General features: G+C 34.8%; 4 protein-coding genes and 3 non-coding genes across 9 annotated transcripts in view; 6 read left to right on the forward strand and 1 right to left on the reverse strand.

Moving 5' to 3' along the window:
- LOC111885413 (probable inactive receptor kinase At5g58300) overlaps positions 1 to 3,119 on the forward strand; it is a 3,610-nt gene extending 491 nt beyond the window's left edge. The window contains exons 3-4 of one of the 2 annotated variants that reach the window (XM_023881679.3): positions 1,023 to 2,297; positions 2,374 to 3,119. In XM_023881679.3, coding sequence (XP_023737447.1) covers positions 1,046 to 2,297; positions 2,374 to 3,002 — 1,881 coding nt within the window. In that variant the 5' untranslated portion in view covers positions 1,023 to 1,045 and the 3' untranslated portion in view covers positions 3,003 to 3,119. Of the gene's footprint in view, positions 1 to 792; positions 2,298 to 2,373 lie in introns of those variants that run through there. The other variant, XM_023881678.3, reaches the window with a different exon arrangement.
- A 28,225-nt stretch (positions 3,120 to 31,344) lies between these two features.
- Positions 31,345 to 35,925, forward strand: LOC111885351 (uncharacterized). Of its 2 annotated transcripts, none has more exons than XM_023881611.3 (13): positions 31,345 to 31,595; positions 32,111 to 32,161; positions 32,246 to 32,340; positions 32,426 to 33,433; positions 33,514 to 33,596; positions 33,817 to 33,916; positions 34,002 to 34,087; positions 34,177 to 34,259; positions 34,351 to 34,469; positions 34,552 to 34,653; positions 34,739 to 35,041; positions 35,111 to 35,233; positions 35,380 to 35,925. In XM_023881611.3, exons 2-13 carry the CDS (start codon positions 32,158 to 32,160, stop codon positions 35,767 to 35,769), a joined length of 2,496 nt encoding a protein of 831 aa, XP_023737379.1. In that variant the 5' UTR covers positions 31,345 to 31,595; positions 32,111 to 32,157; the 3' UTR covers positions 35,770 to 35,925. The 2 variants fall into 2 exon arrangements, with proteins under 2 accessions (XP_023737379.1, XP_023737378.1); XM_023881610.3 differs by having other exon boundaries at positions 32,114 to 32,161.
- Positions 35,926 to 39,703: 3,778 nt separating this feature from the next.
- LOC128129027 (protein FAR1-RELATED SEQUENCE 5-like) lies at positions 39,704 to 40,750 on the forward strand. Its single transcript, XM_052767740.1, has one exon. It carries the CDS (start codon positions 39,704 to 39,706, stop codon positions 40,748 to 40,750), a length of 1,047 nt encoding a protein of 348 aa, XP_052623700.1.
- Positions 40,751 to 40,832: 82 nt separating this feature from the next.
- On the reverse strand, positions 40,833 to 51,727 carry LOC111885406 (protein FAR1-RELATED SEQUENCE 5-like). The gene is made up of 3 exons (XM_052767741.1): positions 51,570 to 51,727; positions 41,149 to 42,683; positions 40,833 to 40,918 (listed from the first exon to the last, which is right to left on the reverse strand). Exons 1-3 carry the CDS (start codon positions 51,725 to 51,727, stop codon positions 40,833 to 40,835), a joined length of 1,779 nt encoding a protein of 592 aa, XP_052623701.1.
- A 3,450-nt stretch (positions 51,728 to 55,177) lies between these two features.
- On the forward strand, positions 55,178 to 55,331 carry LOC111885422 (small nucleolar RNA snoR134). Its single transcript, XR_002848095.1, has one exon. It is a non-coding gene; the product is annotated as a small nucleolar RNA snoR134 (small nucleolar RNA).
- Positions 55,332 to 55,562: 231 nt separating this feature from the next.
- LOC111885421 (small nucleolar RNA U36a) lies at positions 55,563 to 55,651 on the forward strand. Its single transcript, XR_002848094.1, has one exon. It is a non-coding gene; the product is annotated as a small nucleolar RNA U36a (small nucleolar RNA).
- A 368-nt stretch (positions 55,652 to 56,019) lies between these two features.
- Positions 56,020 to 56,131, forward strand: LOC111885420 (small nucleolar RNA snoR97). The gene has a single exon (XR_002848093.1). It is a non-coding gene; the product is annotated as a small nucleolar RNA snoR97 (small nucleolar RNA).
- Positions 56,132 to 72,089: the final 15,958 nt, after the last annotated feature.

Raw genomic sequence — 72,089 nt, forward strand, 5'->3', positions numbered from 1 at the left:
CAATAGTTTGTCTTAATTGATCGCTTTTTTATTGTTTATTTGTTTCTGTTGATTGTGGTTATGATTTGAAGAAAATTCAAATCCAAGAAGGCGGATTTTGTTTGTCGTTAGGTGATTTTATTAATTAAAGGCTGCTGCATTAGACATTGGAAGATTTGAAATCAGCCATAGATATGCATTTTAAATAATTAAAGGCTGCTACATTAGGTCAAATTCAATCCTTTTTTTTTTTTTTGTTCTTAACCCTAAAAACAAACAGAATCCTGTAACCATATTCTTGATAGTTGATAATCATGGAAGCTTTTGAATATTATTTTGTCCATTTTTATATCTGCATGTACACGTAGAGGAAATATTGAATCTTGAAGCCAATTCATGTAAAGGAAAATGAGTGAGAATGGTAACAAAGTTTTGAAAATTGTATAAAAAATACCATTTAATTTTGTTTTATACAAAAAATACCAACAAATATTGCATTTGATACATATAACCATTTGTTTAAAAAACACAATTTCATCACCTATCCAATAATATGTACAAATGATATAATTTGTTACAAACAATTAACTTTAGTTCATATGTGTAATAAATAATGTAGTTTATTAGTAATTTTTGTAAAAGTTTATTACCTCCTAACTAAGTAACTAGTAATACATAACATTTTGAAATTTATTGAAATTTGCTTTATGTCCAAGAATATGTTTTGCTTTTTGCAAAAAGAAGTGCACTTAGCTTTTTTTTTCTTTTCTTTTAATTAGTGTTTCCTCTTTTTCTTTTTAGGTTAGATTCTCCTTATCACTGAATTCCTTTATTTTGTTTTTTTGTAACATAAATTTGTTCTCCACTATCACAAACAATCTTTAACTGGAATAAAAATTGAATATATATAGAAAGATCTTAACTAAAGTTCCGTTTTTTTAAACATTTAAGCTCATACTTCTGAAAAAAACTAAAGTTCAAACAATTATTTTCTGCTTTATGTAAACAAATTTAAGTATATATTTTTCTTCTTCTTCATTTAGGTGTTCAATCACGAGATCCATTAATGGAAAACTCAATCAAGCATCGATTATTATCAGTCGCCATTTTCATGCTCCTAAATCTTCACATCACCATTGCTGATCTGAGCTCCGATACTGAAGCTCTCCTTAAGTTCGCTTCATCAGTGCCACACCTCAGAAAACTCAACTGGAATTCCACTCTCCCGATTTGCAGTTCGTGGTTTGGAGTTAAATGTAACGACGCCGGAACACGTGTCACCGCCGTTCATCTCCCCGGCGTCGGACTTTACGGCCGGATTCCGCCAAATACCATCGGAAAACTAGACGCACTCAAAATCCTAAGCCTCCGATCGAACTTTCTCACCGGGAATCTTCCTTCAGATATTCCGTCTATTCCTTCTCTTCAATCTCTCTACCTTCAACATAATAACTTCTCCGGTAACATTCCTCTTCCTCTTTCCCCTAAAATAACTGTTCTAGATCTCTCCTTCAATTCCTTCTCCGGTAACATTCCGGCGGCGATTAAAAATCTCACTCGTCTCACCTCATTGAACCTCCAGTTCAATTCGTTTTCCGGCGCCGTTCCCGAGCTTAACCTCACTAGGTTACGACTCCTAAACGTTAGCTACAACACCTTAACCGGTTCAATCCCTGAATCCCTCCAGAAATTTCCAGTTTCTGCATTCGAAGGGAACTCATTCTTATGTGGACAACCTCTGAGTCTATGTTCATCTTCTTCTTCTTCTCCGATCAGTCTCCCATCTCCGGCGAAACATAAGAAACTCAGTACCGGAGCTATCATCGGAATCGCAATAGGAGGATTGTTTGTACTAATACTACTCGCTATCTTCTTCGTTTGTTGTTTGAAGAAGAAAAACGACGAAGATTCAGTCCGTTCATTGAAAGTCAAAGCAGTGACGGCTGGGAAAAATGAAAAGTCCGATGACTTTGGAAGCGGAGTTCAAGCGGCGGAGAAGAATAAGTTGGTTTTTCTCGATGGAAGTGGTTATAACTTCGATCTTGAAGATCTGTTGAGAGCGTCAGCGGAGGTTCTCGGAAAAGGAAGCTATGGGACGGCGTATAAGGCGATTCTGGATGAAGAAACGACGGTGGTGGTGAAACGGATTCGAGAAATTGGGGTGGCGAAGAAGGAATTTGAGCAGCATATGGAGTTTGTAGGGAGGATCGGAAAACACCCGAATATTGTTCCGGTGTGCGCTTATTACTTCTCAAAGGATGAAAAGCTTCTTGTTTACGAGTATATGTATTCCGGCAGCCTCTCCTCCCTCTTACACGGTATACAAAATCATCTTCCCCAACATCTTACAATGTGTTAGTTTAGTACTTATGATTTTTTAACTTGTTTGAATAGGTAACAGAGGCATAGGAAGAACACCATTAAATTGGGATTCAAGAGTAAAGATCTCACTGGAATCCGCAAAAGGAATCGCTCATATCCACTCAGAAGGAGGCGCGAAATTCAACCATGGTAACATCAAATCATCAAACATTCTTCTCACCAAACACCTCGAGGGTTGCGTATCGGATCTAGGGTTAGCTCCATTGATGAACTTCCTCCCAACAAAATCCCGATTCGTTGGATACTACGCTCCGGAGGTAATCGAAACCCGAAAATTCACACACAAATCCGATGTTTACAGTTTCGGAGTCCTGCTTCTTGAGATCTTGACCGGAAAAGCTCCACTTCCGCTCCCGTCGTCCAGTCAAGAGGAGGTGGTTGATTTGCCGCGGTGGGTCCGGTCGGTGGTCCGGGAGGAATGGACGGCGGAGGTGTTTGATGTGGAATTAATGAAGGAACAACATGTGGAGGAGGAGATGGTGCAGATGCTTCAGATTGGGCTTGCGTGTGTGACTAGGGTTCCGGATATGAGACCGTCGATGGAGGAAGTTGTTAGGATGATTAGTGATTTACGGCCGTCGGAATCTTCTGATAATCGGCCGTCGTCGGAGGATAATAGGTCTAATGTGGCTACTCCCTGATTGTTTTGATCTGTAGTTCCGACGTCCTGGTGATTTCCATAGGTTTTATATTATTCAAAGTTGCAAAATATAGATGTTATTTTTTTTTATATATTATTATTATTATTATTATTATTATTGTCATTGTCATTTCCTTTCGTGTTAAAGTAAATTATCTTTCATGTTAAAGTAAATTATACAAATGGTCCGTCCGATTTTTGGTTGTTTGCGTGTTTGTTTCCTTTTTATAATTTGGATCACTTTTATGTTGTGATTTCATGAAATTTGAGATGAGCAAAAGGACCGTGAGATGAGCAAAAGGACCGAACCGGACCGGAACCGGGAACCGGCTTCGGCCAAAATCAAGAACCGAACCGGCCTGGCGGTTCTACCGGTTCCGGTTCCTACCGGTTCTTGTCGTGTCTTCAAATGTTGGAACCGGCCCTCGAAAAATAGCATCATACGGTTTCGGTTTTTACCGGTTCTACCGGTTTTTGCCGGTTCTACCGGTTCCGGTTATATCGGTTTCGGTTCCTACCGGTTCCAAAAATCCACAAAAATAACGTCCCGGTCCCGGCCCAACCGGTTCCATCGGGTTCCGGTTCCGGTACCGGTTCCAGCCGGTTCCCCGGTCCATATGCTCATCCCTACATGAAATGATTAAATAAAGGGATGTGTATGAAAAATTAATCAGGAAAAACTGAAATTTGTAAAATGATCATTGACTTCCGCAAATAAGGGCTCTATAGAAGCCTTAAACCTCATGAACCTGAATAGCACAAGGGCTCTATGGAAGCCTTAAACATCTGATGAACCTGAATACTACTGAGGAAATGAAGTGGTAGGGGTATTTTTGTAAAATCACCAAACAGAAAAAAAGGTTTTGTAGTGTTGGCTGTGGAAGGAGGAAGGATTTGGGGGAGGACTACTGCAAAACGAAGACTGGAAACGGGAAAGAAACGCTCTATCGAATCTCCAAGAAATAGGAACGAATATGGTGAGTAAACAACTAGAAAATCCTGAATTTGGCCATTTTCAAACGAAGAACAGTTCCTCGGAGCTGGACGAAGAACATATCTGGATAGGGCATTTCTACGGATCCATAGTGCCTTTGTGGAATTAACATTTTTTTTTTTTTTTAAATGTTTTTTTTGTTAAACATCCTCAGAGGTTTTATAGTTCCGCATAGTCATATGCATTTCCACAGAGACATCTTCTGCAAAAGTATGTAAACCAACATTTTTTTTTTTGTCTATTTCCCCATGTGTCCGACTCCTCAGAGGTTTAAGGCTTTCGAAGAGCCTCTTTCTGCGGAAGTCATTATCATTTTACAAATTTCAAATTTTCATGGTTAATTGCTTCATACACACTTTTTCTTTTTATCATTTGATGAATTTTCTCTTATCTTAACCAATATTTTTAGTTTTTTATTATTATTAATCTATTAAAAGAAATTGTTTAATAATATATGGGTCCCACAAACATCTACCTCCACCCTCTTCCTATTTACAAACTTTTGTCTCCCTCTCGTTCATCTCTCCTCTCACTGGAAACCGCCACCATCATTCCTTTATCATATTTACTTTATCGATCGAACATCCACTACCACCTTTGACATCTTTTGACCACCTTTGGTAGCTGTCAAAAATTAAATTTAAATCTAGTTTGCTAATAAACAACTGAAGGTGGCGAGAAATTAAGGTTTCTACGCATAAACAAAATTGTTTTTAGCCTTTTCTTCTATTCACAAACTTTTGTCTCCATTTCGTTTATCTCTCCTCTCGCTGGAAACCGCCACCATCACTTATTTGCCATATTGCAACAACTATGCTTTTACTCTATGGATCAGACAACATCCACCACCACCTCTGACATCTTTTGACCACCTTAGGCAGCTGTTAGAAATTAAGGTTAAATCTAGTTTGTTGATTAACAACGGAATGCGACGGGAAATTAAGGTTTCTACGCATAACCAAAATTGTTTTTAGCATTTTCTTCCTAACTGGTTTAGAGTTAAGTCCAGTTTGATGCGAAATCAGAGTCATGAATCTTCTCCTTCATTTCAATAGAAATTTAAACAATGGTGGTAATGCTTAAATTATACATATATTTTAGGTGTTATCTTAATATTTTGAGTTGTGTTCTGATGTAAATATAGATAAAAGATACTTATAAATGTTTTGAATTGTTATTTTACAGATTAGATGAGTTGTTGGAAGAAAAGAGACTGAAAGAGAGACCTTTTGTAAAGTTCTCCAAGTGTTAGTTCTGGTTGCGCGAGGTGCAGTTTCTGGGGCACTGTAACATCTCAAAAATCATGACCAAAAATTTCATTTTTAATTATTAAATAGAACCATAGTTATTCAACCATTCCATCAAAACATGAGTCATAGTATTTCAAAACATTATTATCAAAGTTTCCAAATCAAAACATTAGAGTAATGCCAGGCTAAACATCATGGTGTGTGCAGTGCAGTCATCCCGAGCCCTGCTCTTTGCAACTGGAAGTACCTGAAACCAAAACTGAAAACCGTAAACACGAAGCTTAGTGGAGTCTTCCCAAACTACCACATACCATACACATAATCACATATACTAGGCCCCCCACCCCTTCATTGGGCCCCGCCCGATAGGGGTGTTCACGGTCTGGTTTTTTCGGTTTTTAGCTCAAAACGAAGCCAAACCGTTAGTTACGGTTTTTATCAAGCGAAAACCAAAGCCGAACCATTTAAAAATTAAAACCGAACAAAACCAAACCGTTACTAACGGTTTGGTTTCATGGTTTGGGCTTTTTAGGCCCATTTTAATCGAGTCCATTAAATTGTTGAAAATAAACTGCAATATTATTACAACAACAAAAAATCTGCCAAATATTATTAAAAACTGCAATATTAAAGTTGTCAAAATAATATAAATTCTGTGAAATATTGTAACAAAAAGTTGAAATATTAAAGTTGTCAAAACCAAAACAATAAATGAAAACACTAAACATTGTTCTGTTAGATCAAGCATCTGGACGTTAGTGACTTACTTGCCTAGATTGGATACTTTTTTTTTCGATTGGTGCTTCATGTACTAGTTAGAAATTAGGATTTGACTTACTGACCTAAATTCAATTGGGTTTTATGTATCGGTTAGAAATTAAGATTGGGCTGAACTCTAGAGTAGTAAGATATTGTGGGTTTTAATTTTACTACGTAATATCTATAAATTAAAATTAGTATGTAATACAACAAAATACAATTATATATATATATATATATATACTAATTTATAATGCATATATAATTGGGATATGAAAAGTTTTAAGACAAAGTCTTAAAAACAAGGAGCATTGATTGAATTTAGATGGATGTGATTAAAAGACAGTGGTAATCCATATAAACAAATTTGGACCAATCAGATACATTATACGTCGTACACATCACATTATAAATAACATGGAAATCTTTCTAGCCTATCTTAAATTCAGATATAAAGTCACTCTCATTATAGAAGACGTGTCGTTTCTCTTTATGACCTAACCTTTGCTCCCATTAACCATCATAGCAGCCATCCTCATCGTCACTCCCCAGCAGCACCAGTCGGCCACTCACATCCACCACCTTAATTGTTGCACTAATGCCACCAATGTCGCTGCACTACTAATCCCTACATTATTTTCAACCTTCACCAAAGCTACAGACCACCGTCTTTCTCATTTCTTCCCTTTATGCCTCTCTGTCTCTCTCTCTCTCTCACAAAAAAAAAACTACCACTCACATACTGCATGCATAGCAGATATGTGTTGGATATGCATGAGTTTCAAAGACATATTTGGTTTATTTGTAAATATATTTTGTATAGATCCAAGTTTTGAAGGCAATGACGTGTGTTTAGATCTATGGATCGAAATCATGAACCGACATATTTAGGATCCATATTTTGTTTCTAGGTATAATATTAGAATCAATAGTTTTTTTTTGGATTAATTGATGATGTTTTTTTTTTCTTTTCAGGTTTTAAACATTGTAAAGTTGTTTAGAAAAAACTAATGACTTAGCAAGTAGATATTTTGTATATACTTATCTGTTTTGCTATAGTAATTTTTTGTTGTTATATTTATGATTTTATGAACAAAGCAGTAAAAAGAACATGGTTTATATATTTGTTATTTTTGTTTATAAATTATTAGTCTATAGAAATGTGTTATAGGCCTGTTTTTTATTTTTTTATTATAATGGGATTCATATAAAAATAATTAACATTTGATTTATGAGCTTTTTATTTACTCAATGCATCGAATTTGTAAAAACAAAAAAATAAGTCTTGTAGATAATATTTTATGATTTTCTAATTAAACAAATTAGAATTGAATAAATTCTCATCATGCCTAATACAAAAAGAACCAAAATTTGGCTTTAGTAAGTAATTGAATGTTAATACTTTTGTACTAGACCAAATACATCAATGCGGTTTTCGCAGCCTTGGGAATTACCTTTCTTTTTTTTTTTTAAGATTGTCATCGAGATTTTAAAAGAAAAAAAAGACGATAATTTTCATAACTTTAATAGTCGCCATGCTTAGACAACCCATTAATTATTTTGATTTTGTTTCTATACCAGAGAAGAATACCTTACGTTTGAATTTAATCTCGTGAGTGAAATACTTAATCAAATGCTATTATCCTTAAGAGAATACACACATACCGAGATTAAGAAGAAAAATCCGTAACTCACACATTGATCTTTATGAGCCATTAAATATCATCAATTTTTTGGTTTTTCCTCTGCCATTTTCCAAATAATCCGTTACCTTCACTTGCTTTCGTTTTCATTATACCAGTGCACCTTCAAAATTCAAATCACTATTAAAATTAAAGATTTATGACACTAACTTGATCATAATCACATTAACATTATAATATCATTCCATTTATTATTATTTTAAATTACAAATTTTGAATTATTTGAATTTAAATTTTATTTATCTTGTATCATCAATTATTTAGGTCAGACTTCATATTGACATATATATGAATCCACTAAACCCTTATTTTAAATCAAAGACATTAAAAGAAGTATCTAAAAAGTTGAAATTTAATAGTTACAAAAAAATGATAAAATGAAAGATAAATATGATTTGAAATTACGATATAATGCTCATAGAAATTATAAAAAGGTGTTACGTAGCTGTAAAGTCAGTAAAATACATAGGTAATGACTAATAAGCCACAACCTATATCCATAATTTTAACTAAAATCCTCCAAGTTTCTCATGTTGTTATTAAGAACTAAAATTTGATAGTTGGTAGGATAGGATAAAAATAACAATTTTTTATACTAGAAACCTTGGTTGTATATAAATAAACGAGTATGTTTTTTTGTTCAATAAATAATGTTAAATATTAAAAACATAGTAAAAAGATATATTATTTATTTTAAAATTAGAGATGGTATATTTAAAAAAATAGTTTAAAATTAAAAAAAAAAAAAAAAAAAAAAAAAAAAAAAAAAAGATAGTAACAAGATGTTTTATTTTATATCAAATTCAAAAGCTCCCTTCTAGAGGAAGATAAATAGAATTACATTTAAACTAAAAGAGTTCTTTGACAGGTTTCATTCCATAAAATATATGATTGCTTTAGGAGAATGTGTAATTACAATATTTTAAAATTATATATTTCCTTAAAAATACGTTTTAGTATGGATATTTGTTTTTGTAGAGATAACTAAAACAAATTATAAAAATACATTCATGTGCTTTAGACTTCTAATAGATAGATAAAATGTGAAATTATATAATATTATTATCTTTTTCATATTTTTGAAAGCAAGATATAATAAAAAAAAATTATATACGAATGAAAGTTATACCTTGATCTAAACTTACTATTCCAAGTTTCATTCTATAAATTTATATTAAAAGCAAGTTTCTATGTATATATTTAATATATTACATTCTACATCAATAATATTAGTTAGATGGAAAGATAGAGTACGCTCAGATGGTAGATGTAAACGTAAGAATTAGGACCAAACCAACCAAAGTGGACTGTAACTGATTCCTAACGTAGACTGGACCAATAGAGACGTACTGTGAATAGAATGAAAATGATCGCTAGCCAAATTGGCCTAGAACGAAATCGGTTTGAAAAATAAGATGAGTAAGAAAAAAAACCGTTACAAAAAAAGGTGGCCTTAATAGGTCGAAAGCAAATTATCCAACTTTCGCAAAAAATTAAATAATCGCCGGAATGAAACTGTTCGCCGCCCGATGCATCGCACGGGTACCCTACTAGTATATATATATATATATATATATATATATATATATATATATATATATATATATACTAGGTTTAAACCCGTGGAAATCCACGGGTGATAAATTGAAGGGCAAATACCATAAAAGCCATCATATTTTCACACGTTTTTGAGAAAAGCCCTATTATTATTTTTTGGTTGGCTCTAGCCACAAATTGGACGTAAAGTTACTACTCTAGCCCATTTAACGATTTTCATGGTTAACTCTGTTATATTTTTTTCAAAGTCAGTCCAAAAAGTTCAAATTTGGTCCTGTAGTTTGCAAAAATTTACACAACATTTCCAAAACTCGGTTTTATGTTTTTTAGCTTCTTTGTTTTTATTTATTTATTTATTTATTTATTTTTTAATCAAAGCTAAACTTGCTTTTATATATTTTATAATTTTTTTTTATATTTTTTGTTCTTTTGTTTTTGGTTTTCTTATATATATATTTTTTTATTTTTTAACTTCTTTTTTTCTTTTTCTTTTTCGTTTTATATTCATTTATTTTTCATATTTTGTATATTTTTTTTTTGTTTTTTTTTTATTTTCATTTTTTTCGTTTTTTTTTTTCGTTTTTTCGTTTTTCTTTATTTTTGAGAAAATAAATTTACGTTTTGTTTTTCTTCAATTCGAAAACTTCTTTTGATATTTATCAAAAAATTTAAAGTGTATGAATATATTTTTTTTATATTTTTCGTATTTGTTTCGTATTTTTTTTTGTTTTTTTTCGTATTTTTGGTATGTTTTGTTTTTCGTCAATTTGATAATTTCTTTTGATAATTTTTTAGAAAGTGTAAAGTGTATGAATATATTAGAGTATATTACATTTTTGGTGTTTGAGTTTTTTTTGGTTTTCTAAAAAAAATGAAAAAACGAAAATAAAGAAAAAACAAAAAAAAACGAAAAAAATTATAAAAAAATATGAAAAATAACTATACAAGCATAGTGCACTTTAGTAGTAGTTAGCACTTATCTTATTTTTTTATTAGTTTTAATTTGGTGGTGTTTAAGATTTCAAAAACTGTTTTCATTTAAATAATTAATGAAAATGTAATTTTTGTAAAATCATGCTTTAAAATGGTAACTTCCTATCAACTTATACATTTAAATAATAATTTGTCTCATTTTCCACAATTACAGTGTATTTTTTTCTATAATTTTATGTAGTAAAAATGTAATTTTTGTAAATTTCTGCATTAAAAGGGTAAAATTTCATATTATTTTCATTTTTTGCATTTAATGACCATTTTACATTAAATTAGACAATTATAATCATCACAAAAAAAAATTCAAACAGCCAAAAAGAAAGTACATTGCTATTTAATTGACACTTATAATCAGCAACAAAAATATAATAAAATTATATTAAAAAAAAGCAAACAGTCAAAGAGAAACAACAATGAACGGGAAACAGTAAAAATACATACATCAACCAAAAAGGCAGTACGATGTCATTTATTTGATTTTGATGGATACAAAGATCCATTGTTATCATGTGTTTATGTTAATTAAGGATAAATACGGGGAAACAGTAAATTGAACTTTAAAATTTGTTGTTTACATTAAAAAAAATTCAAACAGCCAAAAAGAAAGTACATTGCTATTTAACTGATAATGTAAAAAGAAAACATAAACTTGTTTTAATTAAAGAGTATATTAACAGTGGGATGGGTATTTTAGACATTTATAGCATATAAAAAGAAAACATATACTATGGAACTTTAAAATTTATTGTTTACAATAAATTTGACACGTATAATCATCAACCAATAAAAAAAATCCAACGGCCAAAAAGAAAGTACATTACTATTTAACTGATAATGTAAAAAGAAAACATAAACTTGTTTTAATTAAAGAGTATATTAACAGTGGGAGGGGCATTTTAGGCATTTATAGCATATAAAAAGAAAACAGATACTATGGAACTTTAATTCCACAAATCGTGATATAGGTACATACTGAAGAAACAACAATGAAGGGGAAACAGTAAAAATAAATACATCAACCAGGTCAAGTATATTGTTGCTACTCATCGAAATGGTTAATGGTTAACATGGTTAACAGGTTAATAAAAAAGAATTCAATAATCAAAAGCGGGTTGATATTACTTGTAAAGTATATTGTTGTGTAATATTTGACTACATGAATAAGTGGAAACAGTAAACTGACTTGCTTGATTATGCAATCCACAACTAAAAATCGATGAGTATACCCTAGATATAGGAAAAACAGATTGGAAACACAAAAAAATTGATGAGTTTATAGTCGATATAGGAAAAAACAGAGAGAAAACAATGTATTGTCGCTTACCCGATTGATATTCGATTGAAACAGGAACGTAAACAGTAATGTAAACGTGTATATATATTCGATTGATATTGGATTGCCTCATTTATTGGGATTGATATTCGATTGCCTTATTTGGGACTGATATTCCTAATTTGTTGCAGATTTATATGGTATGATTGAAAATTCAAATTTCAAATTTCCTCATTTCCTCATTTAAAATTTTCCTGATTACATTATTTTTCTAATTTACAGTAATTTTCGAATAGATAGATTTTTTTTTTTTTGGAACAGCAGGCATTCATTGAAAAGGAACTAGCCAGGGGCTAGAAGAAAGAGTACAAAAGAGAACAAAAAATAAAAGACAGAACAAAACAACAAAATTAAAGTTAAAGCCTACTGTAACATTCGAGGATTGGGTCACTGCACCAATTTGTCCACCTTAAATTTTGCCCTGGCCGCTTCCGAGCATTGAGCCACAAGTGAGAGAGGACTTGAACCTCAGATGACAACCCCGATTTGGATCTCGAAAAATCAGCATGAGCCTTCCGGTTTCTGAAACTCCAAATAACCCACAAGAAGCATAACATTATAGCTTCGTGAAACACCTTCAGACTTTTATGCCCGCCAAGCCGATTTTTACAGTTTAGTAGCTCTCTGCAGGAGTTGGGGGAGTGATCCAGCAGCCGCCACCAATTGCTCAACTGCAGCCAGACTTCTCTACATACCGAGCATCCCACAACGATATGGTCTTCCGACTCTGGGGCTTCATTACACATTCTGCACAAGTTAGAAGAGCTTACACCAATTCTGTAGAGATTCTCCATACATGGAAGTTTTCCAAGCCCAACTCGCCAAGCTAGAACATTAAGTTTACCCGGGACCAGAGGATTCCATACCCATGAATCGTCACTTTTGAGGGGGAGGACCAGATTGTCAAAGTGAACCCTTAGTGAAGAGACAGAGTATACCCCATATGACTCTAGCGACCAAGTCCATTTTAGAGAGCCATCTCCAGATTTGTTGCACATTTATATGGTATAATTGAAAATTCGAATTTCAAAATTCCTGATTTCCTGATTTACATTTTTACTGAATTACCGGATTTTATTTTTCGATTTGATAGTATTTTTCGAATAGAAGGGCAAAGTGAGAAATTCACTTAGAACTCTTGAGCGGGAAAACTGAAGCTGGAGTTGATAATGTAATGCCACGTGGCCATTGGAGTACTGTTTTATTAGAAGAGAAGATATATATATATATATATATATATATATATATATATATATATATATATATATATATATATATATATATAAACTCTATGGTCCGGTCCGGTTTTTATACGGTTTGAAATCTTAAAAACCATAAGCCAAATCGTTCACTACGGTTTGAAAATTTCAAAACCGCAATCCAAACCGTACAAAAAAATATAAACCGTAAAACCAAACCGATGACCGGTTTGGCCGGTTTCACGGTTTCAAATCGAACCGCGATCACCCCTACCGCCCGGCATCGGACAGTGTCCGACATCAGGTCTCGCCTGGCATCGAGCCCCGCTCGGTATACAGATCTGTTTCTCCCAGGCCCCGCTTGTTACTAGGCCCCGCTTGCTATACACATACAAAAAAGTATGATATAATCATGCTAGCACATAAATAATCATACACGGTACTACATGTTCCAGTCCTAAGGCCTCGCCTATTGTAACATCCCGAGATCTTACATGTATTTCCGAACCCACTCTTCTATTAGTATTTTGTCATTTGTAGTCCTTAAGGTTAGAAGAGTCGACCCATGAGAAGCCTAAGGGCTAAAGTTGCAACTTTGAGAACAAGAATAGTATGCTAAGTGTATATAAGGTACACTAAGTGTACTAGGCGCGCCCTAGTACGCTGGGTGTACTCGCGTCAGATGTAAACCCTAATATTTAGGGTTTGAGTGTTATATAAACGTCCTTATGAGCTCATAACCCTTCCTTACATCAATCTCCTCAGTCTTGAGCTGTTTTCCCCAAACCCTAATCCATTTATTGAGTGTGTAAGCTTATTGAGTGTGTTTGAGTAGTTGGAGAAAGAAGTGTTGCATCAAGAGGTTGAAGAAAGAGTACAAGCTTGTGGATCTGAAGTTGTTTTGTGCCCTATAAGCTCCAGAAGGTAAAAATCTTCAAACTTTATGCTTATATGATGTAGATCTTGCTATGCTAGCTTTATGGAACCATTATTGTCCCAAAAAGTCCCAAGTTGGTGCATGATATGATTTGGACGAGATAAGCTGTCCTTTTAGACCCTTGGAGAGGTCCTAGGTGATAAATATGATGTCTTAATAGCTAAATGTGTCTCATGCATGGAGTAGGAACGTCTTAATGGGTTAAGACCATGTATTAAGAACTTTCTGGACGTCCAAAGTATTAAAGTTTGAGACTTTATGAGTCCTATGCATATTTGGTCAATGGATCTGAAGTTTGGGCTTAAGTGCTTAAGCCATTAAGCACTTATTAGGGTTTTGGCAAAACCTTGCGTATGCCTCGCGTTATATTTGAACGCCCAGCATATCGAGTTAACCACCCCGATGGTGGTCAACACGGATGGAAGTACGCCCAACGTACCACAAAAGTACGCCCCGCGTACGCCCTCTGTTGGGCTTTTGACAGTTAGACTTTGGGTGGGCCGCCTTTGGACTAACTGGACTTGGGCCTGGCTGGACTTTCTGAATAATTGAGTTTGGGCCAGTTTTGATGATGGATCTTAGATTAAGGCCCAATTAGGAGGTTAGGCTCAATTAGGAAAATTAGGTCATTAATGGGCTTTGGATATATGGACTTTTAAGAACATGGATTTTGTAATTCGGCCTTGGCCCAGTAGAAAGAAAGGACAAACTGGATTATGCGGACCCTTAGTCAAGATTGATATCCCATGTATTGACTTGGTATTTATTATTTGGATAGTTCAAGATTTTTGGTGAGACAGCGATCAGAGGTTTTCCGTACTTCTAGCTGTAACACCCAGAATCATGAAGACTAGAAAAGAAAGGTTAAGCTCTAAGTCAATAGTCAACTCGTCGAGTCCAGGGAGGAACTCGACGAGTCGGAGCGGGATCCGGGTCATTGAGTAAGTGACCGACTCGGCGAGTCGGCGAGTGGACTCGGCGAGTCTGGTCTGGGCGAGAAAAACCCTAATTCCAGAGGTTGTGCCCTATATAAAGCACATTATAACCCACCCTCAGCCACTTTACTCCCCTTTTGAGTTCCAGAAACACTAGAATTGAGTGACCCTTCATTATTTGAGAGAATAGAGCTGATATGTGCATATTTAGTGTGTATTTAGTATAGTTTTTTATTCATATATTAGCTAAATTATCGCATATTATGGACAAAAGGTACTTAAAAGTGTTAAATTATGTTTTTCAGTCCAAAGATGAAGCTCGGAAGCAAAAGGAAGAAAGAGAAGCAGTTAGGAGCTCGAGAGTGGAATGAAGAAGGGAAAACACTTAAAAAAAGCTTCTACTCGTCGAGTCAGATAGCTACTCGACGAGTCCGGTCGAGGAATCAGAAGGATAATGACTCGGGATCCCAGTTAGTTATCGCAATACGGGGAATGTGAGGGGGACTGGACGAGTCACCACTTGACTCGACGAGTCGGATCGCTTATTTAAAGATAACTCCACAGATCGAGAAGAGGGAGTTCTGGGACGATTCAGAAGTATCTTGCTACGATTGAGAAGCCTGAAAAACCCTAGAAGACGACAAAGGAAGCTAGAATTCAATTCCGGAGAGTAATTAAGGCAAAATTTCATCATTCCCTTTATTCTTTTGTTTATTCATCATGACTAAGCAATTTGACTTTGATTGTTTGCTGTTATTTACTTTAATTATGAGCTAAAACCTTTAGACTTCTGTTTGGGGATACAAAGTTGACAATATGGTTTGATTGATTGGTAGGATTAATTCTAAGTTGGTGAATTTTTGTTATTTTAGCTTGCTAAAGAACCTTGTGTGTGAATAATAATTAATTTTCTGTTAATAGGAAGATAATTGATTAGCATGAACATCTATTGATTATTGCCCTCATATGATATATTGTGACCACATAGTTATATGTCTAGGATTAATGAATATGAAACTAGAATTAATAAGAAAATTGAGTAAATTCATGTGCAAGCTTGTAAGATGACTATCAAACAAGAGGTTAATTAAAAAGACTAAATTAGTTAACTATTGCAAGTCTAACTTAACCCGAATAATTAATCTAGTAAATATAATTAAATTAGACAATTGGCCACTGTTTGAGTTAGTTTATTTGCTAAGGGTTAGGGTAGTGAACATGAACCTAATCACTTGAATCGGTAACCAACGAAAGAATTAATCCATTGCACTATTACCTTAAAAATCAACCATAGAGTTAACCAAGTTGAACTAAACAGAAGTTCCTTTCCAATTATTGAATCTAGTTAAATCGTTATTTTCTAGCTTAAATTAGTAATAATTAGTAAGTTTCTAGTCTTGTAAAACTAGAGAACAACCCCTGCTTTTTAATTAACTCAGATTAAATTAGTTTTTAGTTTAATTTGTCGTTCTCTGTGTTCGATACCCTGCTTATTTAGCTATACCACAATTGATAGGTTCACTGCCTTTTGTGTGTTATTTGATAATTAAAAGTAGGTTTAAAACTAGTGGGTTTTACACACATCAAGTTTTTGGCGCCGTTGCCGGGGAACGGTTCTAAATTAATAATAAAGTCTAGTTTAATCGATCCTTGGTGTGGGATTTATCTTACACAAAGTTATTTACAAAGCAAATCCAGTAAGTAGACTTAGTTTTATTACAATTCTGTTTTTTTACTAGAAATTTTTCTTTTCTGTTTTTGCCTTGCACTCGCCGAGTGCACTCGTGCCGACTCGGCGAGTCCATCGCTGTTTTAGTATTTATTTTTTATTTCGTTTTTGTTCCTTTTACGCGTTTCGTTTCTTTTGTTTCGTTTTTTTTTCAGCTATTTCATGACCCGAGGATCGGACACACCTCTAGTACCACCTTTAGAAGACTCGGAATCCGCACTAAAGAGAAGCAAAGGAAAAGCCGTAGGAGAAACCGCAACTTCAAAGAACTCACCACTCAAGAACTTGAAATCCGTTTTCAGCAAGAAGAAAGGCAGCAAATCAGGAGCATCCAGTGCCTCGTTAACAATTGAAGAACCAATTCACGAAGATATCGAGTACGAGACCGAGGAAGAAGAAGAGCATATTTCCGAGCACGAAACCGACTCCGAAGAAGAGTTAGCTATCACTATGGGTAACATCGATGAAATCCCCATGGGGGAGTGGAAGAAAAGGATGCGTGATGACACCGGGCCGGGACTTGTGCAACCCGCAATTCCCGCAACCGCTACGTTTGAGCTAAAGGGCCATATTCTCGCTCAACTCAAGGAGATCCCTTTTTACGGGAGAGATCATGAAGACGCTTACAAGCATTTGGACGAAGTTAATGATGTGGCCTATTACTTCAACGTGCCTAATGTTCCACGCGAGACCCAGCTTCTTCGAATGCTTCCTGTAACGTTTAAAGGCGCTACAAAAGATTGGTTGAAGTCACTCCCTCCCGGTTCGGTCACCACATGGGCCAAGATGAAAGAAGAGTTCATTGACCATTTCTGCCCACCTTCCAAGATAGCCAAGCTAAAGAAAGCCATTGCCAACTTCGAGCAACAACCCGGTGAATCTCTTTATGAAGCTTGGGAAAGGTACAAGAGCCTACTTAGAAATTGCCCACACCATGATCTTAATAGCCAATAAGAGGTCTCCATCTTTTATGATGGAGTTAATGTCACCACAAGGCAACTACTCGATTCACAAGGCCTGCTCACCCGAAAGCCACCTCCAGAAATAAAGGAATTAATAGAAGAATTTTCTAAGCATTCTAGAGAATACCACAATCCGAGGAATGAAGTGAGTCGTGGAGCAGTAAACTCGGTGAACGATGGCATGGCGGCGGTAATAGCTAAACTCGATAGCCTAGACCGAAGAATGACGAAAATGGATCAAACGATCCATGCTATTAGGGTAGGATGCGAAAATTGTGGCGGCCCCCATCTTACCAAGGATTGTGATCGAGACGAGAATGGAAATAAAAAGGCTCAAGTATTCTATTCCAGTGGCGATAGATACGATGAAGACTGGAGGAAACCAAAGAAGGAATGGCTCCTATACGAAGAGTATAAAAAGGCTAAGGAGGAGAAATACAAACAGAGGGAGAGGGGATTCTATCAAAAGGAAGAGCCGGTGACGGAAAAGAAGGCAAATTTAGAAGATATACTCACAAGGTTCATAACCGCGTCCGAGAAAAGACATAATGATCACGATGTAGCAATGCAAGAAACCAGAAACATGTTGAGGAATCAGCAAGCTTCCATTCTCAACATTGAGAAATAGCTGGGACAGCTTGCACATCAAGTGAATGAAAGAAGACCGGGTCAACTTCCGAGCAACACCGAGCCCAATCCAAGAATGGAGAACGTGAGCGTAATAACCTCCAGCAGTGAAGAAAAACTTACAGAAGCACTAAGGATCTCCAAGAAGAAGGAAGAAAAGGTAGAAGAATCGGAACCAGCCAAACCCGACCCGACTCGCCGAGTCACTCCTATGGACTCGACGAGTCCATGCGAAATTGAGAAACCCATCAGTTCTTCGAAACCTTATAAGCCTCCACTGCCATACCCAACCAAAGCCATGTCTGCAGAAAAAGTTGAAGCATACAGAACCTTCATGAATCATGTTAACACTTTACAAGTTAATGTGCCATTTGTGGAAACAATACTTCAAACGCCTAAATACTTCAACTTGCTTAAGGGCCTTTTTGCTGCTAGGAAGGATTTGGCTGAAGTTGCAGAAGTCTTGATGAGTGAACTGCCTAAAAAGAAGGGTGATCCAGGAAATATTGTGCTTCCGTGCCAATTTGGTAATAAAGTCTTCACACGAGCATTAGCTTACTCAGGGGCAAGCATCAATATGATGCCTTTGTCGTTCTATAAGAAGTTGAATCTACCAGAACCAAAACCGGTGAATATGAAGATCCATTTGGCGGACAAGACAACAATCCATCCAAAAGGCGTTTGTGAAGATCTCCTTATAAAAGTTGACAAGTTTATTTTCCCAGTAGACTTCGTGGTTGTTGATATGGAAGAAGACCCCGAAATTCCAATTATTTTGGGGAGATCTTTCTTGAACACCGCGTGTGCTTTAATTGATATAAGTGAGTCTACATTGACATTGAGAGTGGGTGATGAGGCTGTGACGTTTAAAGCTATTCCAAAAATCAAGCAAGAAGAGGAAAAGATTGATGAAGTCTCAATGATCCAATTGGATGATGAGATATTAGAACAAGAGCTTGCTCGTTTGATGAAAGAAGACCCAAGCAAGTTTGTGATAAACTCGGAAGAAGAAGGAGATGTTAACAAGGACTTGGATGAATTAGAAAAGCTACTGGAAGGAACCCACTCAGAAAAAACCCAAGATTTTATGGAATTCGTACCGACTCGCCGAGTCACTTTAATGGACTCGACGAGTCCATTCGATTTGGGCAAACACTTGGCCGACTTAGATCTGCTTGTTACTAGTCCTTCACATACCTTGGATTTTAATAATATACAGGATTCTTTAGAAGAACAAACAGCAGAAAGAGGAAAGGAAAGGAGAGTCCAATACGTCGATGTAGCATGTCTTCATACAATTCATCTTGAAGATGGGTTAAGCACTGGAATGAACGAAGAGAAAAAGGAAAGGAGGGAGGAAGCTGATCACCTATTCACCACTAAACCTAGAGCACGGACCATTATGAAGTATGAAGTTATTAAATTTAAAGAGAAGAAGGTTCAAGAGTTGGTGAAAAAGAAGGGGGTAAAGAAGAAAAAGAGAAAAAGGGAAGCCCAAGCAGCTGAAGATGAGGCAATGAAAAGAAAAAGGGATGCATTAAAAAGGGCTTACAAGAAAAAGATCCACGCTTACAAGACCAAGTACAAATCACAAAAAGTTAGGCGTGCGTTCCCGATACTCGATGATGACAAAACGTAGATGGGAAGGAGTCTAGCTAATGACTCCTCAAAAAGAAGCGCTTGGCGGGAGGCAACCCGTTATATAGAGTTTGCTTTCTTTTACGTTTTAGTTTTCTTTTTATTTATTTATTTTCCCTTCGTTTGTTTTTAAATTCTTAATCTTCCAAATCATCGGGCATGTCTGCTTGAGAGTGTGCATAAGCTAAGTGTGGGGTGAAATGATTTACAATACATAACAAAATTTTGAAAATTATGCATTTTTTTAAGCGACTCGCCGAGTCTGACCACGACTCGACGAGTCGGTATTATTTACAGAAAAAAAATAATTTTTCGAAATTACTTTTACATTGGGTAAGTAGGGTTTTAACCCTAAGAATCAGATTTCACAAACCACACTCGTCGGGTGCCGCAATTTTCATTCTCTCTCAAGCATTCATCATTCTTCTTCAAGTTCTTTCAAATTTCTCAAGCCCAATCCAAAAAGGTAACAAATTTCTTCCTATTTTCTGTTAAGAGCATGATTATAAGGCCATCCATGGTAGTAATTGCATGAAAAACCCGTTTTTGAGAAGTATTAAATTTCTAGGGTTTTGATTTTTCATGAATTAAGTTGTTTTGAATGTCTATTTTGGCCTTAATACATCAATACTAAGTGTTGAGACAAAACCCTTGAAAAAATTTACAGGTTTTATGGTCCAATTTGTAGTGACCCATCGACCGACTCGTGCAGGTTACGCTACTCGCCGAGTCGGGCCTGGACTCGACGAGTCCAGTCGAGTTACAGAAAGCAGACATTTTTTTAATTATATTCTGGGTTTTCTGGGTTTTGTGTGTTTATTTTGCAGACATCATGTTCAGAAGGGGACAAACTTCAAGTGGCAGCCAAGGGGAGTTTCCATGGCTAAACTTCCCGCAAATTGAGTCCGCCTCAACAATGCGGAAATGGAAGAAGAAGCTATCTGATATTAAGAAGAAGGAGGTTTATGTGCCAAACAGGATTGATTGGGAGTGGCTGCAAAGTGTTCGATATGAGGAGGAATTAGCTCCTTATCTTTTAAAGGAGTTCCAACATGAAGGCCAAACAATGATCTGCGACGGGTGGAGCCGGGTCTTCCGTATACAAGAGCCGGTCTATTTAGAGCTTTGTTTGGAGTTTTTCTCCACGGTGTCTTTCACCGGGGGAGTGGATGTCTTTCACCCAACAAGCTTCAGTTTCTGCCTCGGGGGAGAATTTCGTCAATGCTCGGTAGTGGATCTTGCCTGCCGACTAGGGATCTACGATCAGCCCTTGGTTTCAACAAACATCTTTCGGGCCTTTTTAGCACAAGCACATATGGCATTTCCCGATGGAGTTACAAGCACGGGTTGGTGGAATACCATTGGAAATAAAGTTTACATCCCGAAGTTTGCACAGGAAGGGAGCATCCGATCCCCAACTCACCGCCTCATTCACCGCCTTATTTCCTCCACCATCAATCAAAGAAAAGATGATGACAAGGTTTCCAACCTTGACGTCTTCTATTTATGGAGTATAATTATACCCGGCGTCTTTTGCAACATCCCTTGGTGTATAACTTCATACCTTTCGGAGGGTGCGGTCAAGGATCGCAAAACCTCCCATATTAATGGTGCGATGTTTGTCACCCGATTGGCTAACTCATTCGGGTTGATGAACCGCGGTGCATGAAACTTCATGACATTGATCCCGACACCTCCGTTTAATCCCATTCTTTTCCGAAGAGCACGGATTATTGAAGACTATGGTGGTGGCCATTATGCCACCCCAAATGATGACCCCGTTGTTGGTCCCGAAGCACCGGGAAGGAGGGTAAGATCAAGAAGAGAGCGGGATGTGGAGAACGAGCCGCCAGTGATTCCGATCGACAATGAAGACGTACCAATGGATTGGTACAATGTGGAGATGAGGCGGATGCAGGATCAAATGGCGAGGGGGCTGAACTTTTGCAACCAATCCCATATACGACTTTTTGACCACTTCAATATCCCACATATTGATGGTGGAAATTACCCCTTTATTCCATCTTGGGATGAGGTGATTGCTGCGAGACGAAGTGGAGCCGGAGGAAGTGGAGCCGCCAATGATGATGAGGAGGACGAAGATTGATTTTTGTGTTTTAATTAAACAATTTTTATTTTTGTTTTGTTTTTATTCTTATTTGGAGTGTATGACTTGTTTGAGATTTTATTGTGTTTAATGATTGTATGCTTTAGTTATTTTTCAGGATTGGATTAGGATTGCTTGCTTAGGATGGTTTAGAGTTATAGCTTGGATGTTATCACGAGTGAAAGCGAGTCAAGGAAGTGGAACTTTAACGTCAAAGTGTCGAGTCCGGTCCTTAGGGGTATGAGCAATTGAGTCTAAACTTGGGGAAGAGTTAGAGAAGTTTTTAGAGGCTAAAACAGTTGAAAAATACCAAGTTTTTTCGTTCAGTGGCCTACTCGACGAGTGCACTAAGCTGACTCGCCGAGTCGCCTTGTATTTCTACATATTCTGAGAAGGCGCGCTAGTACTCGACGAGTCCACCATAAGACTCGACGAGTCGTTCAATTTTTGTACCGACGGACTGCTGATTTGATTCTGCTACTTGTCCCACTTGCTCACTTATTCTTCCATATCCATTCTTGAAGATCTTACACTGATTTCCGCGTATTTGGAGCGACCCACACGAGATGAGACACCCAGGGCATGGATGAGATGTTACCTTGTCTAAAGTTGATTGAAGTTGGAGCTTAAATGAGAGTGATCAACCTATCCACTGCTATCCCAGGGGAGTTTGTTCCAATTCCCTCTTTAGTTTTTATGTTTTTATGCATCATATGCAATGAGGGCATTGCATCACATAAGTGTGGGGTAGGGGGTTGGTTACATAATAGTCAATTTTAAAAAATTTTGCATACTAAAAATTTTATTTAGGACTTAATTAGAAAACTTTGGTAAAAAATTAGGATTCCATGTTAGGATTGTGTTAGTAATTGCATGAAAACCCAAATGTTTAGTTGAGCCTATATACGTTCTAGTGCATTTGTGGCTTCCTTATTCTAGTGAAATCATGAGACAAAAACACGACCTTGCTCAGCTTGAGGGATGCAATATGTTTAGCAGCCTAAACCTGAAATGTATCCAGGAAAATTTTTATCATTAGCCAATAAAGGTTGAGATTGAGCGCCCCTGCTTAAGCATGTAGGGTTTTGAGTGAAAAAAAAAAGTGAGGTATACATGTAAAAAAAAAGAAAGAGAATTACAAGAGAAGTTGTAAGAATTTTGGAGCAAATAAAGTGAAGATCAAAAGATCAAAATTCCAAGAAATCCAAAAAAGTTGAAGATGCCAAAAGTCAATACAAGTTGGTGAATTCAAAGATATCAAAGATCAAATTATCAAGAAAGTGAAGAATTCAAAGAATTCCATAGTGGTATCAAAATTGTAATTTTCTAGAATATGTATGCTTGGGTTGCTCAATTAAAAACACCTTGAGGGTAAAGAGGTTTTCTGCGGATGGATTCGGAGGGTTGCATAAAATGAGCATAGTTCGGGGTGAGTGGGCGAATGTTTATGAGGATTGTGAGTATTTAGAGTATGGGAGGTTTTTAGGAAAAATTTTAGACACAAATGCATGCGTTGCGGTCTTGGCATAATGGTTGGGTTAGATTGGAGTTGTTATACATAATTCTAATGTGTTAAAATTCAGTTTTGCTTGAGGGCAAGCAAAAGACAAGTGTGGGGTATTTTGATATGTGCATATTTAGTGTGTATTTAGTATAGTTTTTTATTCATATATTAGCTAAATTATCGCATATTATGGACAAAAGGTACTTAAAAGTGTTAAATTATGTTTTTCAGTCCAAAGATGAAGCTCGGAAGCAAAAGGAAGCAAGAGAAGCAGTTAGGAGCTCGAGAGTGGAATGAAGAAGGAAAAACACTTAAAAAAAGCTTCTACTCGTCGAGTCAGATAGCTACTCGACGAGTCCGGTCGAGGAATCAGAAGGATAATGACTCGGGATCCCAGATAGTTATCGCAATACGGGGAATGTGAGGGGGACTCGACGAGTCACCACTTGACTCGATGAGTCGGATCGCTTATTTAAAGATAACTCCACAGATCGAGAAGAGGGAGTTCTGGGACGATTCAGAAGTATCTTGCTACGATTGAGAAGCCTGAAAAACCCTAGAAGACGACAAAGGAAGCTAGAATTCAATTCCGGAGAGTAATTAAGGCAAAATTTCATCATTCCATTTATTCTTTTGTTTATTCATCATGACTAAGCAATTTGACTTTGATTGTTTGCTGTTATTTACTTTAATTATGAGCTAAAACCTTTAGACTTCTGTTTGGGGATACAAAGTTGACAATATGGTTTGATTGATTGGTAGGATTAATTCTAAGTTGGTGAATTTTTGTTATTTTAGCTTGCTAAAGAACCATGTGTGTGAATAATAATTAATTTTCTGTTAATAGGAAGATAATTGATTAGCATGAACATCTATTGATTATTGCCCTCATATGATATATTGTGACCACATAGTTATATGTCTAGGATTAATGAATATGAAACTAAAATTAATAAGAAATTTGAGTAAATTCATGTGCAAGCTTGTAAGATGACTATCAAACAAGAGGTTAATTAAAAAGACTAAATTAGTTAACTATTGCAAGTCTAACTTAACCCGAATAATTAATCTAGTAAATATAATTAAATTAGACAATTGGCCACTGTTTGAGTTAGTTTATTTGCTAAGGATTAGGGTAGTGAACATGAACCTAATCACTTGAATCGGTAACCAACGAAAGAATTAATCCATTGCACTATTACCTTAAAAATCAACCATAGAGTTAACCAAGTTGAACTAAACAGAAGTTCCTTTCCAATTATTGAATCTAGTTAAATCATTATTTTCTAGCTTAAATTAGTAATAATTAGTAAGTTTCTAGTCTTGTAAAACTAGAGAACAACCCCTGCTTTTTAATTAACTTAGATTAAATTAGTTTTTAGTTTAATTTGCCGTTCCCTGTGTTCGATACCCTGCTTATTTAGCTATACCACAATTGATAGGTTCACTGCCTTTTGTGTGTTATTTGATAATTAAAAGTAGGTTTAAAACTAGTGGGTTTTACACACATCAAGAGCCTTGGAAGGGAGAATCTTGGAGAGGGGCTTGAAGATCAAGGGCTTTGCTGCAAAGGAGTGGTGTAGATCCGGGATTTACTTCAGCTGGAGCTTTCATTTGAGGTAATTGTAACACCCAAAGTTGGAAGGCCAAGTGTAACGACCCGTCTCCGGTATGATAATTCCTTGGTATTTATTTTGAAGCTTTGCAAGAGGGACTCGGCGAGTTCATAGCCTGACTCGCCGAGTAGGGTCGGGATTTCGAGCACGTGTTAGCTGGTGACTCGGCGAGTCCATATTCTGGACTCGGCGAGTCTGTCCGTCTGGGAGAAACCCTAAATCCCCGGGTTTCCCACTATTTAAGCCACCTTATAGCCCCCAATCTCGCCTCCTTCACCCTCAAAAGCTGTGAGAAAACCCTAATTTGATCTTGTGTGTTTTAAGTGATCTTGTGTGCATTTGTGAAGGCTTGAAGAAGGAGAAGAAGAAAGGAGCAAGGAGAAGGATTGTAGAGCAGAGATTCAAGGGAAAGCAAGAGCTCTTTGAGGTATTCTTCAGATTTCCTTCCCTTTTATGCTTTAAAACCCTTTCTAGATCTAGTTGATGCTTTTCTCAAGCCTTATGTTGACGTGGAAGCCCTATTATGCCGAGATATCTTTAGATCTGTTCATTTAGGAGTTGTAGAGCCCAGATCTATTGCCTTTATGGAGCTATTTTGCATATTAACCCTAGATCTACCCCTTTTAAGCATCTTTTAGCCTTTATTCCCTTGTTCATGTGTTTGTACACGTAAAGTTGGAAACTTTACGTGGTAAATCAGCTTATTGGACTCAGATCTATCATTTGTATGTTTTGGATTCGAGCAGAATCGAGTGTAGTATAGTTGCATGGCGGTGACTCGGCGAGTCGAGTCGCGAGTCCCCGATTTCTTCCTTTTGAGCGGTGTCGAGTGGAACCAGTGAGTAGTGGAGTGGACTCAGCGAGTTTGAGGGTAGACTCAGTAATGGAGGGACTCGACGAGTTGTTCATACAACTCGGCGAGTCCAAGGCAATCTTCTTAAACTCAATAACAACTCGTCGAGTTGTTCATATGACTCGGCGAGTCGGATGAAGATTTTCTGAGTTTTTGGATCGAGAGGGTACTCGTCGAGTCGATGTCATACTCGACGAGTGGCCATGAGTAGGATTGAGAAGTGAGGTTAGAGACTTGGCGAGTTGGCGGCCCAACTCGGCGAGTCAGGTCAACTGAGGGTTGACTTTGACCTAGAGTTGACTTTGACCGAGAGTTGACCTTGACCAAGGGTAAAAGAGTCATTTTACCCAGTGCAGTGTTTAGTATTTGATTGAGTGTGTTTATGGACTTGTAGCCGGGGAGATACCGGAGCAGCAGCAGTTAGCTTCCAGAGCCATACACACAGCAACCAGTTCACGAGGTGAGTTTCCCTTCAGTAGGAACGGGTCTACGGCCGCAATGCCGGCCCGTTTAATTACCAGTAGTTCCGAACTTTGGTCTGATGCAGTAGTTAGAGTGCTTGATGTCTTTGTGATACAAGCATGTTTGTGTTATGTGTTCCGGACTCTGTTCCGATGCAGTATGCAGTATATGTGATTATAATAGTTGTTATGTTTTATGCTATGCCATGATCAGTCAGTTCCGGACTTTGGTCCGATGCAGTCAGTTCCGGACTTCGGTCCGATGCAGTCAGTTCCGGACTTCGGTCCGATGCAGTCAGTTCCGGACTCTGGTCCGATGCAGGGGACAAGGTCCCAGTCAGTTCCGGACTTCGGTCCGATGCAGCTAGTTCCAGACTTCGGTCTGATGCAGTGGGCAAGGCCCAGTATATGCTTTATTTATGTATTGTATGGTATGTGGTAATTTGGGGGAGCTCACTAAGCTTCGTGCTTACAGTTTCAGTTTTGGTTTCAGGTACTTCCGCAAGTAGAGGGAAGAGCTCGGGATGATGGCATCGCACACACCACAGCTTCAGCTTTTATCATGGGAGTTGATTTAGTTTTTGGTTTTAATATGACATTGATATGATACAGTTTTCCGCACAGTGTTTTTGTTATGTTTGAGATATGTCACGTATGGTTTTATGATATGACACTCAGATTATGGGTTTTAGTTATATTGAAAAATGAAATTTTTGGGTCGTATTTTTGGGGTCGTTTCACCAAGAAAGGAAAGAAAACCCTAATTTTAAGGGGCGACTTGGCGAGTCCGAGCGGGATCCGTGTCGAGGAGTAAGTGACCGACTCGGCGAGTCTGGTCTGTGCGAGGAAAACCCTAAATTCGGGACTTGGAGCCTATTTAAACGTCTCATTCTCTCCCCTAGGGTTCCTTTACTGCCTCTTTCACCCAGAACATTAAACCCTAGCCGTCATATCCTCTTTTTGAGCCATTTGTTGCCTTGGAAGGTGCATTAAAGCTTGGAGAAGGAAGAAAGAACTTGGAGGAGCAAGAAGGGACTATAGATCTAGGATTGTGAGTTCATTCTGAGCATTTGGAGGTAATAAACTAGTTCCTGAACCCTTTTTGCACCTAGATCCATGTGTGGTTGTTGGGGCTTTTTAGCCATAATGTTATTATTTTGAGTTAGAAGTTGGATCTGGAGTTGCTACTTCAGATCTAAGTGTATTTTGGCCTTCGAAAGCATAAAGTTTCAGTCCTTTAGTTGATTATGGAGCCTCCCTGCCTTAAACCCTAGTTTATGGTGTATTTTGCCTAGATCTCCTTCTCTACACGTAAAGTTTGCAACTTTACGTGGGGAACAGGCTTGGGAAGGGTAGATTTACAGTTTGGAGCCCATGCATGACTCAAAATTCCTCTGCATGTATGTAGATCTGAATGGACTCGGCGAGTCCTTCGAGTGGACTCGGCGAGTAGCATGAAGATGAGGAGGAACTCGACGAGTGGGATAAACAGCTCGTCGAGTCGGATGAAGTTGGGCATGAACTCGGCGAGTTGGAAGAACAACTCGGCGAGTTTGATGAAGATTGCCTGGTACTCGGCGAGTCTGTTCTTGGACTCGGCGAGTCAGGTCGCGAAGCCCCAAACCCTTCGAGTTGAGACTCGAATCAGTGAGTCGGGTGGAGACTCAGCGAATTGGACAGGTTAGGACTCGGAAATCGTTGGACTCGGCGAGTCATGGACTGACTCGGCGAGTCATGGACTGACTCGGCGAGTCATGTCGTGAATGGAAGGACCCTAAGTATATGAACTCGGCGAGTCAGTAAGTGGACTCGGCGAGTAGGGTTGACTTGGAAAGGTTGACTTTGTCCAGGACTTTGACTTTGACCAGAGTTGACTTGGTTGTCTTTCGGGGGTCAGTTAGACTCAGTGTTGTATTGACATTGGTAGTTCGGGGAGCGAATGGAGCTGAAGTTCAGAGAGTTGTCGTGCAGCAGCTAGTGGGCTCAATAAAAGTTCAGCCAGTGCAGGTGAGTTTCCCTTTGTGTGAATGGGTCTAAGGCCACAATGTCGGCCCATGTAGTTATGAGTAGAAGACCCGGGGGTTAGCCCTAGGCACAGTATGCTAGTATGATATTCAGGACGAGGTCCAATGATAGCGGGCGGGTGCCCAAGGATTGGTTTCTATGATAGTTTATACTTGTTGTCTGTGTGATACATGTATGTGCTTGGTAGGGAGGTGAGTGTGGGCGAGGTCCCGTATCTCACCGATAGCAGAGTGTGGATGGTGTTCCACATCTCATTAGCAGTAGAGCAGGGGCGAGGCCCAGTTAGGGAAGGAGTGAGTGTGGGCTGGGCCCGTATCTCACTATCAGTAAGAGCATGGACGGGGTTCCATGTCTCATCAGTAGCAGGACAAGGGCGAGTCCCAGGATAGGCGAGACCTTAGGACATGATCCATTGTATATGTTTAGCTTATGTTTTGCAGTATGATTATGTGCTATTATATGTTAGCGGGCGAGGCACTATGACAGGCGAGGCCTAAGTGAAACAGATCTGTATCCGAGCGGGGCTCGAAGCCAGGCGGGGCCGTTGTAGCGGGCGAGGCCCGAGGTAGGGGGCGAGGCCCAGAATAGCGGGCGTGGCCCAGTATGTGCAGTATGTGGTTATGCATGGTATGTGGTAGGATGGGGAACTCACTAAGCTTCGTGCTTACGGTTTTCAGTTTTGGTTTCAGGTACTTCCGGTAGCGGAGGGAAGAGCTCGGGGTGATCGCATGGCACACACCATAGATTAGACAACATGGGAATGTTTACTCTGATGACGAACATGTATTTTGGAAACTAATACTCTGCTTATGTTTTGAAATGATAAAATTGCTTTAAGTAATGTTTTATTAAAAGAAATTTTCAGTCTTAAATTTTGGGACGTTATAGTAACAGTCTGTTGCTTGGGCTTTTGTGCATCTAGATCTATCTTATGTTTGAGATTTGGGAATTTTGAGTATGGGTGAGATCTATTTCGAGTTTGGAGTAGATCTGAGGTTGCTGCCTCAGATCTAGGTTGGTAATAATCCAGAAAGTCATAAAGTTGAGGCCAATAAGTTGTTGGTGAAGCCCCTTTGTTACAAACCTTAGCCCTAGAGTGTTCTAAGCCTATAAATCCTTGGTTACACGTAAAGTTTGCCACTTTACATGGGGTTAGGCTCTAGAGGAATGGATCTATGGATTTGATTCCCTACATGGCTCGAAAAGCCACTGTATGGTTTAAGAACTGAAGAGACTCGGCGAGTCACGTGGGTGTACTCGGCGAGTTGTATGAACTTGAGCATGGACTCGACGAGTTAGAAGAACAACTCGGCGAGTCTGTTGAAGATTGCCTAGGACTCGGCAAGTCTGTTCTTGGACTCGACGAGTCTGGTCGCATAACCTCAAACCTTTTCTGCCCACAACGCGGACTCGTCGAGTCGACTCCCCGACTCGTCGAGTCCCTTCATTAAATCCAGTCAGCAAATCGCGATCCTACTCGACGAGTCTAGGCGTCAACTCGTCGAGTCCATCTTCTTAAAAAAATAATTAATTAAAATATGATACCTGGAATTTCGAATGTTACACAAATCATTTATCTCGCTCATTTGATCAATCAAAACCATTTCATGGTTATTTAAGCAACCCAAAAATAGTTTTATTTTTATTCAACAACATTATACCAATTTAGTTAGAACCTTACACACTTTAATCAAACACAAAGTTGATTAACTTAGACCACTGTATCGATCAAAAGGCAAATCTATTAGAGACCATATATGTTAGATTACTGTCTAAAATCGTTGGGCATTTCCCAAACCAAACCGATGGATCTATTCTACATTAAAATTTAATGTTATATTTTTGTTAAGATTGATCCAAAATTCTTTGTCTATGCCTTCTTCTCCGTCCCCACACGATGATTTAAGAAGAAGATGGATGACTTGTATTGTCAATGTGTTGAAATCATTATCGATAATATGACAAGGGTTTGCAGGTAACCTAACAAGTTTTGTTGGTAAGTGACGATTTAAGGAGGGGGTGTTAGGGTAGAGGATGTAGGAAGAGGTTGCGTCTACGACTGAGGGGATGTGGGAGATGGCCGACTAGAGTGGAGAGATGAGATATTATCTATGTATTTTTTGAAAGAAAATAAATATAAAAATGTAATTAAAAAAGTCATAAATGTTATATGAATAAATAACAAGTTCTGACAAAGGTGAAATGATCATTTTGTTAAATCCATGCAAAATTAAAAAAAAAATATGAATGCAAGATATGTAACATTTTTATACTTATTTTAAACATGATATTTTTTTGAAAAATTTATTAAAATAACAAATTTGCTAATTACTTTGAAAAAAATAATCAAAAATCAACAAATCACGCAAACTAACCATTGAAATCGCAGGTGATTAAGGACCATCTGCGATTTCTTTAGTTCACCTGCCAATATACAACCCTTCAATGCACATATATGCATCAAAGACTTGTATGTTTGCAGATGAAAAACTCACCTGCAATTTCCATATCTGAAGTATAAAAGATTTTTTTAAAAATACTATTTTTTCTTGTTTTATAATTGGGAAACTCTTTGAATTTAACATTATCAAGAAGGATGAACGAAGTTATGTATTCTCCCGACAACTGCCAAATTTCGTAGTCAACCTTAACAAATTTGTAGTCAAACCTAACTATTTTAAAAAAATAAAAACAAAAACCAACAAATCGCATATAAGGTTTGAAGCATATTGTAGATGGAGCACACCCATCTGCGATTTGGTATAAAATAAAAAAAAGCATTTTTATTGCCTGGAATAAATAGCAAATGGATTAGAAAGAAATAATAAATGGACCGATGAAATTGCAGATTGACCAGATCCATCAATGGCTACTTTGTGTAAATTTGTTTTTGTTGGCTATTTTTTACAAAGACATTAGTGATTTTAACTAAATTAACAAATTTCTATATCTCGTCCCTACTTTATATATTTTTTTAAACTCGTATTGTTCATATCTAATTTTTTTGTTAGGTTTTGATATATAAATATTTTTAGAACGTACAGAACCAAACCGAAAGATCCGAATTAAAAAAAGTTATAAAGACCAAACACACGTTACCTTAAACCACAGATGCCATCAATGTAATTTAGTTACCCTTAAACATAAAATTAGTGGAAATGTTAATTTATTAGAAGTTTGGTGGCCATTCTCAAAATCCAAAACAACTGGAACCCTGGCCTAAACCCCATCCGCCATCGGCCGTCTCCACTCTCCTGTTTCTCCTGCCTCTGGTTTCCTTGCATCTCTACTGTCTCCGATTCTCGCAGTTACGCTCTTACTTCGTTAATCTCTATCTTTATCGGCCTCTTTCCCTTCTCGATCTCTCTGCTCTCACTGAATCACACTCGCCTTTCCGCCTCTCAATTCTCGAGTAAGTGTAATCTACTATTGTTTTTTATTTTGAAAACCCTAAATTAGTTGTTGGTGTCGACTCTCAACATTAATTAGTCTCATTGTGTATTTAGGCTCTCAATCTTAATTTCTTTATTTGGTCAATCAACCAGTTTTTACAAAAATCAGTAGGTTTACGACTTTGTCTCTTCGTATTTGATCCCTGCATTAAACTTGCAAAGCGTAATTGGATGTTCATACTAGGAATTGATGTTAATTGCTTCAATGTAAATCAATGATTTACGGTATTTGATTAGAAATTAGTTTTATGCCACCTCTTATTTTACTTTCTTCCAATCCTGAAAAAAAGACGAAGGCTCTGAGAAATTATACCTAGCTAAAATGGTGGTAAAGGTTTAAGGATTTTCATCTTTTCAAGCCAATAAAGCTTCTGCTACTAACTGGTTACCCTGCATCTGTGGTAGTCTTTGTATTTGAAATTGAAGTTTCTTAGAATAAAAAAGCTCAGCTAACATCATTTTTCTTCAATTGGAGCAGTCCAGACTTCAGCATCACATAGTGTGTAACTTTCCAAGTTAAAAATGGGTAAGATTTATATTCTTTTGCTTTATCATATGTTAATTGATTTGAAGAATTCCAGAGTTAATATCTGTATTTGGTGAGCTTCAGGTAATGAGTCTGGAAATAAATCTCGTAAAGAGAGAAGGAAAGAAGCTCGATTAGACAAGAGTAAGAAAAAGTTTGATTCTTGGGTCCAACACCATGTAAGAAAAATCCTTCCTTCCATTATTAGAATGTCAAACATTGTCTTAAATTCATACTTACATGATTCTCTGTGTTGGTTTCCAGCAATTACAAAAAACAAAAAAAAGTAGCAACAATCAGAAGGCCGAAAATGTGGAGAAGAATACTCAAATTACAGAAGAGAAAGAAACTTCAGCACCAAATGATTTGAAGGAGTGTAAAGATCTGAAGAGAAAAAAGAATTCCCAAGAGAAGTCAAAAACTAAATTTGAGGAGTATATAGATATGGAAACTCAAAACGATGATATTTCTGCTATGGAGGATGTAAAATTGGAAAGAAAACTTGCCAAGAAACTCAAGGTAAAGGATAAAAAGTTACATGGAGTAGATGATGACATTAATATGTTATTTGAAGGAATTCCTTCTGCTCTTGAGTCCTTTGATACAGAAGGTGGAGATTTTTCTAAAAAAACTACAACTTCACTCAAGAAAAAGAAGAGGGGAGTATCATCAAAAGATGACCAAATCAATACATCTTTAGAGCCAAAGGTGTTGAGGAAAAAGAAAACAAAGTTTGAAAAGTATCTGGAATTGGACAAACAAGATGATGTGGCATCTGCTAAGGAGGACATTGCTTTGGAAAGAAAGCTTGCAAAGAAGCTTAAAGTGAAGAAAGGGAAATTAGGGGGAGATGATGATGATATCAACATGTTATTTGATGGGATTTCATCTGTATTTGATTCTTTGGAATCTGAAGAAAATACAAATACAGACATGGAAGAAGAAGAAGAAGAAGAAGAAGAAGCTTACGAGGCAACTATCAAAAAAGACATTTCAAGGAAGAAACGCAAGAAGAACTCTGAACAGAAGGTGAATGTTGAGATTACAAGTGAAGATGTGGTTCAAGAATCTGAACATGAACATGAACATGATGATGCTGAAGCATCTAAAAAGGAAGGACATGCAAAATATGTGCCACCTCAGCTAAGATCTATGTCAAAAAATGAATTGGAAGAACATGCTCAAATTCGTAAACGTGTGAGGGGTCTTTTAAACAGACTGAGTGAATCAAATGTGGAAGGAATTACAATGGAAATGTCCTCAATCTTCCATGTAAGAATATATTTTACATAATATATTTTATAGCTAAAATCAATGGTCTCATTCAACTGTTGACTTTTTGACTTTTGCAGTCTATTGCTCGTGGTGTTGGTGCTCAAATTATCAGTGAAGAAATTTTGGCATCATGTGCAGGGGGACCTCGTGGAAATGAACAGTTGAGTCCACCTTCTATGCCCCCATTAAATCTTATTTCTTGCATCCAAAATAAAATGACTATTTTGCCCCTAACTTAAAACGTATCACAGGGACGAAAGTTGTAAGGAAGTGTTTGTTTTTTCATTTCTTGATGCAGATCCCTTATGTTTCTTTAGTAATATTATTAAATCATTGTCATTGGGTAGTTATTTGACAAAATTACATATATACCCCTGCAGGTATGCTTCTGTTTTTTCAGCTTTAGTAGCTGGATTGGCTTGCTTAGTTGGAATTGACTTTGGTGCAAAGCTACTTGCCTCACTTGCAAAGTGCTTTGAGGTTTTTTTTAATAAAGAAATCAATTTACTTATTTAATTAAATTAAAAAAAATCATAAGGCTTAAACTTTCTAATGTTATAATCAGGATGAATACCTAAAAGAAGACAATCTTTCCTTGCGGAATTTGACTCTTCTTCTCTCTTATTTATACATATTTGGAGTTTGCTCAAGGTAAAAGTATCAATCAATTGTCATTTTCATGATTCAATTACCACAATGACACATTTGCCCTTGTAACTCTTTTCTTAATGCCTTTACAGTGATTTAATCTATGATTTCATGATGATGCTGAGCTCACGTTTGACTGAGGTTGATGTTTCCACTATCTTGACAGTTCTTAACTGTAAGATTCCTGAACTACCATTTTACCCCCTTCACTCAATAATATTTTCATTTTACCCCTTGATCTTTTTTAAATCATGAATCTTATCCAGGTTGTGGGATGAGATTAAGGAGTGATGATCCAGCCACCATGAAAAATTTCATTGTCAGCATTCAGAACAAGGTGGCAGAACTTAAGGCCATGTCAGATAATCAAGCAAAAAGTAAAAGAGTATGTTTTTCTTTTTTCTTTTTAAAAATAAAATTAAAGATTATCCACTTCTTTAATTTATATATATATATTCTGTTGGCAGATGGAGTTCATGCTTGAAACAATATTTGACATTAAGAATAACAAAAAAAGGGCTAAAGAAGATACCTTACCACATACACGAATCAAAAAGTGGCTTCAAAAGGTCTTTTCTTATATATTTCATTACATTATCTATTTATAAAACTATAATTGCTTAAATATTGTTTTAATTTTGTGGAATGTTGCAGTTGAGGGTAGAAAGTATTTTAGTTAGAGGATTAAAATGGAGCAAGCTTATTGACCCAAACAAAAAAGGTCAATGGTGGTTATCTGGAGATATAATCTCATCATCTAATAATAATAATAATATTGAAAATGTTGCTAAAAAAATTGATAAAGAAACCTCTGAAGCTCAAAAAATGCTTCAACTTGCTGCTAAACAAAGAATGAACACAGATGCAAGAAGAGCCATTTTTTGTATAATTATGAGCTCTGAAGATTATATCGATGCCTTTCAGAAACTTTTAAGATTGGATTTACAAGGGAAACAGGTATTATTATTATTCTCATTAATTTTTTATTTATTTATATAAAGATTACAAACTTTTATATTAATGTAGGATCGAGAGATGATGAGAGTAGTTGTGGAGTGTTGTCTACAGGAGAAAATATTCAACAAATATTATTGTGTTCTTGCTTCACAGTTATGCACACATGACAAAAACCACAAGTTCACATTACAGGTATTTATTTCATAATTTTCATTTCATCTTTTTTATATGCTTTATATATATATATATATATATATATATATATATATATATATATATATATATATATATATATATATATTATCTCAACCAGTTAAAAAAAAATCTTTTGTTATTAGTATTGTGTATGGGATCACTATGGAGAACTGGAATCGATGCAACTAATGAGATCAATGCATCTGGCAAAATTCATAGCAGAAATGGTGTCAAATTTTACACTTTCACTTGCAGTGTTAAAAAAGGCGGATTTACATGATACAACTCAGCTAACCTCTAAAAAAAGTATGCATTTTAGGATATTTTTTGAGGCTGTTTTTGAGTATCCGGATAATGTTGTGTGGAATATATTTAAGCGTGTTGCGGGGGACCCACAATATGAGACCCTTAGAACTGGAATTAAGTTTTTTATAGAGAGGTATGTTGTGGGGATTGACAAGGAACCGTTTGTTGGGAAATATAAAATTGCCAAAAAAGCCCTTAAGAGTGTTGAAGAAGACCCCTTTAGTTGAGATAATTAATGCTCTCAACTTGTAAGTTATATCTTCCATGACAATTTTGTACAAGTAGGTTAGTTGTTAGCAAATTTGATGTTTCTACTTTATATTTTGAAACTTTGGTGTGAAGGTATTTATTTAATGAAATTTTTTTAAACTTTGGATTTGAAAGTCTGGTCATCTGATAAGATGGTCGATTGTAATAAAATGGATTGGAAAAGATCATGTTTAAAAGTTTGATTAGAGTAATAGTTAGATAAGATGTATGGATGTATGTGTGTATGTGTTTATGCATTCATGCATGTCCATACGCATTATGTATGTATGTATCAATGTATGTACATATGTATATGATGAAACATAAGTGCATTTTGCTTCTAATTAAAAGGTGCTTATGAAGTTATGCGTCTCCCAACTCCTTTTATTCTTAGCTGCTTCTTGTTTTCAAATTCAAATTCACTGGATCTATCTGTTAAACTTTTCTTTTATTTGCTCATTTTCTGTTAATTGCTGAGTAGAAGAATAGACAAGAACATATGTTCAACGAAAGGGAATATTTTTATGTTAGTTTTCATCTTTTTTTTTTTTTTTATTTTTTATTTTTTTATTTTATTTTGAATTTTTTCTTTCTACTTCCAACATTAACTCTGCCTTTTTCATGTTCCATTTTTATATTTTGTCTATCTCCCTAATATAATAAAAAAATAGTTCTTGATGCCACATGTCATTCATTCTATAAAGTTGATGCCACATGTCATTCATTCTGCGTCCCAAAAATTTGCTTTCCCGCTCAATGGTTTATCCTAATATCTATTTCATGATCCTATAAAATCAATTAAAATTAAATCCCTTTCCTTATAAATCACAACAAATTAGCAACTAAATCATATCTTCCATGTTAACTATTACCTTTTTCCTTTGCTTCTTCTTTTTGTTTTGTCAAATTTTCATTTTTTTTCTTGAACAAGTGCAAATCGCAATTATAGTCAACCTAATCATAAAAAATAGGAACACCATTTTATTTTGAATTTAATCTTTTATAATTTTCTGGACTTATGTATACATGGAATCGCAAATGGATTACAAATTCAAATTCGTTGTGTTGTATAATGGATTACAATTTCTAATTCAACGAAGTTGGTGTTGCTACGAAGATTTACAGTGAAGTGATTGGATTTCAGGATTTCAGGTTATTATCTATTACTATGAATTTATTTTCCCATTCCATCTTGGAAAATCAGCCATCAATGTCGGTTTCTCTAAAACCCTATGTTGTTATTTTTTTTTTCATTCCTAATTCTTCTTTTTAATTAATTCAATCACCGCCTTTATGCCGATGTTGCTTCCAACCCTGCCACCATGTAAGGTTTGATTTATTTATCTACATGTTTGATTTGACTAATGCATAGTATAACGTGTCATGAAAGATTGTCCTAATCTATACCCTGCTTCAAATAGGGAATTTCTATACGTACCCCCCAAATACTTAGTGTACTCCCATGCGAGTGTAATAGTACTTGTGTACCCCATGATGTGATGTTTTATGTGAGTGAGAGGGGTACATTAGCAGCACCCCTTAAAATATTGTTTCTTCTTAATTTAGATTTTTTGTCTTCTTCGTTCACTGCATTCCTCTCTCACTTAGTCATCATTATTGGTAATGTAACATAATGTATGTATTTTGTCGAATTTAGCTGTAACTTCTACTATTAAACATGTTGTTTATGTATTTCTTTGTCAGAAGCCACTCAAGGATCCAACAGAAAGGTTTGATTCAATATTTACAAATCTGGATATATATGCTTAGGGCTCGAGGATACCGATTTAGGTTTCAGGCATTGGATTTATATCGTGTTGATTACTTCATGTAAATTATTATTATGTTTATTTCTTATGTTTGATTAAGTCTAACTAGTTATGGTTTATTTAGCTATAGCAATGGAATATATGCACAAAGTAATTTTTTGCAAGCTTTCTGTCGGTTTTTAGTGGTTGTTTAAATATTTACAAGTAGGAAAGAAGAATGTTGATTTGTTTAGTTTTAGATCTATTCAACGTCCTTAAAATAAGAGAGGATTATGCGATTTTGGTCTTTAAGTTAATGACTTTTTAAGTTGTAATAAAATCACCAGGGATTGTGACAAGTTGTTCATATTTAATCATTTACTATAGTTGATTATTAATTATGACTTTGTACTATAAAAACTTATTTATTTTTATAACCGTGGGTCCCACGAGTTATAACATAATACTATAATAAACTAAAAACCCCTGAAGTTATTTAGACTTTTTTTTAACAAAATAAATTAAAATTGCAGTGATTATGTTTATTTTATGTATGTAGAGTGTAATTGATGTTATGTTGGTATATTATATGGTTTTGAAGTCTAGAGTTATTTGCATTTTGACTCATTTTAGTTGACTATTTGAATGAACCATCACAATTAGTTTATTTTTGTGGGTTGTGAATATTACGGGGGGAATTTTTCCAAAAATTGTTGTTTCTATCGATGCTCAGAACATTAAAGCACCACACATGACTTTGTCTTTTTTTTTTTGGAACCGATGAAAATTTTATTAAAAAGCACCTATCTAAAAGAAGAAAACAAAATTACAAAAAAAGGTTTACGGCACCAAACATCCCAATTACAATTGTCGTAACAACCTCTATATTTCACCCAATTGAACACCAAAGTAATGATGGTATTCACTAAATATTGCTGAGATGATTGAACTTTATTGAAGACTTGAGCATTCCTACGCAGCATAAGAAACCATAGATGATGGAAATAATTTTATTTTCGTTTTTAGGACATCTCCCCCATTGGGCAGCAAAATCCACGAGACCATTGATCGAATCGAATTGTTTGATTAGAATGTTAAAGATCGAGGCTAGAGCACCATTAGAGAAAGGGCACATGAGAAGGGAGTGACCAGAATCGTCCAAGCCACCGTCACAATTATGACAGGAAATATTCGAAATATTAACCTTTCTTTTAGCAAGGGTCACAGCCGTAGGGATCCTACCAAACAAGCTCACTAAATGAAACAAATAACATTAAGCGGGGCCACGCGAATCCAAATAATGGGGTTTTGAATAGGGCGAGAGACCTTTAGGTTGATAAGGAGTCATAAATCTTGGATATGAAAAATCTTATCATTCGACAATCTATATTTCCAAGTGTCTGGACCATTCGAAGTTTGCATTGACGATACAATCTCATTGAGACTAAAGAGCTCAACAAGTTCACCCGGATCAAGCGTACCTCTCTTTTAAGCCCAAGAGGGTTGGTTACCAAATAACCGCTTAGAAGCAAACGTCGATTTCTTTTTTTATCAAGCTGAAAAAGAGACGGGAATTTAGAAGCCAATGAACCATGACTCGTCCAATTGTCATGCCAGAACAACGTGCTGAACCAAATCCAATGCAAGACTCAAATAAGGAAGAAAAATGTATACCTAAAGCTTCCAACTCCGGACCAATTCTAATGATATCTAACCAAGTACCAGCCAATGACCTCTTCCCCATAACCTCTGCTGGTTTCCTGTCGAGATTATGAATTCCCCCTATCATGCGACTCTATAAACCATTTGGGTGAACCTTGATGTGCCAAAGCCATTTGACTAACAGAGCCCTGTTCATAGCATAAAGAGATCCAACTCCCAGCTTTCCATTATCTTTGGATCCGAGAATAACATCCCATGCGACTCAATATATATATATATATATATATATATATATATATATATATATATATATATATATATATATATATATATATATATATATATATATATATATATATATATATATATATATGGCTGTAAGGTATTTAATACACCTCATGATGCCTATACGTTTTATAATCAATATGCTTTTTTACATGGATTTGGTATACGAATTCATTGGGACTATAAAAATAAGACGACAAATGAGGCTTACCGTAAGATGTACGTTTGCAATAAAGAAGGGTTTAAAAGATCAAAGACTAATAGTTCATGTGTGGGTGCAAAGAAACGACGTAGAGATTTGAGGACCGGATGTCAAGCAATGCTTCGAATTTCAAAAGGAAAAGATGGGATATGGTTTGTGGACATGTTTAACGATACCCACAATCATGAGTTGAGCACTACACCTACAAAAGTAATGAAACATCGTTCTCATGGGAAGTTACATCGTTCATTGGCATGTAAATCTCTTATGATAGTACTTGGTCAATCGGGGTTAAAGCCTTCTCAAATTAAAAAAGTTGTTAATGCAATGAAAACTCCACAGGACATTGATGTTACTTCAAAGCAATGTGTGGATGTCTTATCTGAGCAACGAAGACAATACAAAGGTAAGGAGTTTTATGGGCTTATCAAACATTTTCAAGATAAAGCATTAGTAGATGTTAACCAATATTTTGTTGTGGATTTATTTGAGGATGGGTCACCTCGAAATATTTTTAGGGCCGATGGAAGATCAAGGGATGCGTATACTAAATTCAGAGATGTTGTGTTTGATGTTACATACATGACGAACAAATTTAAGATGCCATTTTCTCCATTTGTTGGGGTGAACCATCATGGTCAAACCATACTGTTTGGTGGTGCATTGCTAGAAAATGAAAAAGAAGAAACTTTCCGATGGTTATTTGAGCATCTTTTAAAGTGCATGTTCAACAAGCACCCATCTGCAATGATAACCGATCAAGATAAGGCTATAGGTAATGCAATAAAAAAAGTGTTTCCAAACACTCGACATCGCTACTGTGCATGGCATATTAAGAAGCATGAGCTTGAACATCTTCGACCGCTGGTAGCCCATTATAGTGATTTTAAGGAGTCTTATACACGATGGGTAAAAAGTGATACAATTGAAGAATTTGAAAAAGATTGGGAAGTTATGTGTAGTAAATATCACCTTGAAAATTATTGTTGGATCACCGATATGTATAACCAACGAAAACATTGGGTTAAAGCCTACTTGAAGGATGTTTTTTTGCTGGCATGACAACTAGTGGGCGAAGTGAGAGCATTCATTCCTTTTTTGATGGATTTGTTAATTCCAAGACTATGTTGAACGAGTTTGTAGTTCAATATGATAAAGCAATTGAATCTCGAAGATCCGTTGAAGAAGATGAAGACTTTAAGACAATGAACTCGAAGTCAATTCTATCTTCTATTCATCCAATTGAAGCAAAAGCAGGTGAATGTTATACCAGAAATATTTTTGAGATTTTTAAAAAAGAATGGATAGAAGCTACGCAAAATTTAACTCATGAGACATTAAACAAATGTACAGAAGAAATCAAATATAGGGTTGGCCAAGTGTCTCATGAGTTAAATTTTGCGTAGCTTCTATCCATTCTTTTTTAAAAATCTCAAAAATATTTCTGGTATAACATTCACCTGCTTTTGCTTCAATTGGATGAATAGAAGATAGAATTGGCTTCGAGTTCATTGTCTTAAAGTCTTCATCTTCTTCAACGGATCTTCGAGATTCAATTGCTTTATCATATTGAACTACAAACTCGTTCAACATAGTCTTGGAATTAACAAATCCATCAAAAAAGGAATGAATGCTCTCACTTCGTCCACTAGTTGTCATGTCAGCAAAAAAAACATCCTTCAAGTAGGCTTTAACCCAATGTTTTCGTTGGTTATACATATCGGTGATCCAACAATAATTTTCAAGGTGATATTTACTACACATAACTTCCCAATCTTTTTCAAATTCTTCAATTGTATCACTTTTTACCCATCGTGTATAAGACTCCTTAAAATCACTATAATGGGCTACCAGCGGTCGAAGATGTTCAAGCCCATGCTTCTTAATATGGCATGCACAGTAGCGATGTCGAGTGTTTGGAAACACTTTTTTTATTGCATTACCTATAGCCTTATCTTGATCGGTTATCATTGCAGATGGGTGCTTGTTGAACATGCACTTTAAAAGATGCTCAAATAACCATCGGAAAGTTTCTTCTTTTTCATTTTCTAGCAATGCACCACCAAACAGTATGGTTTGACCATGATGGTTCACCCCAACAAATGGAGAAAATGGCATCTTAAGTTTGTTCGTCATGTATGTAACATCAAACACAACAACATCTCTGAATTTAGTATACGCATCCCTTGATCTTCCATCGGCCCAAAAAATATTTCGAGGTGACCCATCCTCAAATAAATCCACAACAAAATACTGGTTAACATCTACTAATGCTTTATCTTGAAAATGTTTGATAAGCCCATAAAACTCCTTACCTTTGTATTGTCTTCGTTGCTCAGATAAGACATCCACACATTGCTTTGAAGTAACATCAATGTCCTGTGGCGTTTTCATTGCATTAACAACTTTTTTAATTTGAGAAGGCTTTAACCCCGATTGACCAAGTTCTATCATAAGAGATTTACATGCCAATGAATGATGTAACTTCCCAAGAGAACGATGCTTCATTACTTTTGTAGGTGTAGTGCTCAACTCATGATTGTGGGTATCGTTAAACATGTCCACAAACCATAACCCATCTTTTCCTTTTGAAATTCGAAGCATTGCTTGACATCCGGTCCTCAAATCTCTACGTCGTTTCTTTGCACCCACACATGAACTATTAGTCTTCGATCTTTTAAACCCTTCTTTATTGCAAACGTACATCTTACGGTAAGCCTCATTTGTCGTCTTATTTTTATAGTCCCAATGAATTCGTATACCAAATCCATGTAAAAAAGCATATTGATTATAAAACGTATAGGCATCATGAGGTGTATTAAAAACCTTTCCCATGATACTTTCATCTCCATCATGACCAAGATTTACATTGACATCAATTATTTTCTCACACTCTAAGGTTGATTCAAAATAACTATTTGCATCAATTTCTTCAACCATATGTATTTCAGTAGTGTCATCTGCTAGTCGAATGTCTGTGTTCATAGTGAATGACCTGTAGGGCATATAAACACAAGAATTAAGATTTAAAAAAAAAAATTATAGCTAGAAATATAAACGGTAAAGCTGTCAAACATAGTATAATTTAGTATGGTGCAAATAAAAATTATTTTCTTCCAGTATGTACTCTTCATAATTTAATATGTGCTTTATACAATTAAAGAAGAGAAAAACAGAGTAATTCCTATTATTTTCCTAATACTTGCAATATACATCATTGATCTTTCGTTTTTCTTTTCTATAAAGAAATTTATTGGGATTTTAGCACAATAAATGAATCATGGCTTATGTTATCATATTACCTGTCACATCGCATAAGTGTACACACTTTAATTTGTTTATTTTCATCAATTATACACTGCACAAACTAATTAGTACCTAGAACAATTTGATTAATGACTGGGAACGATTTGACTACTACCTGAAACATGGGATGTGAATTTAAAGAAGACGATCGCTATAGAAAAATTAACGAGTTAATGAATTAAGAATCAATTTATACTATCTTTAAAAAGTTCAATCAATCTATAACCACTTACGATTTTCCAATCAAACTGAAACGGAGATATAAAATGGAAAAAGACGGTACGAGAAGAAAAAAGTTCGATCAATCTATCATTACTTATGTTTTTTCAGTCAACCTGGAACAACCGATGTACAATCGAAAAAGACGACACGAGAAGATAAGGAACCGATTGCCGAATTAGGGTTGAAGATGATTAGTCAATAAAGAATGATCGTGCATGCTGAGATTGAAAGAAGGAAAGAAACATTATTCTAAGAAACCGGGAAATCAATTAAAGAATTTGATTGTTTACCAACTAAACGACGTCGGTTTTCATATTCTATACCTAAGCTTAAATACCTTACAGCCATATATTCCTTTTTCCATATATATATATATATATATATATATATATATATATATATATATATATATATATATATATATATATATATTACTATCTTATAAAAGAAATCTTACTATTTCTAAAAATAGATTGAATATAATAATATTATTTTTTTAAGATGTTCAAATCATTAACCTAATAGTACAAGTAGTCATCAATAAAATATTATTAAATTTTAACCTGTATTTTGAATCCTAATATTTCTCAACAAATTCTATCTCCTTCCCTGAATTTCGGATAATTCAAAATTTGAAACCATCAGAAAGTACATGTTGATTCAAATATCCCTCCTGCAGATGACTCTTTCTTAATAGGTTTTTATTTTAATCCTTACTTGTAATTGATTTCATCATTTTTAACTTTTTGTATTTTTATCTTATAAATATATTGGGTGAAGGCTTTAGTATATCAGGTTTGTTCCTAAAAAGGTTTTTACTATGTTTCTTTAATGTGTTGGTTTTGCAGGTTCAAAGAACTCAACCAAGAGGGCCAGTTAGAGCATTGTATTATCATTAGTTTGTATATTTTGGCATCTTACTTTTGCAATAAAGAACGATTAAACACAAGTTTTGACATGATTAAGGTAGTTTGTATATTTTTCATCTTGTTTAGTCTAAAATGAAACCTTTTTCATCATTGGTCCTTATAATATCAAGTTTCATCAAATGGAATTCCTGAATACGGTGATTATTGTCCTTATTATAAGGTTCTATATAGATTTTGTTCAATATTTTAAGGTTTCGAGAACCTAAATCAATATGAATCCTTGAATTACATACCATCGTTGAAAATGTTTTAATTTGTGACCAAACTTGGTTTAAAATCACAATGAACAAGTTAACACCTGAGTATCGACTTTTGAATCACAACACCTGATATTCTAAAGGTTTATTTTTATAAACTATTATTTATATTTTTTAGCATTTTACTTAGTAGGACATTAAATTAATAAAATAATTAAGAAAAACGAAAAAAAAAGAGGACGATAAACAATACAAGTGGTTTGGGTATGTATAAATGGAAGTAATAACCATTTAGGGGGTGTTTGGCAAAAAAAACTTATTGCTTATTAGTTTATTAGCTTATAAGTTAATAAGTAAGTGTAAGGTAACTTATGAAAAAATGACGTATTAGAGGTTCCCTACCGGAATAAGTTATTTTAATCCAAACACTTTTTTAACTTATAGTGATGTGGAACCTAATAAGTTGTTTTAAAAAAGCTTAGCCAAACACCCCCTTAATATGGTATGGTAATGCTCTTGAAAAATAGATGTCATTTAATATTCATTTTTCGAAGTGAACGCAAAACGGTTTTAACTCTAAAGATATCAAATTATTCGCTGTCCGCCACTTTGCACGGGTAGACGGCTAGTATATATATATATATATATATATATATATATATATATACATATATATATATATATATATATATATATATATATATATATATATCATCGGTGCCCCCCTAGAAAATTCCTACTAATTTTTTCAAGCCTTTCAATAACCGACAAGGGAGCTTTAAATAAGGAGAAATAGTATAACAGAAGACTGATCTGGTTAAGGTTAGACGATCTCCAAATGAGAGGAATCTGAATTTCCAAGAAAAAAAGCCTCTTTTGCACCTTTTCAATGACCAAATTCCAATTCCTCTTTAAATTCATGTTGGCGCCCAGGGGAACACCTAAATATGTAAAAAGGAAATGTAGAGGCCTCACAACCAATGATAAGAGCACAATTAGTAATTTCATCAACCGATGTCCTGATCTCATAAACTTTAGATTTGTGGAAATTGACTTTGAGATCGGAAGCCACGTGGAAGCAATGAAGGATCCTAGCTAAATTCGTGAAATTTGAAAGGGACCAATCCCTCATGAAAAGAGCATCGTCGACATAAAAAAGGTGTGAAATTGAAGGCCCGTTGTTAGGAATTTTAACCCCTTGGAATAGTGACTTCTTGCAAACAGATTTCATGACTACATTAAGCCCCTCAATTGAAATTATAAATAAAAAGGGGAAAGAGGATCCCCTTTGATGGACCCCTTTTGTAATTGGGAATTCTTTCTAGGTGGAACCGTTGATAAGGTTTGAGTCCCTTGAAGAAGAGAGACACTTATTCATCCAAAATCTCCATTTACAGCCAAAGACCATTTGCTGCATCACCAAATCCAAATAGCTCCAACTAATTGAATTGAAGTCCTCATCGAAGTCCACCTTAAAGAAAAAAGTCTTTTTTTTTGTTTGCATTTTTTAGCCCAATTGCACACCTCATTGATTATCATGGGACCATCAAGGATGTTTCTCCACTCAATGAGATGGTGAGAAATTGTAGGAAATAGGTAAAGTTGCAATTCCTATTATGCCATTTTAATCATTTAAAAGTTACATTTTAATACCATTAGTTTTAGAATTTTTCATAAACTGTCTATTTAATAATAACCTTAGATCTAAGTATTTAAATGGTCCACATCTATTCTTGCGTTCTCAACTCTTTAGTTGTTCTCATTTGATCATATATATATATATATATATATATATATATATATATATATATATATATATATATATATATATAGGTTTTATGCAAAACAATAACTCTTAAGTTCAAATGCAACCTAAAGATCTATATTTTAACTATTAAACCTATAACTATGAACATCAAAACTAAGAAACCCTAGAAACCCTAGGCGATTTTCGAAAAACACAAAAGGGTTTTAGGATTACATACCTTGTTGTAGATCTCTTGGAAGCTAGCACCAAAAATGTCGTGCCTCTAATGGAATCACACCCAAGCTAGCAAGAAGATGACTTGAAGGAGGAGAGGGGAGGTATAAATTTAGACTCTTCCCTTGGAATGATGAGTGGCCAAAATTCTAAGGACTAGGGTCCTTTATATAGTTGAGGAATCTTGGGGCCAAAGCTAGGGTTTAAGGGATAAGCCCTAGATTGAATTACTTGGAGACCAAGCAGTCCAATCTCCTTATCCAAGGAGCCTTGGACGAAATTTTCTAGGCTTTCCCTAGAGGATTTTCATCCACCAAACAATCACTGTACTTTTAATTAATCAAATTAATCCCAAAATTAATTCAAATTAATTTTTGATTAATTATTAATTAAATAACACATTTTCTAATTAATATATTATTTTCATAATATATTACTAAACTTCTTTTATTAATCAAATAATAAATTAACCTCTCTCTCTAAAAGTCATCCTGTCCAATTGCTAGGTTTGAGGGCAACCCAAAAGGACTGTGCTACTATCAATTCAAGTATATATACCAATTTTAGTTATGGGCTTAAACATCTAATCCAACAATCTCCCACTTGGATAAGTCTATAACTATAACTACCAGTACAACTTTTGAATTGATTAGCAAATTGCAGCTTCCAAAAGCCACTGCTGAACTCTAACCCAGTCAGTTACGTGTCCTAAGATAAGTGATCATATAATCCTTCGTTCTGCAAGATATCATTCAGACATGACACATGGAATAGAATCAATCTCATTGTCCAAGACTTTGTTTCACGATTTCTGATTTGTGATGATATAGGACTTCCAATCGAACACACCAATTTAGTCTTGAATGGGACCAACACTATAAGTCAAGACCAAATTACTGATTGGCCCAAAGATATAACTTTTCCTGTCATGGCAAAAGGAACGAATAAACTTTGACTCATATGCTTGCATCTTTTACTCATCAAATCATGCATGACAATACACTTTATAACATCAAGTTAATGATGCGCTTACGTATTACCAATGTACAACCAACTTGTAAATTACAACTCATATATCTTCGTTTCAAGATCATAAGATATTATCGTCTCAGAATTACCAGTGATAAACTCCATGAAGTAATTATCTGAGCGTGGGTTCATCCAACACTTAAATCTCTATTGTCTAAGTACTCATGAACATTGCAACAATTCTATTGCTATGTCTAACTCCCTTAGACAATCTAGAAACCAATTCATGACAGTCTTAATTCACTACTTACTTCAAAAAATACGAGCGACTGTGGAATTTGAATAATCATATTATTTGGGAAGTAAAACATGCAAAATGAAACACAAATAAATAATTAACAAAAGGCAGTAAACAAACTCATAAATAATTCTCCATCATTTAATCACTAATAATCAATTACATTTATTTTATTTCAAGTTTCAAACTAACTATCTAACTACTAAAAACTAATATCATCTCTCAGACCAATGCTCCTGACATGCTGACCGTGCTTGACCCTACTCAGAGCCTTCGTCAAAGGATCTGCAAAATTCTCTTCTGATAATACATTCTTTACGATGAAGTGACCTTCTTCCACCCTATGTATGATGTAATGATACTTTCTGTCGATACGTCTTGAATTTCTAGGATCTCTTGGTTCCTTAGTCAAGGCAACCGCTCCTTCATTATCGCAGAAAAGTTCCATTGGCTCCTGAATGGTTGGGATAACTCCAAGATCTCCGATGAAGTTCTTCAACCAAGCCGCTTCCTTAAATGCTTCACTTGCAGCTATGTACTCTGATTCGCAGGCCGAATCAACCATTGTATTCTGTTTGGTACTCTTCCAAGTTACTGATCCATTATTTAGAGTGAACTACCAGCCTGACTGAGAACAAAAGTTGTCTCTGTCTGTCTGAAAAGTGGCGTCACTGTACCCACTCACACTCAATATATTACTGCCACCAAGGACTAAAAGCATGTCCTTCGTCCTCTACAAATACTTGAGAATGTTTTTAACCGCTGTCTAATGAGCTTTACCGGGGTTTCCCTGATAGCGACTGAACATGATCAAGGTAAAAGACACATTAGAGCGAGTACATGTCACAACGTAGATGATTGACCCTACAACCAAAGCATAAGGTACCCGACTCATATCAACTATCTCTTCATCTGTACTAGGGCTTTTAGTCTTACTTAATTTGGTATTGATCTGGATAGGTAGCTCTTATTTCTTGGAATTTTCCATACTAAACCTCTTTAGTACTTTATCCAAGTATTTACTTTGATAGAGTCCAATTAGTCTCCTCTTTCTATCTTTCAAGATTCTTATCCCGAGAATATAGGCTGCTTCTCCAGGGTCTTTCATGACAAAACACTTTCCAAGCCAAGACTTAACTTCTTGAAAAGTTGGAATGTCGTTTCCCATGAGAAGTATGTCAGCGACATACAACACCAGGAAATTCATTATACTCCCACTAGCTTTGATATACACACACAACTCATCTTCACTCCTAGAGAAACCGAACTCTTTGACTTCTCATGGTAGCAAAGATTCCTACTACGAGATGATTGTTTCAATCCATAGATGGATTTCTCAATCTTACACACTCTATTTCGAAACTTTGTATCTAAAAAACCCTCTAGCTGACTCATGTAAACATCTTTAGCCAACTACCCGTTAAGGAAAGTGGGTTTGACATCCATCTGACAAATTCCATAGTCATGAAAGGCAACTATGGAGAGAATTATCCTAATAGATTTTATCTTGGCTACTGGTGAGAAGGTCTCATCATAGTCAACCCCTGGGGTTTGAGTGAATCCCTTCGTAACCAGTCGAACCTTGAAGGTGTGTACATTTCCATCTATGTCGGTCTTTTACTTGAAGATCCATTTGAACCCAACTGTCTTTTGACTTGGTACATTATCAACCAAATTCCAAACTTGGTTGTCATACATGGACTTGATCTCGCTGTCTATTACCTCTATCCGTTTAGTAGCCTCAGGGCCTGCCATTGTTTCCTTGTAGTTAGATGGCTCATCCAAATTTATCAATGTCCTATCACTGAAAAATGTGTCACCGTCTATAGTAATATGGAAGCCATAGAACTCAGGTGACATGCAAACTTTACTGGAACGCCTGAGAGGTAATGACTTGTCTATCAGTTCAACATGAATCTATTCCTCTGGTTGAGTGCTAATATCATCTAAGGTTCCTTCATTAGTTGACTCTTGAATTTTTTCAAGGTCAATGGTACTCCCATTGTCCTCTTTGAATATGAGCTCTCTCTCTCTCTCTCTCTCTCTCTCTCTCTCTCTCCTCCTATTCGTGCTACAAAGACCACATTTCCACTAGGTCTGTAGAACAAATATCAAAATGATTGCTTTAGGTAACCAATGAAAATACACATCTCACTTCTAGCTGCTAGCTTATCTTGAGTCTTTCGTCTCACGAAAACTTCAAAAACCTAGACTTTGATATATGCTAACGAGGGATCTTTCCCCATCTACATCTCGTGAGGTGTTTTGGCAACCTTCTTTGTAGGGACAAGATTGAGGATGTGGGTGGATGTCTCTAAGGAATACCCACAAAAGTGAATTGGATGTGAAGCATGACTCGTCATGGAACGAACCATGTATAACAAGGTCCGATTATGCATCTCAACTACACCATTTAATTGTGATGTCTTAGGAGGAGTCAATTGTGAAACTATTCCACATTTCTTTAGATAGTCGTTGAAATCGATACTAAGATTCTCTCCACCTCTATCGGATCTAATCATCTTTATCTTCCAGCCTAATTGATTCTCGACTTCTTGTTTAAACTCTTTGAACTTTCCAAAGGTTTCTCACTTATGCTCGATTAAGTAGATATAACCATATCTACTATAATCATCTGTAAAAGTCACATAGAGTCGATTAGCATCCCTTGTGGATGATCTGAAGGGTCCACACACATCTGTATGTATAAGATCCAACAAACCTTCACCTCTTTCACAAGATCCAGTGAAAGGTGATTTTGTCATCTTTCCTAAAAGACAAGATTCACATGTATCATCTGAACTTAGGTCAAATGATTCCAACACTCCATCTTTTTTGAGTTGGGCAATACGTTTCTTGTTAATGTGTCTAAGACGACAATGCCACAATCAAACTTTGTCTACACCATTAGACGAATCAATATGAAAAAAATTATTGCCTTAATTATCAACACACGTCATGGTTTCATACACACCATCACAAGGTAAAGATTCAAACATAAAAAACCATTTTTATAAGCAAAAATAGAACCATTCAAATCATTAAAGAATATCTAAAACCTTGTCTGAATAAAGCATGAAAAGAAATAATGTTACGTGTCATCTTTGACGAGTAGCAACAAGCTATTAAATCTAAACAAACACCACTAATAAGCACTAGACCATAAACTCCAATATTGGTAACAGAGAAGATCGCCTATTCCCCATGATTGAGTTCATTCTTCCGTGCTCCACCTCCTCACTTTTTTCTTAGCCCCTGCAAATTAGAACAAATGTGAAATCCACATCCTATATCAATGACCTAAGAATGAGACGATGATGAGTTATTAGATAAAATAGTATATATCGCTACAGAAGATGGCTTCACCTTGCCATCCTTGATATCTTGCAGATATTTTAGGCAACTTCGTTTCCAATGCCCCTTGTCGTTGTAGTAAAAGCAAATAGCCTCTTTTGGACCAAAAGAGGGTGGATGATCATAACTGGACTTTCCTTTAGGGCCATTACTAGATGACCCGACATAAGACTTTCCCTTCCTGTTTTGCTTGGGAGGACCTTTCCTCTTTTTTACCCTTTCCTTGTCCAATGGCCAGAATGGGAGCACTAGTAGGAGTGGATGCTAAACCTTTTCCCTTCATTCCTGCTTCAGCTGTCTGCAGAAGATTGTGTAATTGAGCCAAGGTGGTCTTAGTGTTGTTCAAATGATAGGTCAAGATGAACTGATCATAACAACTTGGTAAGGAGTTTAGGACTATGTTAATAGCTAACTCATCATCAAAATGTACATTTATCCTAACAAGGCGCTGCGTGTATCGTTGCATCCTTTGTACATGGGCACAAACAAAGTCTCCCTCCTTGAGCTTGCAAGCCATGAGGCTTTGACCACCTCGTATTTTTCTTGACGAGATCACTTGTGGAACTTTTCCACAAGATCCTTGTTCATCTCATATAGCCAGTAGCCTTCATAAAATCTCTACAACCTAGGGGTCATAGCAGCGACCATGATGCAAACAACTTTTGTTGCATCATCATAATGTTTCTTGTAGGAGGCTAATTCTTTAGGAATTGCATTCTTTTTGTCGATTTCATTTAGTTCTTTTTCAAGGACATAATCATTGTTCTCGAAACAAATGGCCATTCTTGATGTTGCGCATTCAGTCTTTGTAGTTGGTGCCATCAAATGTCACCTTTAAGTAGATGGACAACAACGAGAAGTTATGGTTGTTGGAGGAGGAGGAACCATAAGCATCAGTTGGAGTATATATCTATAAAAAGAAGGTAATTTTAGTTATACAAGAATAATCCTTAATATAGTAACCCAAAATAAAATATTAAGGCTAGGACCCAACTATATAATTCACAACTTAGAAAAGAGATGTCGTAATCAAATTGTAAATTTTATAAAGGTAGGTAAATGACGATTTACCTATTTCACCAAAAAAATAAAATTAAAATTAAGTGAAATTCCTAGGTCTTTCGAGATTCATTGAAACTATTTAATGGCATGTTTAATCTCATATTATGCTCTTCTATTTGTGATTGGGATACCGATGATCACAAACAACATGTGAATAACAATGCAAATGTGCTTGGTAACCTCATTGTCATTTATCATCTCAATTGATGTACTGGTAAACCACACACGCTTCATCAAGAATGATAATTTATGAGATACCTATTACAACTCTTTATTAGTCCTTATTAATGTGCTGGTTAACCACACACGCTTCACTAACGAATTATAAAGTGTAATGTGCAATTTGATGGCTTAGCATACTAATTCACATTTTTCCTAAAGTAACTAGATATGGGATTTTAAATAAAATGGTTCTATTACTTTTAATAGCATTATAATTTTAATGAGATTTAGTTGTCCTATCAAATCCGTTCTGCTAATGACCCTTTACCAATCAAGGAATAGCTGGATGAGAGTGGATACTCATTCAACTACTATTTTATAGGCACTTTCCTTATACCTAGGGATGAGCAAAAACCGCACCGCAACAAAAATTAACCGCATAAACAGCAACTAATAAACCGCAACCGCAATAAAAACCAATGGTGAGGTTTTCTTTTTTTTTTTTCCAAAAACCAGAAACTTGTGGTGCGGTGCGGTTATTGGTTTTCAAAAACCGCAAAAAAAAACCGCACCGCACCGTATATATTATATACAATTTTTTTTTTATTAATTATTAACATATTAAATATTAAAAATAAGACAGGTTTCATGGATGAAAGATGGATAAATACTAGAAGACAAAAGTATTTATGTTTAACTTTAAAAAATAGTGAAATTAGACAATTTTAAGATATTTATTGTTACTTACTATTGGTTTGATGTTTTTAAGATATTAGTTGTTTGTGATTTAAGTTAATTTTCTTATACCTTAAGGTTTTTTATATTATTACAAGTAATATGTTTGAACCCTTAAAATCGTTTAAGCTCTAAATTGTAGTTAAAAACTACACAAAATAACGACACCAAATTCATGCAGTTAATAACCGCAACACAAAAAAACAAAACCGCACCGCAAAAATAACCGTCTAACCGCACTGCAAAAATAACCGCACCATGCGGTTTTGAAAATGGATTAACCGCATTTGCGGTTAGTGGTGAAGTTTTAGTTAATAACCGCACCGAACCGTACCGCGCTCACCCCTACTTATACCCCTCTTATAGATCAGCTTCGTGAATGAGACATACTAGCGATTTGACTGACTAATTCTTATACATATAGTAATTAATCATTTAATATTATATATAAGATGTATTTAAATTTTTTCAAAATATAAGGTTTATTGTTTAAATTTTGGAAATTAATAAACTATTAATTTAAATTTAAAATAAACCAAATAATTTAATATTTATCTATTAATTTAAAAAATAAATAAAATATAAATTTTGATAAGGATTAACCAGTTAAATTAATCAAATAATTTAATCCTAATCCTTACCCTCTAATTTTCGAAAATTAAGGTATAAGATTTATTATAATTTTAATTATTTCTTTTTAGACAAGTAAAATAATAATTACGAAAATTTGGAAACCCTAAACACCTTGTCTTTTTTGAAAACTTGGGGAGGAAGGCTAGGGTTATAAAGCCCTAGCCAAAAATTTTGAAATCCAAGGGGGATGGGCTAGGGTTTCGAAAAACCCTAACCATAGTCGAAATTTATGCATTTTAGGGTTTAATGTCCATAAATCCTAATTGATCTAATTCAAAAATTATAACAATTCAATTGAAAACAAACCAAAAATCTCTAATACCATTGATAGGTTTTATGCAAAACAAAAACTCTTAAGTTCACATGCTACCTAAAGATCTATGTTTTCACTATTGAACCTATAACTATGAACATCAAAAATAAGAAACCCTAGACAATTTTCGGAAAACACAAAAGGGTTTTAGGATTACATACCTTGTTATAGATCTCTTAGAAGCTAGCACCACAAATGTCGTGCCTCTAATAGAATCACACCCAAGCTAGCAAGAAGATGACTTGAAGGAGGAGAGGGGAGGTATAAATTTAGGCTCTTCCCTTGGAATGATGAGTGACCGGAATTCTAAAGACTAGGGTCCTTTATATAGTTGAGGAATCTTGGGGCCAAAGCTAGGGTTTAAGGGATAAGCCCTAGATTGAATTACTTACAGACCAAGCAGTCCAATCTCCTTATCCAAGGGGCCTTAGACGAAATCTTCTAGGCTTGCCCTAGAGGATTTTCATCCACCTCATCCCATGAGATTTTAGAGCTTTCATTCCTCAACTTTCAATAAATAACCAAACAGTCACTGTACTTTTATTTAATCAAATTAATCCCAAAATTAATTCAAATTAATTTTTGATTAATTATTAATTAAATAACACATTTTCTAATTAATATATTATTTTCATAATATATTACTAAACTTCTTTTATTAATCAAATAATAAATTAACCTCTTTCTCTAAAAGTCATCATGTCCAATTGCTAGGTTTGAGGGTAACCTAAAAGGACAGTGCTACTGTCAATTGAAGTATATATCAATTTTATTTACGAGCTTAGAAATCTAGTCCAACATATATATATATATATATATATATATATATATATATATATATATACACACACACACACAAGTATAATGTTACACGTGGATACAGACATAAAAGCATAACAAACAACTTAAACAAACATGCACAATTAGTTAGGAGCAACATAGACCTAGGGCCGGCCAAAGCCCAGGGCGAGCTGGGCCATGGCCCAGGGCAGAAAAAAATAGGGGCATCAATTTTTTAGAACCTGTTATGAGTATTCTTTAATTTGGGCTTGATCCAAGATACATAATGAAGTCCATTCATGAAAAGGGGGAGGTGAAAGCGGGAATTCAAGCAAACTTAAAAATAAAATCTCACGCCTACTTATTGCACTAGAAGAATATGAGGAGACAAGAAGAAAAGTAGATGGCAAAAAAACACACGCCATCCATGCCTAATATACTTCTCAAGCTCTTGGTTCACAGCCTCACAATTCCATCTCAATACAAAATAACTACATCATGAGTTTTTCTTATCAGAGTTATTGTTTGCTTCTAGGGTTTTAAATTTCTTGTAGCACCTAGGCATCTCGGAAAAAATGATACGGATGAAGAAGAAAGCTCTAATGCCGGTGCTAAATCAGATATATAGCCGTCAAGTGTTGTAGTTCATGTTTTTCTACCTTTCTCGATGGCCATTTCTGAGTCAAATCGACGAATACATTTGATCAAATCTAGGTCTTACTTTACTTATTTCATATGCACTGTCTCGCCACACCTCAAGTTTTTTCCCTTAATTTTTATCGGAATTTGGAAAGAGGTTTAGTAATGGATGCATATAGTTAATATTAGGTGGTGTTAACATGGATGTCTATTCTTTTACCATTCGTTTTTCACTAAAAACACCTGCTATATTTACTCTAATTATTTTCATCTTTTATTGATTTATTTGTGTCTCAGCATTGACTCGATCGATTTTGTCGTGCTTCTGAGAATGACCAATGAAGTAAAAGACACAAAATGGTTGCATTTCTTAATATGAGCCGATTTTATGTCAGAATAAACATTATACGTTTGGATTTGTATGTTTGATTTAGTTTAGTTTGACGATTTTGTTAAACTGTTTCAGTGATGATTGAGTGTAGAGCTTTAAGTTGGATCTCCTTTAGAATATCCACGACTATTAGAGTTGTTTTAATGAGACTTGACTTAGAAATGTATGAGCTATGGTCGATCCAAGGGTTTGTTACACAGAGAGAACCACATTCTGGTGTTGCATTTTAATTGACTTGTTATTCAACAGATTCAACTGTGAATCTGAGGATATCAATTAATCTCTGTTGTTAAATGAGTTTTTACTTGATGTTGTTAATTTACTATAATTTATTGAGCTTAAACAAAACTCTTGCTCTGAAATATATAATGGACCTAGAGTCTGAAAAATCAGGCAACAATGTTTTGTTATCAACTTCAACTTTTGTAAGATAACATTATTGAAATTGGAGTTAAATGACAACACAAGTTGTTGTTGTTGTTATTTTTTTTTTTCATTTTGATAATTGTTTTCAACATCTAATTGTGCTTATAAAAAAGTTTTGCTACTAATTTTTCTTTAATCTAGACTACTACCTAAACCTGAAGCCATTTAATGATGCATTGGATTGTTGTTTGGATGTTTTGTTGGATATATTCTTTGAGGGTATGGAAGATTGGTAATTAAGATTGCAAAAGAGATAAAAAAAAAAAGGAATAATTTTAAAATTGTATTACTTTGTAAATTTTAGTCATTTCTATCATTTATGGTCATTATTTCTATTGGAGAAAACTACAGATTTAGCCTACTATTGTTATTAATTCATAGTAATTGTTATTAAATCTCACATTTAACAAAGGTCATTTAAAGAATTAAACGTAGGGGCATTATTTTGTATGTTTGCCCTAGGACATGAAAACTCTATGGACCGGCCCTGCATAGACCACGTGATAAAAACCATACCGATGGAGCTTAATAAGTTCTACCAACAAATTTGGTATAAAAAATTACTTTAGATAAGCTCCACTACTTCGGACAAAACAAATTTAGCATGATAATCTACTTCAGATTGATCCACAACAAAACATAACCTCAACATTTACCCCCCTTTGTGAAGAGTCATTCGGATGTTGAGGTTATCTACAAATATAAGCAACACTTATTAAATATTTCCTCACTTCTATCCACCATATAATGTGCTCTCGAATCTCCTTCTTTTGCTTCTTAGAGTTGAGGTTGCATGAGAAGATTCGAATCAATAAATTCTGAATATGAGCAGTTGGAAACTGGAATCATCTCCTTAATCAATATCAAAGAATATTCTCTTCTGAACACCCTTCGTCTTCTTTCCAAGATACAATTTCCTCATCCTTATACTTTGTTATATCTTTTAATGAAGTGCAATGATGAGTTTCAAGAGTTTTACCGAAAGCATTCACCAATTATATGCCAGTTAAGGGATTCTGACAATAGTAGAGTTGCATAAATCCTTTCACCTATTGATTTCCAATGTTGAATATATTCTAATTTATGGCAGCAATGGTCTTCTGATCAGTTTTTGAAAATATCAATACATCATAACAAAGTCATGAATGTAAAGGTTACTAGGTTAAAAGGAAGATCTAATTGATTTATTACCGAATTCTCAATAGAGTAATTATGCTTCGACAATTTTTCAAAATACTAAAGATCTACAAAAGCTATATCACAAATTGTTTCCCTATTCCAGACTTTAGATATCTCACCCATGTCAATACCAGATGCAATTTGTTCACGAAGTCTAGCAATTGCATTTTGTTGTCGAAACCTTTCAAATTTATCATTTTCTAATTTCTTTTCCCTTCCTTTCACATTTCCACTACTATTCCATTACCAATATTCGTTGTGGGTGTAACAACGGTTGAAACAACTGCTCCTTGATTTCTTTTTCAAGCTTGTCACCAAGAGCCTAGCTTGATCTTATTCGTAGATTCAACAAGTTGAGATCGACATTTATCAACTGATCATTCAACCAAGGTAATACGGTGGTGTTCCTCATTCTATTCATCATCTATAAATTTCTTTGTAAGAACTTGAAGCATATCATCAAACTTTTTAGTGAGACTGGAAGAAACAAAATCAAGCTTTTAATTTTGAGCTATGAACAGTTGTGAAATAAAATCTTGGGGAGAAACAACTACATTAGAATCACCAATTGTCTTAGCATTAGTAGAAAAAAATACACATGGAATCATAATCATCATGAGGAGATTATAAACATACACATGGATCATAGACAGGAATCATAAGATTAGAAACATACACATAGAATCATAATCAAACTATGAAGTTTAGAGACATACACATGGAACCATAAGATTAGAAACGTACACATATAATCAAATCATACTATGAAGATTAGAAACATACACATAGAATCATAATCATAATGTGAAAATTAGAAACATAAATAGGGAATAAAAAAGAATGTCATCAAAGAGAATCTAAAACCTAATCCGAGAATTAACATATTTAGTTTGAAGATTGCAGGTTGAAGAGTGTCGCGTCAAAAAGAATCCGAGACCACTTACTTGCAGCGCCGAAGAAGCATCGGGTGCATCATGCTTCTTACTTCAAGGGCTTAAATCAACTCCAACCTTTGAATAATTAATTACAATCTAAAGTTTAAGGAGAGACACAATTATCAATTTCCTTAAAAAATCCATGGAAGTGTAAAATATACATAAAGGGAATATATATTATCACAGATTTCAATTCCTTCTCATGATTAATACGTATCTAAACATTAATATTTATCAAAAGTTATTAAATCAATAATAGTCGTACGCTTAAAAAGGTAAAAATTATAACTCCAACCAAAAAAAAGAAAGAGATACAAACAAGAAGCCTTTATATTTGATACTTCACCACCAATTTTTTACAAGTTATACATGGAAATCTTCATTTCAATTATCCATACTTATCTCTAAATATCAATAAACAAAGAAAATAATTAACAAATGTCTTTTTGGTTGCATTACTTGACGATAGTTGATTTAGGAATACATCTAATCAAGCTAATTAATGACCCGGTCCTCTGGGGCTGGGCCCCGATGCCAGTCGTTGGAGCCAGAAAGACATCTCGTTCTTGGTTTTCTCATACAACGATGAGTACGTTGCAAGATTGTTCTTATCAGCAAAGTCATCTGACAAAATTCTACCTTGAACTACAAGTGGGCTCATTACAGCCATTAAGATCACCACAAAAACAAAAAGCGTGTATGTTTGCTTGATTGCCATCTTCAATCGGCGTAATAAAACAGACACGAAGATGCTAATAAAGCTTGTGACTTTAACGCTTTCTAAGACTTTGAATGAATATGCAAAAGCAGTAGTAGTTATATATACATATATATAATGCATACGCATATAGATATTGACTTAGAAAAGGGCTGAGGTGGAGGTTTGGTATTGAATGGATCGTTAATTTTGTATATATTTGAATGGCGATAAGTCGAAGGCAAGGCTTCACGTGTTGACCAAGGAAGCGAGACCCGGAAGCGGTCTCATTTGTTGATTCTATGGCCGTATTGCGTCATATTTTATTTTATTTTCTTTTCATGCAAATTAAAATAATGAAAGTTTATTATATATAAAATTATAAGCTTTTTTTTTTTTCCATACAAATTTAAATGATGAAAGTTTATTATATATAGAATTATAAGTTTTTTAGATTTTCTTTTCATGCAAATTAAGAAAATGAAAGTTTATTATATATAAAATTATAAGTTTTTGTTTTTTGAATAATATTATATAGTAATCAAATTTTGCAATATAATTATTAATTTAGTGTTGCTTTAACTATTTTATAATTAATTAATTTAAAAAATATTTATTTGATTGATAATTATTTTTAACTTTGGTTATGATTAACTAATTAAAAAACTTATTTTAAAATATTTATAATAAATGACTCATTTTTTTTATAAATATTAAGTAAATAAAAAATTTATTTTCATAACTTAGATTATATTTAATGGTAAATTTTTTAATTATTATTATTCTATCAAAAACTCAATAACGTAGATAACTTAATCTAATATATTATATACACAAAATAAAATTCAATATTATATAAAAAAAATATATAAAAAACATTTTTAAGAAAGTGATTAATACATCTTATTGAATTAAATATAATTGAAAAATACCATCTAATTTAACTAGAAGGGTATTTTAGTCAATTAATATAGATTTAATAAATGAAATTTGCATATTTTAAGGGATCATAGATTCTATTAATTTTAAAAATCCGATTTTACGAATCATAAGGTTTTTAATTCGGACATTCTGACAGAATATATTTGAGTATGTTCAAAAATAAAAATATTCTTGAACCATAAAATAATAAAAATATTCTTGAACATATTTCTTAATCTTGACTTTAAAAATTTCTTGTAGAATAACAAAATTCTCGAACCATCAATTGAAGAGTTAAAACAAAAATTACATTAATTCTTATAAAATACATGTAACAATTGCTAAGAATTACATTTATTGTAAAAGAATAAAACTAAAAAACTTTCAAATCGCAAAAAAAAAAAAAACATCAAAATATAACAAATACACTAATTCATTCTAAAAGAATAATGTTGCTAAGAAACACTTTCAATTTTGTTGTCCATCCTTCAAACATCAACTTCTTCAAGCATCAACTTCCGTGAAAACAAATTCAATTGCAGTTTAGAATCCAATAACGCATTAGCAAATGATAAATAAAAAACTATATTCCTTTGGAAAAATATGCGGACTTGTTAACTGCACAAAAACTAATAACCAAAAATTGTAGAACATGTATAATCAATGAGAAAATATCCATATTCCATTCCAACAGAATTAGAATTTGTGTTTCCGTTCCGATAGAATTTGAATTCATGATTCCATCCGATAGAATTGGAATTGTATAAAATACACAAACCACTAAGGGATTACTAGAAAGTAGTTTCATAAGTTGATGGACAAATATATGAATCATACACAGAAATGAGGAGTAAAATTTGTGACAACTTGGACGCCATAAAACTCCAAAACCAATAATGATTTTGTAAAACTTCGCAGGTCTAAATTAATGGAAAACAGAATATAATTCAATTTATAACAATATCATCACAACTTACCAAAACATATTTTCCTTTTTATCACAAAAGTCAAACTAAAAAAAGGGTTCAAAAAATATTCAAAATTTTACAAGAACACTAACAATTACAACTCTAATAGCATAATTGTTCAAAAATCCACAAAAAAATAGATGATACCTCATATTAAGAAGATGATTTTGGAACACAATTAGTCCACTAAATTTACTAGGCTTACTAGGCATCAATTAGGTTTAGAAAAAAAAAAGATGTTACCTTAGATTAAGAACAAGATTCATGATCACATCTGGTTTCCAACAAAATTACAATAGCGCATTCAAATTAGTTCTCGATGACAAACATATATGAAAGAAAAATTCCAATAACCCATATGAAGGGGCTGATGTATACAATAAGGACATGATATGGTGGATTAAAGGAGATGCATCCAGAGGGGCTGCTATATAAGAGTGGTGGTAAAGGGTGGCAGTTGTGGAGATGACATCAAGGCTCCGACGACCACTATTGGTGTATGTGGAGGAGTGCGGCGATAGTGAGCGACGAGTGACGGAGTAGACATGGCAGGCAGATGACATCAATGAGTAATTGTTGATGGCGATCGGAGATGGCGATGACAATTGATTTTTGTAGAACTCAAGATCAATTTTGTAGTTTATTCCAATTTTGCAGATCGGTCAAGATTTGGTTTTTAGATAAAGAAGGGAACGACTCTAGATATAAACCTGGACAAATTAAGTTAAAAGTCAATACCATGATTATATGGATTATATTTGGAAGTTATTAATCAAATTACTAAATTACCCTTATTTATTTATTTATTTAATTTTTTATTTATTTTTGATTGGCTTACATTTATGCATACAATCACACAATAATTACGTTAGACACCTGAACCTCTCTCTCTCTCTCTCTCTCTCTCTATATATATATATATATATATATATATATATATATATATATATATATATATATATATATATATATATATATATAAGGGGCCATTTCTGTTAATATGAAAACTAAATATCTCAAAATGTAAATAAGAAAATACCGTAAAGGGTATTGAGGTAAATTCAATTGGCTTATTTAGGGTAAGTGTGAATAAGAAAATAACGTAAATCAAATTTCCTTAAATTAGGCTTAATATCGTTTGTTTGTTATGACTTCTGCGTGTTTGGGAGGTGACATTTGCTCCTTGGTACATGATCTATCACCATCATCACCACCTGCGTTTAACTACCCCAACTTCTACTCCCCTGTTCAAGCTTTGGAACAAGATTGTCTCCATCTACAAACCACCAGTAATACACCGTCTTCAACCCTTCATGTTCATCTATTCACGCTTCCTTCCCCCTCTCTATTTATCGGTTCCATCAAGTCCTAATCTCCACCAACAACCACCATTTTCATTTAATTGAGACAAACCAGAGAAGGTAGAGATCGTGCAACAGAGATACAAAAGAGGTATTGTGAGTCGGAGATAGAGGAAAACTAGAACCAAAATTATGCTTGTCTCCTGACATCAGAAGCTGATGGAGGCCATAGAGCCGACATCGGTGCAAGTTACGGTGACGGGGGCATCACCGGTGGTCGGATTTTGGATCCGAAAAAAACATGGTTCATCATTTTCTTATTATATAGAACGGAGGCTAAAGGCTTGTTCGGCACGGAGCTTTTGGGAGCGTTTGAGAGCTTCTAGCTTCTAGAGTTTGACAAAATGCTCCGTTTTAAACAAAAAGTTTCGTTTGGCACTACAAGCTTCTAGCGTTTAGTTTAAAAAGAAACGCTCAAAATCCAAATGCTACTTCTACAAGCTACAAGCTAACCGCTATCCGCTACAAGCCACCTGCTACCAGCTAATTTTGCCGAACACACCCTAAGGCTTCCCAGTCGGTGAAGAAACTCGATTATCCGATGAAGCCTTCAATAAAACAGCTAAGCAGTTTCACAATCAAAGGTAAGATCTGTTTAATAAGATATTTTAGGAGTTAGGCTCTCAATTGTTCCCCTAGGTGATTTGGTAGTCCGACTAATGTGGGATGCAATTTTCTATTTGAAGTCTCTATTCTATATAGTCCGACTAATGTGGGATGCAATTTTCTATTTGAAGTCTCTATTCTATATAGCCAGTTTCATCTCTTAAGAGATGTCACATTTGACATGGATTCAATGTAATTGGGCAATAAAAAATGTACTTCACGTATAATGAATAATTAGAAGACAATTATTAAGAGGAACTTGAAAATATCAAATGCATTTATGCTATTGGGGTTCACATTTTGCAAGATTTGAAGTAATTTAGACCATTAGTGACTCATTATTATTATTATTATTATTATTATTATTATTATTATTATTATTATTGTTATATTCAGATATAGTATAATTGTTAACCTATGAAAATAAAATGGGAAAAACTTATCATTAGCAAAACACCAAATTCACTGTTATGTCGGCTTTGTCGTGATCTTGATGATTGGCCTTTTAAATGTGGTTAAATGATACCCTAAATCATTAATAAATATAACTACAATCATAAATGAATAGAAAATACACAGGTAATTCATTTAAGCTGAGTGGTAACTGTAATCATTAATAAATATAATATGTAGTGCGGATACATATAACTAACGAATTTACTTATATACAAGATTTTATTTATTGATAGGTTTTAAGTTCTATTCATACAAGAATGTAGTATTTATATTTTATTGTATGTACATTTTACTGCAATTTTGTATATAGACTGATCAAATAAAAGGGTTATTGCAATTTTGTAGGTGTTAATATTGTTTGTTTCACAAGCACGTGAATTTTAGAAGCCAACAAGAAACACAAGTTCATGTTAAAGCAACTCATTCCAAGTCAAGATATTGTCAAAATATTCATCACAAGGGGAAAAAAACATATTAGAGCAAAACCTAAAAAAAATATATAAAAAACATTTTTAAGTAAATGAAGATGACATATCAATTAAATAACTTAAAAATCAATGAATGAGAAATAGCTGATTCTTAGGGTAGATCCTTAAGAGTAAAGAAGATAATGAGGATGGGTAATTGGGTTAACTGTTTGATGATTAAACATAATAATTATATTATTGTAGGTTGAAAACCCTATGTACTCACCAGGTTTCCCAACCTGACCCACTCAGTTTATTTATATCACAAGTGTTGATATGAAGTCACATTACACTGAGAGATTAAGGAGATATAAATCACTAGTGATAATGAATGTAAGTTCTGTTTATGCTTATGTTTCTGTATTGACGATGACATCCCAAATGTTTTAAAATACAATAAAAATACTTTTCTTCGGAAATGCCTTGATAACGTATTTATCATGTTTCACTAGGAACAAATTCCGCACATTTTTATTAAAAAGAGGTACTATGATTTTTATAAAGCATAAACAAAATCGGTCTTTTCTGGCCGTGAAAATGGAGATGTCACACCTTCCTTTTTATTATCACTCAAATATAATATGTCCATGGAAATTTTAACCAACCATTCAATCTTTGAAAGTGGTTGAAATATCAAGCTTCCATGATCATCATTCAAACCTCTATAAGAAACCAAAGTACTCCATGAAATCAACCCACCTTTCAACAATAACCCACAGAATTGATATTTGTTGACTTTGTATTTGACATCTTTAATGATCACAACCCAAGAATTATACTGCAAGTACACCATCTTTGATCAATCAATAAGATCTTGGGTTTTTCTGGAGAGAGAAAGTGATTTTGAATGGGTTTCTAGAGAGAGAAAGCAAAAATCACTTGAATTCTAATGAAGAAAATTGAATTATGAATGAAATTAAGGAACAATTTGATTTCTAGAATCCAAAAACTCTTTAAAACATGAAGATCAAATAACAATGAAGAATCACCAAATCAAAAATGTCGTCATGGATCAATTCTAGAAGAAAATTAAGAACACCTGCTCTGATACCAATTGTGGTGGTGTTGATTATGATGACAAATGCGGAATATAAAATGATTTAGTGAATCATACAAGAATCATGCACATGAAGAACACACGAGTAAATAAATCTTATTTAAGGTCTCACTAGTTTTTAGAAAGAGTACAAATGGGTTTGCAATAATTTTCTCTAAACTAATCTCTCATAACGTTCCTTACATAAAATGAGTGTCACTCACTTCCTATAAAGGAAAGACAACATATTTCGTTTCATGCACTATTTAGACAAGGTTTTCGATATTCAATTAATGTAATGGATCGATTTTGGTTTATAAGAACGACATTTTTATGTTTGAATCTTTACCTTGTGATGGCGTGTATGAAACTGTGATTTTTGTTTATAGCTTAGATAATAGTGTATTCCATATTGATTCATCTAATGGTTTAGACAAGGCATGCTTGTGGCATTGTTATCTTGGGCACATTAACAAGAAATACAATGCCTAAATCCAAAAGGATGGAGTGTTGGAATCATTTGACTTAAATCCAGATGATGAATGCAAGACTTGTCTTTTTGGGGAAGATGACAAAATCACCTTTCACTGGATCTTGTGAAAGATGTGAGGGTTTGTTGGATCCCATACAGACAAATGTGTATGGGCCCTTCAGGTCCACCATAAAGGGTGCTAATCGATCTTATGTGAAATTTACAGATGATTATAGTAGATATGGTTATAGCTACTTAATCAATCAAAAATCAGAAACCTTTGAAAAGTTAAAAGAGTTTAAACATGAAGTCGAGAATCAATTAGGCATGAAGATAAAGATGCTCCAATTTGACAGAGGCAGAGAGTATCTTAGTATCGAGTTCCACAACTATGTCAAGGAATGTGGAATTGTTCACAATTGACTTCTCCTAGGACACGACAACTTAATGGTGTGGCTGAGAGGTGTAATCGGACCTTGTTAGACGTGGTTCATTTCATTATGATTGAGCTTCTCTTCCCAATTCTTTATGGGGGTATGCCTTAGAGACATTCTTCCATATTCTAAATTTTGTCCCACCAAGAAGGTTGTCAAAACACCTCACGAGATGTGGACAGGAAAAGTTCCCTCGTTAGCACATATCACGGTTTGGGGTTGTGAAGTTTTCGTTAGATGAGAGACTCATGACAAGCTAGAACCTATAAGTGAGAGATATATTTTCATTGGCTACCCACAAAAGTCCTTTGGATATTTTTTTCTACAAACCTAGTGAGAACGTGGACTTTTAGCACGAAGCAGAGTCTTTTGCAAGAGAGAGCTCATATGCAAAGAGGATAATAGGAGTATCATTGGCTTTGAAGAGATTCAAGAGTCAACTAATGAAGGAACCTTAGAAGATACTAGTTCTTAACCAGAGGATGAGATTCCTGTTGAACCTACTGACAATTCATCACCTCTTCGTCAATGGACTAGATTTAGCATGCCTCCTGCGTTCAATGGTTTCCATATAACGTCTGATAGTGACACGTTTATCAGTGATTGTACACTGGAAAATTTGGATGAGCCAGCTAACTACAAGGAAGTGATGGCAAGCCATGTGCTTCCAAATGGAAAGAGGCAATGGATAGCGAGATCAAGTCCATTTACGATAATCATGTTTGGAATTTGGTTGATCAAGAACCTAGTCGAAAGACAGTTGGTTGTAAATGGATCTTCAAGAAGAAGACCAACATGGATGGAAAGGTGCACATTTTCAAGGCACGACTGGTTGCAAAAGGGCTTTACTCAAACCCCAAGGATTGACTATGATGAGACTTTCTCACCAGTGGCCAAGACAAAGTCTATTAGGATAATGCTTGTCATAACTGCCTTTCATGATTATGAAATATGGAATATGAATGTCGAAACCATTTTCCATAACGGGAAGTTGGCTGAAGATGTTTACATAAGTCGGCCAGAGGGTTTTGTAGATGCAGAGTTTCCTAACAGAGTATGTAAGCTTGAGAATCCATTTATGGATTGAAACAAGTGTCTCACAACTAGAATCTTTGCTTCCATGAGAAGGTGAAAGAGTTTGGTTTCTATAGGAGTGAAGATGATTCATCTGTGTATGTCAAGGCTAGTGGGAGTATAGTAACCTTTCTAATACTGTATGTTGATGACATACTCCTTATATGAAACAACATTCCAACTTTTCAAGAAGTAAAGTCTTGGATTGGAAAGTGTTTTGCTATGAAGGATCTAGGAGAGGCAACCTATATTCTTAGGATAAGAATCTTAAAGGATAGAATGAAAAGAATAATTGGTCTTTGTCAAAGTACATACTTGGATAAATAAAAAAACATTTATGTATGGAAAATTTGAAGAAAAGAGAGCTACCTATTCAAAGTAATGCCAAGTTGAGTAAAACTCAAAGTCGTAGTACAGATGAAGAGATAACAGAAATAAGTCGAGTCCCATATGTTTCGACTATAGGTATGATCATGTACGCTATGACATATACTCGCCCTCATGTGTCTTTTGCTTTGAGCATGGTCAGTCGATTTCAAGGAAATCCTGACGGAGCTCATTAGACAACAGTGAAAAACATTCTCAAGTATATGTGAAGGACAAAGGATTTGATTTTAGTCCTTGGTGGCTATGATACATTGAGAGTTAGTGGGAATAGTGACACCACCTTTCAAACAGATAGAGACAATCTTCGTTCTCAATCTGGCTGGGTGTTTCTGTTAAATAGAGGAGTAGTCACTTGGAAAAGTTCCAAGCAGGACACAGTGGCTGAATACTTATGAATCAGAGTACATAGAAGCTAGTGAAGCATCAAAGGAAGCGACTTGACTGAAGAACTTCATCGGTGATCTCAGAGTAGTTCCGACCATTCACGAGCCAATGGAACTTTTCTGCGATAATTAATGAGCAGTTGCTTTGACCAAAGAACCGAGAGATCAAGGTAAATCAAGACATATCGATAGAAAGTACCATTATATTAGACATAGAGTTGAAGAAGGTCATCTCATAGTAAAGAGAGTGTCTTCATAAGACAATCCTGCAGATCCTCTCACAAGGTTCTAAATAGGGTTAAACATAGTCAACATGATAGGAGCATTGGTTTGAGAGATGAAATTAGTTTTAGTAGTTAGATGATTAATTTGAAACTTATAACAAAATAAATGTAATTGATTTTGGTGATTGAATAATAGAGATTATTTATGAGTTTGTTTAATGCCTTTGTCAATTATTTATTCTTGTCTTTTGTTATGCATGTTTTACTTCCTGGATAATTTAATTATTCGACGCTCCACCGCCGCTCATACTTTAGGAAGTAAGTAGTGAATGAAGACTGTCATGAATTGGATCGTAGATTGTCTAACGAGTTTAGATATAGAAATTGTGATTCTACAATATTTATGAGTGTTTAGAAAATGGAGATATGAGTATTGGATAAACCCACGCTCATAGAACTACTTCATGGTATATCACGAGTAATTTTTGAGACGATAATATCTTATATTCTTAAAATGTAGATATATGAGTTGCAATTTACAAGTCAGTTGTACATTGGTGTTGTGAAAATGCATCGGTAACTTGGTGTTATAAAACGTAGTGTCATGTATGATTTGGTGGGTAAAGGATACAAACATATGAGTCAAATTTTATTCGTTCATTTTGCCGTAAAGGGAAAAGCGATATCTTTAGGCCCCTCGGTAATTTGGTGTTGACTTATAGAGTTGGGCCCAACTACGACTAAATTGATGTATTCAATTAGAAGTTTTATGACGTCATCACAAATCAGGAAATCGGGAAATATAATTTTTGATTATGAGATTGATTCTAATCCACGTCTCGTGTTCATATGATATCTTGTAGAATGAAGGCATATTTGATCACTTATCTTAGGAATGATCTCTGATCAGATCAGAGACTGGAGTTTCTTTTGGAAGCATACTTTGCTGATAATTTAGAAGTTATACTGACAATTGTAGTTATAGACTTATCCAAGTGGGAGACTATTGGATTAGGTGTATAAGCCAATAACTAAATTAGTATATACTTGAATTATTAACAAAGTCCTTTTGGGTTACCCTCAAACATGGTAATTGATTAAGATGACTTTTAGAAAAAGAGACAGATTTATTGATTTATTATATTATTAATAAATAACAATAAATGATTTGTTAATATATTATGGAAATAATATATTAATTATAAATAATATTATTTAATTAAGAATTAATCATAAATTAATCAGAATTAATTTATGATTAATTACTAGTGCAAGGACCTAAGTTGTAATTGTTCAATAGTTGAACAAAAGGCATTCCAGAACCTTCCTAAGTGATGGAAAGTTTTAAAGAGGCAAATAAGGGCTTTTAGAATGTGCCTTGAAGATAATTAGGAAACCAGATAATTACATGATTTGAGATATTATTATTTTAAACAATAAGGGTTATCTAGGGTTTTCTTATCAGCTATAAATAAGGCCTTACACCCTCTGATTTTCAGCTATTCATTATTGCAAAAAGCCAGCTGAAATTTCCCCTCTTTTCTCTTCAAGTTTCGTAGTTGCAAGGGTTTGAGAGTGAACCATCAGAGGCACGAGATTTCTGGTGCTAGCTTCCAAGAGTTTTTCAAGAAGGATTGTTTGATTGTTTACTACAACAATCAAAATGTATGTAATCCCTCACATGTTTATGATTTCAAAATTAGCTAGGGTTATAGAGTTCTTGTTGTTCAATAGAAAATTACTTCAATAGTGTTATGACTAGATCTAATAGGTTGCATTTACCCTTAAGTGTATAAGGATTTATCTGTGTTATTGCATGTAAAACCCATCATTAGTCCTGGTTGGGCTCAACATTATAATTTCAACACCAAATCACCGAAGGGCCCAAAGATATCCCTTTGCTCGTTAGGGAAAAGGAATGAATAAACTTTGACTATATAACTATATCCTTTACTTACCAAATCATACATGAGACTATATTATAACACCATGTTACTGATGCGTTTACGCAATACCAATGCATAACCGACTCGTAAATTACAACTTTATTTATCTCCGTTTGAAGAATAAAATATATTATCGTCTAAAAATTGCTCATGATTGAATCCATTAAGTAATCTCTAAGTGTGGGTTTATCCAATACTAAAAATTTCCATTTTCTAAGTACTCATGAATACTATAGCAATCCCTATGCAGTGTCCAATCTCTGTGGACAATCTACAATCAATTCATGATAGTCTTAATTCGCTACTTACTTCCAAAAGTATGAGCGACCGTGGATCTTTGAATAATCAAAACATCCAAGAAGTAAAACATGCAAGGTGAAACACAAGAATAAATAATTGAAAAAGGCAGTACCCATACTCATAAATAATTATTTATTATTTAATCACCCAAATCAATTACATTTATTTTGTTACAACGATTCAAATAATCAACTAACTACTAAAAATAACATCCCATCTTAAGCTAATGCTCCTAGCATGATGATTGTGCTTAATCCTACTTAGAGCCTTCGTGAAACGATCTACAAGATTGTTTTCTGATGATACTCACTTCACCAGGATATGACATTCTTCAACCCTATGTATGATGTAATGATACTTTCTGTCGAGATGCTTGGAGCTACCATGATCCTTTGGTTCTTCTGTTAAAGCAATTGTGCCTTCATTATCACAGAAAAGTTCTACCAGCTCTTGAATGGTCGGGAATACTCTCAGATCACTGATGAAGTTCTTCAACCAAGCCGCCTCCTTTAATGTCTCACTATCTGCGATGTACTCTATTTCACAAGTAGAACCAGCAACTGTTGACTGCTTGGAACCTTTCCAAGTCACTGCTCCACCATTCAACAAGAATACCTATCCAGACTGTGAACGTAAGTTGTCTCGATCAGTCTAAAAGTTGGGGTAATTGAATCCACTTATTCTCAACGTATCACTGCCACCAAGAACTAGAAACATATCTTTTGTTCTCTGCAAATACTTGAGAATGTTCTTCACTACTGTCCAATGGGATCTGCCTGGATTACCCTAAAATCGACTAACCATGATCAAAGCATAAGATACATCAGGGCGAGTACATGTCGTAGGATACATGATTGATCATACAGTCGAAGCATATGGGACTCGACTCATGTCATCTTCCTCAGTACTGGGATTTTGAGTCTTACTTAATCTAACAATACAGTGAATGGGCAAATCCCTTTTCTTGGAGTTCTCCATATTGAAATGCTTCAATACTTTTTCTAAGTATGTACTCTGGCTAAGACCAATGATACGTTTCTTTCTATCCCTCAAAATGCTTATCCCAATAATACAGGCCGCTTCCTCTAGATCTTTCATAGTGAAACACTTCCCAAGCTAATATTTCACTTCTTATAAGGTCGGGATGTCGTTTCCTATAAGGATTATGTCATCAACATAATATACTAGGGAAGTTATTGTACTCATGGTAGCTTTGACATACACACATGACTTATCCTCACTCCTAGAGAATCCAAACTCTTTAACCTTCATATTGAAGCAAAGATTCTAACTGCGAAATGCTTTTTTCAATCCATAAATGGATTTCTCAAGATACACACTCTATCAGGATACTTGGAATGTACAAAACCTTCTAGTTGACTCATATAGACATCCTCAATTAACTTCCCATTTAGGAAAGTAGCTTTAACATCCATTTGCCATACCTCGTAATCATAAAAGGCAGCTATGGCAAGCATAATTGTGATTGACTTGATCTTAGCTACTGGTGAGAAGGTCTCATCATAGTGAACCCTGAAGGTTTGAGTTAAGCCCTTCACAACCAGTCGAGCTTTGAACGTTTGCAACTTTCCATCCATGTCGATCTTCTTCTTGAAGATCCATTTGTAACTTACTATCTTTCGACCAGGTTCAAAAAAGTAACCAACATCCGGTATAGGGAAACCAACTATACTACTGTTGGGAAATGTCTCTTTGATCCAAATCTACAAAATTAAGATGTTAAACAAGTAACCAACTTAAGAAAGTTAGAACACTTGTTGCTTAAAAACATTTTGAAAACAGTGGACATACCTTAAATGCATATACGAATCCATGCAGAGCATATATGTGTCTACTACCGATTCTTGGCGTATTGGGTTTCAAATGCTCCTCGGTCTTGTCAAATACAGTACGTAAATGTTTGTAAGTGAAATCCCATATCACTCTAACACATGGGTACCTATGTTAACAATTACACTTAATAAGTATATATATGAATTGATATCATGTGTGTAAAAAATTGTATACATGTTAAACTTGTTTTAATTAGAGACAAGTGTTATACGTTCATTAGTAATCGGTTGTTGAAGGTATTTCCCAAAAAATCATTGCTCTGGCATAAACAACAAGGAGACTCTCACCGCGTTTGCATCACTTA

This window comes from Lactuca sativa, chromosome 9 (genome assembly GCF_002870075.4).
Source record: "Lactuca sativa cultivar Salinas chromosome 9, Lsat_Salinas_v11, whole genome shotgun sequence".
Taxonomy (NCBI): domain Eukaryota; kingdom Viridiplantae; phylum Streptophyta; class Magnoliopsida; order Asterales; family Asteraceae; genus Lactuca; species Lactuca sativa.

Coding starts and splice junctions, on each gene's coding strand:
- LOC111885351 (XM_023881611.3), top strand. Junction 33,917..34,001: donor CACTTGCAAAGTGCTTTGAG/GTTTTTTTTAAT, acceptor TGTTATAATCAG/GATGAATACCTAAAAGAAGA. Junction 34,088..34,176: donor ATATTTGGAGTTTGCTCAAG/GTAAAAGTATCA, acceptor ATGCCTTTACAG/TGATTTAATCTATGATTTCA.
- LOC128129027 (XM_052767740.1), top strand. CDS start 39,704: ATGTACGTTTGCAATAAAGAAGGGTTTAAAAGATCAAAGACTAATAGT.
- LOC111885406 (XM_052767741.1), bottom strand. CDS start 51,727: ATGGCCATTTGTTTCGAGAACAATGATTATGTCCTTGAAAAAGAACTA. Junction 42,684..51,569: donor GTCGCTGCTATGACCCCTAG/GTTGTAGAGATT, acceptor TATGCCCTACAG/GTCATTCACTATGAACACAG. Junction 40,919..41,148: donor TCCAATTGAAGCAAAAGCAG/GTGAATGTTATA, acceptor TTGGATGAATAG/AAGATAGAATTGACTTCGAG.